Raw genomic sequence first — 72,089 nt, 5'->3', positions numbered from 1 at the left:
TATTGCAGGCAGCAGAACGTTCTCCACGGCGTCTCAAGACTCTGTCACGTCTGTCACATGTGCTCAGTGTGAACCTGCTTTCATCTGTGAAGAGCACAGGGCGCCAGTGGCAAATTTGCCAATCTTGGTGTTTTCTGGCAAATGCCAAACGTCCTGCACGGTGTTGGGCTGTAAGCACAACCCCCACCTGTGGACGTCGGGCCCTCATATCACCCTCATGGAGTCTGATTCTGACCGTTTGAGCAGACACATGCACAATTGTGGCCTGCTGGAGGTCATTTTGCAGGGCTCTGGCAGTGCTCCTCCTGTTCCTCCTTGCACAAAGGCGGAGCTAGCAGTCCTGCTGCTGGGTTGTTGCCCTCCTACGGCCTCCTCCACGTCTCCTGATGTACTGGCCTGTCTCCTGGTAGCGCCTCCATGCTCTGGACACTACGCTGACAGACACAGCAAACCTTCTTGCCACAGCTCGCATTGATGTGCCATCCTGGATAAGCTGCACTACCTGAGCCACTTGTGTGGGTTGTAGACTCCGTCTCATGCTACCACTAGAGTGAAAGCACCGCCAGCATTCAAAAGTGACCAAAACATCAGCCAGGAAGCATAGTAACTGAGAAGTGGTCTGTGGTCACCACCTGCAGAACCACTCCTTTATTGGGGATGTCTTGCTAATTGCCTATAACTTCCACCTGTTGTCTATCCCATTTGCACAACAGCATGTGAAATTGATTGTCACTCAGTGTTGCTTCCTAAGTGGACAGTTTGATTTCACAGAAGTGTGATTGACTTGGAGTTACATTGTGTTGTTTAAGTGTTCCCTTTATTTTTTTGAGTAGTGTATATTAAATCATAGAATGAGTTTTATGATTAAAGCAGCTACAGTATGCCTAAATTAGGGATTCGCTTCTTGCAAGTTAAAGGCTGTACACGGTAAGAAAAACATAGCTGCTTTTGTCCACCACTTCTCTGTGACATTTCAGGTCAGCCTCAATCACTTTACTGGAGCTGAGCTGCAATTTGTGTCCTAATCCATGGACATGTGTGGCACTGGAAGCAGAATGGCACATTCAGGTTATTACTGTACATGCCTTGTTTAAAATGAATCAAAATTTGGAGGTGTGTAGCTTGGTGCAAAATATGGGTCTTCAGACTAAAAAATAAAGTGCAGAGCTCTTTTTTGCATAAGTTGGTTAAAATGAAGGTGCTAATACCATGTGTCTTATTGACAGCCTACAACACTGCAAGCAACTTATGTTCAACCAACCTGAACCCACAAAACTCGTGCTTTCAAGCCAACTGTAGCTCCCCTGTTAGATCTGATGGATGACTTTCAGCACCTACTGGCATAGATGTACTGAGGTTCAGGTGGGGTAGGTGCCACATTGCAGTGCTGTCTCTATTATAAGGCATAATCAGTATATATATTGCAATAATTTTATTTAAAAAGCAAAACAAAATAAATACTTGAAGAAGTAAAATGCCTTAATATTCCAGTAATGTGGGCGCAAGAAGGGCAAACTGTAGAAAATTAAATAGAAGTGTAGACAAATTAACAGTACAGCCAAAGTGTCTGCTGTAGTCAATTAAACAGACCATACATTTAGGCCTGACCCTTTATCCAGGTATAATGAGTACAACAGCACACAAAGGTTGCTTAATTACTCCATAGTTACAACTGATAAACATTGAAAAGTAACTGATCTCTGCCATATTTCATCATGAAATACAGAGCTTTCAAACAGAAATAAAAATGTGCTTGTGTGCTATTAAATCTAATTAAATAATGTGTATCATCAATGGCTTTACAGTAGCCCTTCATTCAGATAATTGGTATCTCAATAAATTAGGCGGCATGTTATACATAGGCATAGTTAAGAACATAATTATGACAATATGGTGAGCAAGCACGTTTAAACCATTGTAAATATTGTCATTAACTCATTTTCCAATTAAATTAATTTGGTTAGTGTGAATATGGAGTATGCGCTACCATATTTGGTTCTAATTGAAGCACATTTTACATTTGTTGCTGAAAGACGTTTAATGGATTAAATTGACGTTGCAGTCTAGGTCTGCATTTACTCTGAGGTTCTATCTGTAACAATACTTAGCTCTTTGTGATACAGCATTGCCTGAACTGTGAGTACAGGCAAAGGCTCATCAGAAGTCACTGAAGACACTAGCCATGACCTTTTGTAAAAATACATAGTGAACAGGATAAGAGTACTTTCACACTTGCGTTAAACTTTTTCCGGTATTGAGTTCCGTCCTAGGGGCTCAATACTGGAAAAAAACTGATCAGTTTTATCCTAATGCACTCTGAATGTAGAGCAGTCCGTTCAGTATGCATCAGGATGTCTTCAGTTCAGTCACTGTACGGTTTTTGGACTGAGAAAATATCACAGCATGCTGCAGTATTTTCTCCGTACAAAATTCCGGAACACTTGCCGGAATGCCAGATTTGGCAGTATTTTCCATTGAAGTGCTTTAGTGTTCCGGAAAAACTGATACGGTTTTGCAGTCTGCGCATGCACAGACCTTTAAAAATGTAAAAAAGCTAAATACCAGATCCGTTTTTCCAGATGACAACCGGAGAGACGGATCCGGTATTGCAATGAATTTCTGAGACGGATCCACATCCAGATCCGTCTACAAATGGTGTCCGTTTGCATACAGATTGACGGAAACTGCCTGCCGGAATCCAACAACGCATGTGTGAAAGTACCCTAAGTATCTTGACAAGCCACTATTTAACTATACCAAATAATTTCATATCTCTTCTTTATTGTATATCCATCCTGTGATGTTATTATTGCACACAGAAGCTGACAGACAAATGTATTTATGTTCTTTTTCGAAAAAAAGTAAAAAAAAAAATGTGGGTAGTTCAAATCTCAGGAGTAGTCATGCCATACTAGCTTGCAAGCCAGCTCCAGCAACCTCTGGTGCATGCGCAGTGCAGCGTGGTGTACTGGTCCCTGCTACATCTGCATCTGTCAAATATTGCTGGAGCTGTTTTCAAGCTTCCACTTTAAATAATATGAAAGCCCTGTGTGTCCAGCCATAAAAAAACACCTGTTGGGTAGACTTAAAAAGAAATGAATAAAAAATACTTAAATTTAAAGAAGCACTCCCACAAAAAAATGTATTCTCTGACCTGTTAGAATGGTACATGACATAAGCTGTAGCGAAGGTGATCTTTATACCAGTGACTGTATTTGTGAGTTATAACCTCCCTTCTGATACTCAGCTGTGTCATGTGACCAACAATCTGATCTCTAAATAACACATCATCTTATGTGTGGACAGAAAGCCAGTTTCTCTGTATATTCCTATGGCAGCCTCAATGTCAGTGTAGTCTGTAAGTCGGTCGGTTTGGGGTACTTTGTTCCTTCAATGTACAGATGGGGGGTGTAGCACCAGACGTGTTTCGGGGTCCAAGTTATTGCCCCTTCCTCAGTGGTATACTGAGGAAGGGGCAATAACTTGGACCCCGAAACGCGTCTGGTGCTACACCCCCCATCTGTACATTGAAGGAACAAAGTACCCCAAACCGACCGACTTACAGACTACACTTGGAAGCCTCCTTTGACGTAATATCTCTGCTACAAACATCACTGCAGTTTTTCCACCAACAGATTGAGATCTGGTGGACTTGGCAGTTATATTCAACAGAAACACAGAGTCGTCTAGGTAAACCTCTTGATACATTGTGTCACAGACACTTCTGGGGAGAGGAGAAGACCCAAAGTTTAAAGTCTGGAGAACCTTCGGTTGATATAAGGTAAATCTTATTACTTGCAAGTAATTTTATAGCGGGACGCCGCTATCTACTTCATGTTCAGCGGGACGCTGCTGTAATGAGAAGTGGGACATAATAATATTTGATTGGACTGCACCAATACCCAGATGTTTATACCAAATTTGGACTGAACAATTGAATTTGAGATTTTATTTTATGATTGTTGATATTTGCACTATATTGTTCTGAGCCCTTGTGTAAATCGATTATTTTATTCAATATTATCAAATATTTTATTCAATGATATCAAATATTTTATTGATTCATCCATTGATTATTACAATTGACTGGTTTGAGCAACATTATTCACAATAGTAATAAAGATATTAAATTGTACCACATGGTCAGGATTTCTTGAGTGCCCTGTTACACTGTTTAATATTTACCTATTGCATTGAGTGAGTGGTCTCAATACACAGGTGCACTGATTTGGGGTCCATTTATTCGAGTGCGACATCTTATTTAATTTTTAATATTGTTATTGTTCCTGTGATATTTCACGATGAAGGAGCTGAGCAATACTTGCATGGGGGAAATTTACTATCTCCCTATTCCATTTTTTTGGTGAAAAAAAATTACAAACCCTGTGTTTGCAACTTTGGAAATACCACTGCGAGAAAATTTGTCTCAAGTGTTGTTTCTACACTGTCCTCGCCACTTTCCAAGAACAGGGCATGGTGAGAGCGTGAAGGGGATGGGGACGGTGGGCTCAGTACATTTATCTTATTTTACTTCAGTTTCTTGGTGCAAATGGGGACTGAAATCTGATTCCAGTTTAGGTGCAAAGACTGCTAGAGAATGAGTGGCAGGGGCAATATTCGAATTTGTGATATTTTGCAAATATTTGGGTGACTATTCGCCATATATTCGCGAATTTGTTATCTCCAGTCATTATTTTCTTGATTGCGGAAATCGGCAATTGAAAAATTTGCGATAAAAATTTGCATTACGAAAATTCGCAATCAACACTACTCCTAAAGTCAAAGATATTGCAGCCTTCTCATTGGCCCACAAGCTAGAAGCAGGGAGGGAACATGTGTACTGATTTTAAAAAAAAATATCACTATATTCTTAATATTGGCGAATTCTCGAAGTGCCGATATTCGCAATAAAAATTCACAATTCAAATATTCGTGATCAACACTATTCATCCTAAATTAAATGTATTCTCTAGTAGCACAGGGGATATAAAGACTAGAGTACCAGACGCCTGTCTTGCTAAATCTTCCCCCATGTGTCTGTTATGAGTACTATTGAAGTCTGATACCTAAGAGTAACGTAAAATGTAGAGTATTCTAGCAGCAATAGCTCACAGTACTGAACATAAAAATCACACTGTACGTGAAGTGGACAGTTGTACATTTCCGAAATTAATACCTCTTCTCATAGGTATTGTTTGTTCTTTAAACAGCTAGCTATAATTCTTTAGTACCACAGTTTAGTCATTATTGCAGCCAAATATTGTACTTGTATAAGATGAGAAAATGGCCATGTTTTAGATGTCATATTGTTTTTTACTGTAGTCATAATACATATGGAAAAACAGTACATAAATTGAAGATAGAATAGTCATATCCAGCTTATCCATCAATATTTTCTGCACTGGGAGAGACCTTCACAGCTCAGTAATGCCTGCTAAGTTATTGCTTACGAGTCTTTTATGCTCATGAAAAAAACATAACACTCATCCTTCATGGGTGAAATATTCTGTATGTATTCTTCTAATGCAAAAATAATTTGGATATATTCATCTGCTCCGTTTTTTTATACTCCTAACACTGCAACTGGCTTTAAGATGTGCTCAGGGGATTACATTTTTCCGTACAAAAAGAGAGGACCATTAATCTCTGAACATGGAATTAGATTCCTCTTCTGGTTGTAATTCTCAACACTAAACTACTCTGCAAAAACGGATTGTTAAAAGTCAATGAATGTGTTTGGGTAAAGCCAATTGAAAAAAAAAAATTGTACTCCACTAAAATCCATTTTTATGTTCTAATTTTGAAATATGATGCAAATGCAAGACATAAGCTTGAAGACTTTTCTTGTGGGATGTTTTATCAACTGCTTAGCCCTTCTGCCCCCAGCAACAATTTAATGTAATAAAAAAAGAGAAAAGTGATACAGTACCTGCATTAAAACAGAGTATGGTCAAGAGCAAGCAGCATCAAAATCAAACTACTGGGCAATTTTACACACTAAAGAAAATAAAACAAATGGGAATATACAAATCCACCTTGACATAAGCAGAGTTTTATTTTACTGCTATACCATGTACACTGCTTATGTCATTCTTTGCAATTTTTGCAGCAGTGTATGTTGTAGTTTTTTGAGAAGTCGATCCAACCAAAAAGCAAATGTATAATACTTTCTTTAGTTTCCCCTTTATTTTACATCCACTTCTGCCTTGGCTCACAAAAGTGCATCAGAAATGTGTAATTCCAGCATTAGGCTACTATTGAATCTGCATTTTTAAATCTGGAAGGCTGTTCCAGCAATGGGATCTGGCCACTTTCTAGTATAAATACTGGCTTTGAGCTGGACAAAAAGTCATGCATTGATGACTTTTTGTCTGGCCAAAAGCTGGTATTTATGGTAGTAGTCAAAAGGGATCCAGCGATGCATGGCCCCATCCAGATGTGCCAGACACGGTGAACTCTGGCAGGCTAATCCAATGCCGAAACAGTCTGCCACAGTCTGCCTAGAAACAGAGGTGTGAAAATAGCCTTAGGTTTATTGCACAATGGGGGTCATTTATCAAACTGGTGTAAAGTAGAACTGGCTTAGCTGCTCATAGCAAACAATTAGATTTCTCCTTTCATTCTGAACAGCTCCTTTGGAAAATGAAAGGTGGAATCAGATTTGTTTCAAAAACCCTACAAAAAAATACTGCAGGCATATGTTACATGTTGGTCAAATGAAAATTACAAATCACCCTACAAACACTGTGGTTTCTGTAATAGTGTTTTGGGGCTTTTATGTCCATTCATATCTCAGTATGCTCTGGGTGTGGCAGCTTTTTAAATGTTTTCCCATAGAAATCTCTACAGAAAAAAAAGTCTTTGAAAATCACAAGTGAAAAATTGTGTGACTAAAAAAAGCCTCCCCAAAAAACATCTGTAAAAAACCCATGAATTTTATATCTTTTAAATGCAGAAAAAAAGTGTGGAAGCACCCTAATAGGAAGATGCTTTATTGGGGCGGTTTCACACACACATTTTTGTTTTAAACGTCACTGCAGTTTTTCATGCAGTTTTTTTTAGGTAAAGCCAGAAGTGCATCTGGTAAATGCTCTCTATTTATTTTTTTATTTTTCATTTGAATCGGCGTCTGGATTTGCCTAAGAAAAAAATTGCCTCCAACAAAAACTGTCATTTTTCCAAAAAAATCCAGTGTGCAATGTAAACACAAGGGTGGTCTCACGGTGTTTTGGGCAGTTTTTGAGTTTTTTGAGCCAAAGCCAGAAGTGGATCCAGCAGGAGGAAGTATACGTCCTTTTTTTAGATTTCTCATTCCCTTCCAACTCACTTTTGGCTTTGGCAAAAAAAAACATGCCACAAAAATCTATGTGTGACATCACTTTTAGGCCAGTAGAAAGATCCACAGCACTCGACAGTTTAAATAATCCCTTGAGGGGGGGCGTGACTTGGCTGTTGAGAGTGATGGCTGTGTGAGTGCACTACTCCTGCACCTTAGCGATTGTTTACAGCATTCCCTCCATCCCCACCATCCATTCTGGACCAGAAACAACCCGAATGGGTCACCATTACCATGTGTAAATACAAGAGGTAACTGCCAAGACTCACCAGCGAAAAAGTGGAGAAATACTTTGAGAAAGGAAAGATCCAAGATGGCGCCGCCAGCCCTGACTCTGCCGCTTCCACCTCTCCAGTCTGGGCGCTAACCCCTGCACAAGTCCTCAGTGCCGATCCTCCCTCACCTCCTCAGGATTCCTCAAACACCTCCCGCCCAGAATCTTCATCCCTACCTTCGACCCTAGAAGATATCAGAGCTGCAGAATCGGATCACAGGCCTTTTCAAGATGGCGCTGGTGATGTGCGCGCCTCTCCCTCCGACAATGCCTGGAAACCTCTTCTGACATTCAGGTTGGCAACTCTCTCTTGTCTTCTAACAGTGTGTCCCCTGGTGAGGACTCTCTTACCATATTCCCCACCTCTGGAAAACCAGTGTCCGAGGACACTTTGAAGCTGATGCTCCAAGCCCTGAAAGCTTCCATACACAAGGCCACTTTACTGGCTCCCATATCCACTAAAATACAGGAGATAGAGGACCATATGACCCATGTAGAATCCAAAATGTCTGACTTTGCGTCATCCCAAAATGCAGTCATAGATGCCCATAACGACATGGCAGATGAGGTGGAAGCTCTAAAATTGAAAATGGCGGACCTCGAAGAACGCTCACGTAGAAATAATATTAAATTCTGAGGCATGCCATAGGAAATCTCAGGCTCTGAGCTAACCCCATTTATAGAAAAACTTGTCCTATCTCTGCTCCCTCACTTGTCTTCTCAAGATCTAACAATAGACAGGGCACATATGGCCCGAAACCGAAACACATGGATCCTGAAATCCCAAGGGTCACCCTGGCCCGCATTCATTTCTTTACCACAAAAGAAGTGGTGATGTCCGCAGCCAGCAAATTGGGCACGCTGCCTGCTACTTTCCATTCAATATGTCTTTATACATAACTCTCGGTGGCAACATTGCGGCAACGCCGCTCCTTACTGTCCATCACAACATCTCTATGTAACTGCAATTTTACCTAAAAATGGGCATACCTGCTCAAACTAATCATCTCTAAAGATGGACATACCCACGTAGTTCACACTCTGAAAGGCAAGCATTTGCTGAAGACTTGGCAAATCCCTATTGCGGTGCTCGAACCGGGAAAACTGCCATTCACCAGCAAACCACAGACAGACCAGTGAAGAAGTCCTTCCTATAATCAACTGGAAAACTTTCTTGGGATCAGTCCAGACTAGTGTTGGTCGAGCACCAAAGCGCTCGTGTGCTTGAGCAGAACAGTTCCCGATGCTCGGCTGCTCTACAGAACACCCGAGCACAATGGAAGTCAAAGGGAGAACCCGAGCATTAAACCAGGCACCCCCTGCTCTGAATTGGGGAGGGTGTAGGCACTCTAGTTCAGCTTAGAAATCCATGCTCTGACTTTATATATAGCTATGTCCATATATGGAGTCAGTGCTTGGGGACACCCTAAATCTAATTTAGCCTCTATTTCTGAAAAGTTTATGGCGGGATACAAACTTACAACCTTCTACATTACAGCCAATAATCTTAACCACTACACTATAGAGCGGCATGGACAGTTACTTAAAAAAAAAAGAGACTTCTGCTGTATAGGAATACGTATTAGTAATAAGTATTCCTATACAGCAGAAGTCTCATTTAATTTATTTTTTTTCTTTGTGACTGGCCATGCTGCTCTATAGTGTAGTGGTTAACATTCTGGGCTGTAATGTAGAAGATTGTGAGTTTGAATCCTGTCAGAAATAGAGGCTAAACATATATAAAGGAATAAGTATTTACATATATTATTATATATTTTGAATATATAATATATTATAATATATTCTAAATATATAATTGTTAAAATATCAGTAGTAGTCCCACATATTATGCATTCTTACACATCTTTTTACAATTACTAAAAAAAAAATATAAAATATATAACTTTAATTTAGCCTCTATTTCTGAAAAATTTCTGACTGGATTCAAACTCACAGCCTTTTACATTAAAGTCCAGAACTACACTATAGAGTTGCAAGGCCAGTTACTAAAAGAAAAAATATGAGACTTCTGCTGTATAGGAATACTTACTACTAGTAAGTATTATACTACTACTAGTAAGTATTCCTATACAGCAGAAGTCTCTTTTTTTTTTTTTTAAAGCAACTGGCCATGCAGCTCTATAGTGTAGTCGTTAATATTATTGTCTGTAATGTAGAAGGTTGTGAGTTTGAATCCCGCCATTTTCAGAAATAGCGGCTAAATTAATCGAGCACACGCGATATTCGGCCAAACACTGTGATGTGCCGAGCATAGCGATGCTCGAGCCGAATTGATGTTCGGCCGAGCATGCTCGCGCAACACTAGTCCAGATCTTTCGAAGCCCTTTCATAGACTGACCCGCAGGTCCAGTAACACACGACCACCTTATGGCATCCTTTGACAATCTTCTTTACCCTGAGGATAATCAGCCTTTCTCTCCTACCGCCTTTAGGTTTTACTTCTATTTCTGATAAGGTGGCAGAGATCTCCCATATTACCTTCCTTCCATTTGGGTGGCAGGGGAGGAGGATGTTAATGGCTGCTTGTTGCAGTTTTCTTTCTCCTTTTTCTCCTTTACTTTAGGTGCTACTTCGTGCTTCAGTTTTTCCAATTTTTATCCGTTGCAACTGGAGCTTCAGGCTTCTAAATGGAACTGTCGCCCCTGTCCGCCAACAATGGCTCTTTTTAGTTGTGGACTTTAAGTTGTGGACTTTTTGATTTTTTTGTTGTTCTTTATTATGTGCTTTCTTCTTTCTTCTAGATACCCAGGTCATCTCAGGAATGGCAACAATCATACCCAGCACTTCCACCCCAAGCTATGGGACTGAAATGTATATCCCTCAAGACCTAGGGGCTAAACTGTCCACAGAAAAGGTCTTACTTATGGAGGGAGATGCTGTCCAGTAGCACAGATATATTTTGTGTGCAGGAATCTCACTTCTTGCAGACAGACACCTACCGTATTAGCCACCGTCTCTTCCCTGTTATTATCCACTCGCATAATGTGAAGAATCTAAAGGGGTTTTCATAGCTTTTAAAAACTCTGTCTCCTTTTCTCCAATTTCTGACCAAAGAGGCAGGTTCATGATTCTGGTATGCACAGTGAACAATGTTGTCTACACGCTTGTGAATATATATTCACCCAATGAACGTCAAATATCCTTCTTGCACAAGGTAATGTGATAAGTCCACAAGGTGAAACAGGGCAAGCTAATCCTATGTGGAGATTTTAACTCCATCTCAGATCCCTTTCTCGACTCTACCAACTCCTCCAGATGCCCTCTCACAGGCTTAGCATCCTTTATCTTATCCGAAGGTCTGACGTCTGGCGGGCACAGCACAGCCAAGAGAGGGACTACACCTTTTTCTCCCCCATACACTTCCTACTCTCGAATAGACATATTCCTTGTAGACCACACAACCCTCTTCCACACCACAGAATCAGCCATTGGCCTAATCCAATGATCTAATCACGCCCCCATTACACTGTCATTTGCAGAAAAATATCAGGCCCACCCTGCCCCGATTTGGCAAAACAACTTGTACCTGTTTACCCATTCTCAATACAAACTCGAGAATTTACATGCCATCCAGGAATTTTTCCAATTTAATGTGGGCTCCGTAGATAACCCACTAACAGTCTGGCAAGTCCATAAGGCCTTAAAGGGGTTGTCCAAGTTATGAAAGAAAAATATATAGCACTGAAAATCTGATGGGCAGCAATATATAACTAAGCTAAGCAAGTTTTATGCAAAACAAATATATATATTTCCTCATTTCCCTGGTTCTTTTCTGGCCCTTTGTTTACATGCAATAAAAACAACCTATGCCCCTCCCCCTGCTCTGCTAAGGGAGTGGATACAAGTGCTGCCCTGAGTGACATGTCTGCCTGCTGGGAGACTCAGCAGCAGGGGCGTACATAGAAATCATTGAGCCCCATAGCAAGAATCTGAATTGGGCCCCCTAACTCCGCCCACTAGCCAACCCTTGGCCCATCCCTGTGCCCCACGTTCAGCACGCAGGCCACAGGGAGTACAAGCTTACACACAGCCCCAGAGAATAAAGAGTTAAAGCAGTGACGTCACCTCTTTCTGCAAAACAAGAACGTTTCTGAAAACTGGAATCACAGGAAGGGGGAAGACGACAACATCGCCCCCCTGACGGCCACAAGCAGAACAGCATTTTCCCGGATGATAAGTCAGCAGTCAGACGCCCCTGTGAAAAATAGAGGTTGAGGAGACACAGGGTGAAGAACTGCAGGCAGATGGGGGCGCAATAGAGCAGCCAGTGCGGGAAAGGCTACAGTGCATTGGCCTGGGCAATACTTATACCAGCTGTCCATATATAATTATATACAGGAGGAGATACCCAGGTTATACCAGCATGCTCCATATCACTATATACAAGAAGATGTATACCGTATTGCATCTTCTTGTATACCTGGGCATCTCCTATATATAATTATATATGTACAGCTGGTATAAGTTATATATCTTCTGGAATATAATATACCAGAAGATGTGTAACTTATACCATATACGTTACAATATGTACATATATAATTATATACAGCAGATCCCCATGTTATACCACCATGCTCCATATCACTATATACAAGAAGATGTTATACCGTATACATATTATTGTATATAGTGATATGGGCCATGCTTGTGTAACCTGGGCATCTCCTGTATATAATTATATATTTACAGCTATTACCATCTGTACATATATATGACCCCCCCCCCCCCCCCTGAGTCCTCTATGAGCCCCCCTAATGCCCGCAAAATGCCCAGGGGATGGGAAGTAGGAGGAAAGCACACTGTCCTTATGAGAACCCCCCTCCACCTCCTTGCTCCCTCCTCCCTATGAGTCCTTGATGCATACTACACGATGAACCAACCATATAGACTGCCCCAGGTCCGGTCAGGAGCGGTCCTTCAGACCAGGAAGGGAGGGGGGTGTCTGCCACTGCACTGACAGTGGCTGATAACTTCAGGCGGGCAGCACATGTGAGCGGCGCGCAGGGATCCAGAGGATCATACGCCGCAATCGCCTCACTGAACTCTGTGTATGGCTGCCTGTGCCAGCAATACATTGGTCAATCAGCAGCAGCCTCTTTGCGCTGATTGGCCAGTGTGAAATGCAGCCCGGAGTCTCGCTCCTTCAGGTCAGTGATTGGCCAGTGGCTCAGACAGGGGGGGGTGTGGTTCGGAAGAACATACAAGTGCCGCTGCGCCGCATATTAACTAATTAACTAAGTGTTCAGACTGCAGAGCAAACAGAGGGGGCGGGGCCTTCGTGCACTCCGGGCCCCCTGTGCCACGGGCCCCATAGCAACGGCGTGGTCTGCCTATATTGGCGGTACGCCACTGCTCAGCAGCATGTTGTATGTGTAGAACTACAAGTCCCAGCTGTATAATGACACTGCTAAGGGAGTAAATACAAGTGCTGCCCTGAGTGACATGTCTGCTGCTGGGAGAAGCAGCAGAATGTTGTAAGTGTAGAACTACAAGTCCCAGCTGTATAATGACACTGCTAATACACACAGGATCTTCCCCCTACCTTCTTGTGCAATGCTTTCTCTAGTCTGTGCAGCTGAAGTGGTTAAGAATCCTAGGACAAAGCAGATGGCAGTGAAGGGGGGCGTGGCCAGCACAGTGGCATCTCGTTTACAGGCTTGTAAACAAACTTTATCAGAGCAGGGAGAGAAGCTGACATCACAGGTCATGTGACCCTCAGTAAAATCTGAGAAACCAGCCACTGGAGATAAAGTGAGTTAATTGGAAATCTGTTACATTTGCTAAGTTAGGAACATAGAAAGAACAAAAAAATTACTCGGACAACCCCTTTAATCAGAGGTTTCCTTATCAAATTAAGCCATACGGAAATATTAAGACAAGAAAAATAAAGGACATTGACCCTAGGTATAATCTCACAATTGGAAAAAAGTAACAAACAGCGGCCCTCAGCAGAGACCTCAGGTATACTTCAGTCTGAAAGGGACAAATTGTGGAATATCCTCAACAGAGATTTCAACAAATCACTCTTCAAACTTAAAGTTAAGTATTATGCTCAAGGAAACAAAGCGGGCAAATTGTTAGCTTGTAAACTCAAACAACAACAGTCCAAAGCAAAAATCCCTTTCTTACTGCACCCACTGTCCGAAGCGTCTGGACCCTAGAGACATTGCAGACCAATTCCGCCTGTACTTCAAAGAACTGTACAATCTCAGAGATAGCACTGATCTTCCAGAAAATTACGAGGCCTTACAAGACTTTCTAGCCAAACCCCAGTTGTCGAAACTGACCCATCCCACTAGATTCCCTGAACACTCCCATTTCGGAGCTAAAACTCAAAAGACTGCTAACCTCCCTCCCATTGGGCAAGTCCCCAGGCCCTGATGGATTATCAAATGAATACTACAAACACTTTCCAACCTCTCTTACTCTATTATCCATGTTTCAACACATCATGTCAGGCGTCGCACTCCCTTTGGACATGTTGATTGCCCTGATAATCACTCTTCCTAAACCGAGTAAACCCGCGGACTCCCCACAAAACTTCAGACCCATTTCCCTCCTTAATTAGGACATTAAAATATTTGCTAAAGTAATCGCCAACAGATTAGCCCCTATCCTCCCCCACTTAGTGAAAGAGGACCAAACTGGATTTGTCAAGGGCAAACAGGCATCAGATAACACGAGGAGGCTGTTTAACCTTTTTAATTTAGCAGAGATTAAAAACATCCCCTGGTAGCAATCCCACTGGACGCGGAAAAGGCATTTGACCGCCTCCACTGGTCATTTGAGTTTTCTGTACTTAGAACAATGGGTTTTACCAGCCCCATTGTTAATGCATTGCAAAGGTTTTACTCTGACCATACAGATAAAGTTTTTGTCAGTGGGGTCCTTTCAAATGCCTTCCACATCACCAATGGGTCCTGTCAAGGCTACCCACTATGCCCTCTCATATTTATAATGGCTCTTGAACCCTTAGCTCAGCATATCCGACTCTCCACAGAAATATATGGCTTGAAGATAAGAACCTCGTCACACATCATCTCTTTGTATGCAGACGACATTATTCTCACAGTCACAAACCACAGGTCCACTCATTTGAAGCACGCATTTTTACTAATTTCTTTTTTTTGGCTCTCTCTCCTACTACAAGATTAACAGCTCCAAAATCACAAGCCCTCCCCATTAACATCCCGTAACCTGAACTTAGATACCTGAAGGGCACATTACCTCTGGATTGGCAGACATCGACTCTTCCGTACCTCAGAATTAAACTTACCTATACTTGTTCGCTTGCATACCAGAACAACTATGAGCCCCTTATCTCAACTATGTCAAAAGACTTCTCAAGTTTCAGCATGAAAGACATATCTTGGATTGGCAGAGTAGCGGCTTTTCAAATAATTACTCTTCCCAAGTTGATATATGTTTACCTGACTCATTTTTTAAAACAACCTAGAAACTCCTTAATTCCTACATATGAAGCACAGGTCATCCTAGAATAGCCCTACCTCTAATGTTCAGGAAGAAAAGGGTAGGCGGTATTGGCCTCCCATCAGGGACTACTTTTGCTCCATAGGTCTTTCTTAGAGAGTGGTGGAATCCCATTTCAGATAAATCCTGGGTACAGATCGAAGCTCACTCCCTAACGGGAGGCACTTTGAAAGACTTCCTTTGTTTAGAAATATGGAAATATGTTCCACGTCACCCACTCTCTTAACAATAGCCCATGCTGGATCTTTTTGGTCACAGTTTCATCGTCTGCAGGGTACCTTGAATATTATATCACTCTCTCATGTATCCATTTATGCCTTAGAGAAGCGTATAGGTAACATTGACCTTTCTGCATGGCACACTGCAGGAATATCCTCGGCTGCTCAGTTAATTGAAAACGCAAAAATGGTTCCCTTCGAATTTCTCCAAAGGACTAGAAACCTGCCTCAATCGGAATTAAGTTCATACCTAAGGGTTCGCCATTGCCTAGGCTCCCTTCTCCAATCTACTCCCAGGACTCAGTCTGAACATCATCAGATTGTTCCAAGCTCCTTCTCTGGTTTTAAAAACCACACCACTCGTTACATATATGACTTAATAGGTGACAAATCTAAGTTCATTAAATCATCTCTAATGTATAATTGGGAAAAAGAACTGAACACTGGGTTCACGGGGGAGGAGTGGGCCAGGGCGGCGAGCTTTATAGCATTCACTTTTAAGTGCATCACCCTATATGAAGCTGGGAAAAAGTCCTTCCTCAGGTGGTACTTTACCCCTCTCAGATTGAGTACCATATTTCCAGGTACACCTGCATGTTGTTGGAGGCACTGTGGGAAAACCGGTTCATTATACCATATCTTATGGTCGTGTCCCAAAGCTAGCCAATTTCTGGCAGCAACATTCTCATTAATTACACAAGTTACTGGTGTACAAATTAACCCCTTATCCTGCATTGGCCATCTTATTCATTGGGATGGATCGCATCCCCCATTAATAAGACGTATTACTGGCCATATCATGTTAAGTGCCAAACTAATAATTACTAGACACTGGAAATCAGTGAGCCTCCAGTTTTAGCATAGGTCATTCAAGCCTTAAATACTTCCTGCAGATATGAGAAAATTCTACCGGAAACTATGAGGAACCCTGCAATTAGAGTTAGCACATAGGCCCCATGGTTGCTAAACACACATTTCACCCCCATGATGCATACGACCTGCATCCTTCTAGCCGCTGCCCTTCCTGAGTGTCCTCTTGTTACTTTAGTAGTGTAAAATTGTGTGACTTCAGCAGTTGATGACCTCCTCTGTGAATCTCAACAGTTAGCGCCGGACTCCTGCAACCCTTTCAGTCCAAGAATAACCGATTGTACTACTTGATTCATTATGTTATTGTCTTTATGCTTATACATCATATTGCTGAATTCACTGCTTTCCATGTTCGTAATTGAAAAACCAATAAAAAAGATTATTTCTAAATAATCCCTTGAGTTTATTCAGAAGACAGCAAAAATTGCGACGTTTCGACGTTAAGTCTTTATCAAGCTATATCGATTGGCTTGATAAAGACTTAACGTTGAAACGTCTCAATGTTTGCTGTCTTCTGAATTGACCCAAGTTATTATTTAAAGCACAGATTTAGTCACAAAAGTGTTTTGCTGCAAAATCTGCAACTTTTTCACCGTCTACGCCACTTACACCACTTTTCTCTAGCTCCAAGTAAAGGGAGCATGGCCTGTGCAGGTGGTCAGGGTGGACTGGCGGGCCTGTCTCATTCATTATTTTCTACACCTGTTTTTGGCATAGAAAATGACTTAAAGGGGTTATCCCATGAATAATGTAAAAAATGAAAATCATACATCATATAGTCCACGACAATACATTTCTAACAGAGCTAGAACCAGCCCCGAACCCCACATGGATCCAGAGATCTCCCATTCATTGCTCTGTTAGATTTATATCAGCTGACCGCTCAAGGGGAGTGTATTTCTGCTGCAGCTCAGGAGGTGTGTCCATGTTCTCCCTATCACAGCTCGCAGGGGTGTCCATGCTCTCCCTATTACAACTCAGGAGACTTAATGAGCCGGTCAAAGAAATTAGAAATTAAATGGCACTATGCAAATAGATTTTATTGAATAACTCAGTGTCTATACAAAATTTTTAATTACACGCAATTACAAAAGTATTCATATCCAGGTGCTGGTCTGAAAACTGTAGAATATTTTTTCGTGGGACAACACCTTTAACTCTAAACCAGCAAGGGAGCTGGTTTAGATTAATCTTGTTGAACAGTCGCTAGATCATGTGCTGGCGCCTCTACATAACTATCAAGCTATATAACTATAACTATCAAGATTATGTGCCGGCGTATCAAGCTGCAGCGGACAGGGACTAAGACCAGCGTCTAAATCGTGGTCTTAGTAAATGTTTCCCTTTATTCTTAAACTGACTCTTGTTTTAGTTGGTTTTTAAATAGATCATTACTGTAACATTAATATACCAGCTGCTGGGCCTGCTGCTGGTTTGCATGTCTGGACTAGAGATTTTTATTTTATTTTTATATATTTAATGTATTGTTTAGCTTTTGATGTATGAATTGCTTTTATTATTTAGATTTATTGATATATATAACATTATAGCCAATTTATGAGGACCTCACCATTATCCCTTAAATTTGGGATTGGAGTTTGAGTTAAAATAATGTTGTAAAGTCCAAGATCTGACTTTGAGGTTCTCAGTTAACAAAATCATAAGGTAAAAAAGGTTTATAAAAACTGTATACAATCTATAAAGAATTTTTCTATATTCATCACAGGATATCAGTCATTTCCTATGTGTCCCAGGAAAATATTTTTCCTTCTTACAAATCTTCTGTAAGATCTGTCTCTGTCTATAAGTCAGCTGGCTGCAGCAGAAGTCTCCCTGTCGTACTGTTGATCTGCAAAAAACTCAATTGAAATAAATATAGTACAAATCTATTCTTGCTGACAGCAAGTATAGATTTAAGTTTCTGGTATATGGACAGGCACAGATGCACCAAGTATATGAAGAGGCATGCACCTCATAATAACGCTAATAAATTTTACTTCTATGTACTGTACATGAAAATGCCAATACTACCAAATGCCCTCAGAGTGTTCATGGACCATCTTAATATGACTTCTTGCTTTGTGGCCATGGTTAGTAATCCTGCTGGCAAGACTGTAGTTATACAAATGATGCATAATAATACTCAGTAAGCCTGTATCATTTAAACATTGATCAACATATTATTAATAGATAAATTCCCCACACCACTATATCACCCACAGTCACATGAACCATCTAGTCAAGACCCAATGCATTCAAAAGTACCATATACTTGGTGCATGAAATAAAAATATAAACTATATGGAGTTGTAAATATGGTCCAGGACAATATATGTCGTTCACAGCCCACTGGTTAAATGTGGCTAGGCATACCAGCAACTTGGCCAGGTGATGGCAATTCCACCTCCTCATGGTAATGTTTGGATATCTGCATCAATGTTCTCCTCTGCCTCCGTATCCCCCACCTTGTCCTTACCCACCCCTCTAGGCACAGATCACAGTGATCCTCCAGCATATCACCTATGCAAAGCTAGGCGTTGTTACGCGGTTCTGCACCTGGTCAGACTTGGTGAACGGAGCCACACCAGAGAGGAACTGCTCAGGGTCATCAATAAAGAAATCGAACACTGACTTTCTCCTCACCAACTGGAGATAGAAACCATGGTAACTAATAACGGGAAGAACATTTTGTCAGGGCTGCATCAGGAAGGGCTGACCCATGCACCATGCTTGATGCACTTTTTCACTCTCATTGTCACTCAGTTCCTCAAGTCTTCCACTGAACTGTAGGAAACTGTGCATACTGTTCAGCCACTCTTACCATGCAAAACACACTCTCCTTGAGCTGTAAAGGCAAAATGCTCTTCCCCAACATCACCTGATATGTGACGTTTCCACCCGTTGGAACTCCTCACTCTATATCTTAGACCGCCCTATGAGCATAGGAAGGAGGTCAACAATTTCTTAATGCAGCAGAAAGATAAGTCTACTCCTAGGTGTAACTTCCATGTTAGCCAGTGGCAACTCATGCGTGACACATGCCGTTTGCTCAGGCCCTTTAAGGATGCCACTTTATTTGTCAGTTGGCAGAGCTACGGGATGAATTATGTCATTCCAATCCTTCATGTCCTGGAGGGGTTGCTTGACAAATCTGCCCAAGTGACAGGAGAGGAGCAGGAGGAGCATGAGGAGCTGGAGGGTGAAGATGAAGATGACACTTATGACCCCAAAAGACTGTGACAGTATGCAGTGGAGATGAAGGGAGAGAGGCCCTCTGAGGCACTTGCACAAATGGCCAGATGCATGCTGTCATGATTGTGTAGTGACAGCTGCATTGCCAGGATTCGGCAGAGGTATGTCCACTGGCTATCCACATTGTTAGACCCTCGCTACCGGTCAAAAATGGGGGTATTTTTAGACCTTCTGAGAGTAGTGCAAAAATGGACTACTATAGAGACATGCTGTGTAGTCAGTTGGTCACTGCCTACGAGCACCCTTGCCATCCTCAGGATGGTCTGACCAGGGGGACACTCTGTACTCATGCTCTACCTGCAATGACTGGTGGGGGGGGGCAGGAGCAGCACCAGCTCCATAAGCAGTCCGTTAAGTCTGGAGTCTTTGATGAGCAGTTTTTATTCAGCTGCTTTCTGAAAAAACAAAACAAACACAGCAGCAGCAATTGGGACATGCAGCAAAACCTTAACCAGCAGGTGGTGGCATACTTGGACTGCATCCTGTCACCCATGATCCAAGATTCGCTGGGACCACTTGCACTTGCATGCAATATTAAAGTGTGTCTGCAACTGGCCAAGTTTGCCATGGGAATGCTTTCATGCCCAGCCAGTAGTGTGGCACTCAGAGTGTGGCCCGGGGACATAGCTACCCCTAAGAGAACTAACCTTTCCTCCCAATAATAATAATAATAATAATAATAATAATTTTATGAGACTAACCTCCATAAAGGTGACTCAATCATGGATCAACCAGGATTTCCAGACACCAGTGCCTGATGCAACAGAGTAGATCATTCTGCCACTAATAATCATAATCATACTGTTATGTGCTGCCACACTGGAATATTCTGCAAAATGGGCTGTTGCTTCTGGCCACGTCCTGATGCCACCATTCGGATGCTTCCACCCGCCTGATGCGCTCTGCCTACTGCCATTACTACAATGGGGCTTTTTGGCCTGCTAATACAGATATAGCAGGGGTAACACACACACTCTTAACTCAAATTTCTTAACTCATTGCGTTATCTTGAAACAAAACCCATTGAAACGAAATTGCTTAACGCATTTAGTTGCATTTAGTTTAGATAACATGTCTCATAAAGCATGTGTGTTAACCCTGCTACATCCGTATGTACATGGTACATTTTTAAAAGGATATGCATGCCACTGGGCCTTGCTATTACTACTATACTTTTGCTGGGTTTTGCCACTAATGTGATCTGTCATTGCTGCTGCCCCCCATCCCCACTCTGTCATGGGGCTATTATTTTCCCTGTTACTGCCACAGCTGTTGGTCCCCTTCCCCTCTCTGTTATAGGGGCCACTATTTTTTTCTTTTTGTCCATCATCCATAAGGCCTCTTTCACATGGTTCGGTATTTGGTCAGTATTTGATCAGTATTAGTAAGCAAAAAGCATGGAATTGGGTCCAAAACCACAGAATAGATGCAAATATGTCTATTACATTTTAATCTCTGTTTGGACCCACTCCATGTGGCAGTTGCAGCACATGAAGTGCCTTTTTTTGCGCTGTGGCATTAGAAGAATTTTGATATCTCTGACTTTTAGTCTAATCAGACTGTCTATAATCCTTATGAGCCGTTCTATGGAAACAGTAGGTTGAAAGAGCACACCAAATGCTTCGATTACTTCTTTATTAACTTCAACTTTTCTTCATATATAACACTGCCACCTCCGTAGCAGGATAGTCCATGTACAAAACACGTGTTGAAAAAATATCACAAAATGGCTGTATGCATAAGATGGTGGTTCAACTTGTTCAATCTTGTCATTCAACATAAAATGGTGGATATATTTCTCTCTTGAGTATCTGTACTCTCGCTTTGTTATTTAAGCACTTTATGATCTCTCTGAGAGGTATATCTGAGGTCTAACTAATAGTTCACTTTCAGTATGCAGGTTAGCAGTGACTATTTGCAGATTGTGTTGAGTATGATCTGGTATGGTTGTATGCAATTTGGATTGCAATTGGAATATGAATGCTGTGCAATTGTATGCTTGCAATTGTAGCTTGCAATTGTTAGCTTGCATATTTGAAACTTGCATTGAATTTGTATGGTTGCAATTGGTGGAACTGTAAGTAAACACATTATATTTAGTTCAGTATACAGTTCAACAACACAATACTAACAATATGAACATTATATAACTTGTTTAAATACCTCTTGTTCCCATAAAACTCAGCTCTCAGTGGAGTGAATGTCTCTTTCAGCTCCTGTCTCTGGTGAATAATGATTCTAGCCAGCAGAAGCTGGGGGAATTCCGAGACAGGCTGTGTGTGAGGCTGGCTGTGATTGGTGAAAACTCTTGCTGTATGAGAAGCTGGCTGTGATTGGTCTAGACTTCTGCCCAATAACAACAGATTAACACTATGCTTTCTGTTGTTTCTGCTGTGTCATTGACTTTGCCTTACATTAGAAAATGAATCTTAAAGGCATATTATCTTTTTCTGCTTCTGTAAACACAAAATAGACCAGTTATATGACATCCAAAACATTATGTCACAGTAAATAACTCTGCTTTTGTTTTTAACACATAAACATAGGAATTGTATTTAGGTTATTGGCAGGTCTGGCTATGTACACATATAAGCTATATTAGCAACCTAGGACAGGTCTTAGCTGGCCAGCTACACTCCTGTTTTTGGCTTACAAATACTGATGTAAAATTCCCACCTAATACTGACTGCGTAAAAGAGGCCATTAAAGTCCTGCATTCAGGACTTTTTTTTCTTGTTAAAAAAAACTGATTTCAGACGTAAATGGCCAAAATGGATTCAAATTGAGCGTAAGGCCACTTTCACATGGTCATTGTTTGATCAGTATTTTGTATCAGTATTTGATCAGAATGTGTAAGCCAGAGCAGGAGAGGGCTCATAACACAGATGAGATGCAAATATTTACATTACATTTTATCTCTGTTTTGGACCCGCTCCTGTTTGTGGCTTGCAAATACTGATGAAATACTGATGCAAAATACAGACCAAATACTGACCATTTGAAAGAGTCAATTAAAGTCCTGCATGCAGGACTTTTTTCCTTGTTAAAATAAATGATTTGAGACATAAATGACCAAAACAGATGTAAATTGGCATAAGGCATCTTTCACACGGTCAATATTTTGCTTCAGTATTTGATCAGTATTTGTAATCCAAAAGCGGGAGTGGGTTCAAAACACAGAAGAGATACACATATTTCTACAGTATTACATTTTATCTCTGTTTTGGACTCACTCCTGGTTTGGCTTACAACTACTGACCAAATACTGATTATCTGAAAGAGGCTTTATGGATGCTGAAAATACTGGATTTGTGTGTTTTTTTGTTTGTTTTCTGTTCTTCTGATGGACTAGAACAGGCATGCTCAACCTGCGGCCCTCCAGCTGTTGTAAAACTACAACTCCCACAATGCCCTGCTGTAGGCTGATATCTGTAGGCTGTTCAGGCATGCAGGGAGTTGTAGTTTTGCAACAGCTGGAGGGCCGCAGGTTGAGCATGCCTGGACTAGAAGAACAGAAAAATAAACAGTGATATGAGCTTAGCCTTACTGCCACTGCCGCTGCCCCCCCTTCCCACTCTGTCATGGGGCCACTACTGTCACTGGTACTGCCACTGCTGCCACCCTCCCCACTCTGTCATGGGACCACTACTTGAATCTAGGGGCACTGCTTGGTTAAGCCCACGGCGATAAATTAGACCTGACGCTAACAATGACCTGTAATACTGACGCACAGTAAATCTACAGCTAGCAGAAGGGTTTTAAAAGCATGTGTTTGGACTGCCACAACATGCATTAAATGAACATTTTTTTTCTCCACTACTCTTTTGTTCCACTAAGGAGCCATTTGGACACAGCTCCTGCAGGGGCGCACATGTTTTTTCTTTTGCTTTACTGAAGTCTGCTGTATGCTTTTTGTTTAACAGAAGGGATTAGCTATGAATCTTGAATATATACAGTGATAAATTTACACCTGTAATACTGACGGCACAGTACCTACAGAATGGATTAACTATGAATGTGGGTACACTAAAACGTAATGCACATGGTGATACGCTCCCCCTGCACTCTCCCTGCAGTTTAACTTCCAAGCCTTCACACTTTGATTGGGCCACCAAGTGGGATGAATATGATTAGGCAGAGTGGCCTGGGTATACCTGATTTATCGTGATTCGTGACAAATTAATTCGGAACAAATCAAATTTCTCATCAAAGTTCGGCACATTGGCCAAATCAAATTTTTCAAAACTTCACTCATCTCTGGTGGTAACATAAGAAGGTTAACAGAAAAAAAGAAAGGAGGTTAGAAAGACCTTGATACAAGGAAAATCCCACTTGTAAGGCGCCAACGGTGATGGGACTAGGAATTACTGGAATATTAATTCTTAAAAAAATAAAAATAAAAAAAAATAAAAATGTGTTTAAATGTTAAGGACAGCAGTGATAGGGGAGGCTGCACGAAAAAATATAGTGTTAACACTAGAGATGGCCCGAACTATCCGACGGCGAACAGTTCCCGGCGAACATAGCTTGTTCGCGTTCGCCTCTGCCGGGCGAACACATGCGATGTTCGGTCCGCCCCCTATACATCATCATTGAGCAAACTTTGACCCTGTACCTCACAGTCAGCAGACACATTCCAGCCAATCAGCAGCATACCCTCCCTCCCAGACCCTCCCACCTCCTGCACAGCATCCATTTTAGATTCATTCTGAAGCTGCAGTCTTAGTGAGAGGAGGGAGACTGTAACTGCTGCTGATTTAATTGGGAAATCGATAGCTAGGCTAGTGAATTCAGTGTCCACTCCAGTCCTGAAAGACTCATCTGATCTCTGCTGTAAGGACAGCGTCCTGACAGCACCCCAAAAAGCCCTTTTTAGGGCTGCAACATTAGTCTGCTTTTTTTTTTTCCTTTATATACATATTGCAGTTGCCTGGCCTGCCTGTGTGTGAGGAGCTGCAGGCCCACAGACTGTAGTGTGCCCACTGCCAGTGCTCACCCCTGTCATTCCGTGTGGCACAGGACTTTGCTTAAAAAAAGGCACTTAATTTTTACACTTTAATCTAAGGTTAGTTGCCTGCCAGTGTGTGTCAGGCTGACTTCCACTGACTGTAGTGTGCCCACTGCCAGTGCCCACCACTCATACCGGCTGGCACAGGACTTTGCATAAAAAAGGCATTTAATTTTTACACTTTAGTGTAATTTCAGCTGCTTGCCTGCTGCTAGTGTGTGTCAGGCCGACTTCAACTGACTGTAGTGTGCCCACTGCCAGTGCCAACCACTGATACCGGGTGGCACAGTAGCTTGCCGATAAATAAGGCATTTAATTTTTACACTTTAGTGTAATTTCAGCTGCTTGCCTGCTGCTAGTGTGTGTCAGGCCGACTTCAACTGACTGTAGTGTGCTCACTGCCAGTGCCAACCACTGATACCGGGTGGCACAGTAGCTTGCCGATAAATAAGGCATTTAATTTTTAGACAGTAGTCTAAATTCAGTTGCTTGCCTGCTGCCAGTGTGTGTCAGGCCCGCTTCCACTGACTGTAGTGTGCCCACTGCCAGTGCCAACCACTGATACCGGGTGGCACAGTAGCTTGCCGATAAATAAGGCATTTAATTTTTAGACAGTAGTCTAAATTCAGTTGCTTGCCTGCTGCCAGTGTGTGTCAGGCCCGCTTCCACTGACTGTAGTGTGCCCACTGCCAGTGCCAACCACTGATACCGGGTGGCACAGTAGCTTGCCGATAAATAAGGCATTTAATTTTTAGACAGTAGTCTAAATTCAGTTGCTTGCCTGCTGCCAGTGTGTGTCAGGCCCTCTTCCACTGACTGTAGTGTGCCCACTGCCAGTGCCAACCACTCATACCGGGTGGCACAGTAGCTTGCCGATAAATAAGGCATTTAATTTTTACACTTTAGTGTAATTTCAGTTGCTTGCCTGCTGCCAGTGTGTGTCAGGCCCGCTTCTACTGACTGTAGTGTGCCCACTGCCAGTGCCAATCGTATACACACACTGGATGTTTTAAAGCACGTTATTCCAAACAATTTAGGAATGTTAGTTGATTTATGCCCTTTATGGATTAAAACCCGACTCTGCGTCCACTACGTAATTTTCCATGGGAGTTTTGCCATAGATCCCCCTCCGGCATGCCACAGTCCAGGTGTTAGACCCCTTGAAACAACTTTCTCATCACTATTGTGGCCAGAAAGAGTCCCTGTGGGTTTTAAAATTCGCCTGTCTATTGAAGTCTATGGCGGTTCGCCCGGTTCGCCAGTTCGCGAACATTTGCGGAAGTTCGCGTTCGCTGTTCGCGAACTGAAAATTTTATGTTCGCGACATCACTAGTTAACACAAGGTTAAACATTAAGGTAGCGGAAGATATAATTATGTGTAAGATTTGGTCTATAGTGTTGATGACCTTCAGAACTTCTAGATACACATAAACAGCGCCAAATCCCCACAAACATAAAATTACGTACAGAAGCGCAATGAGATATAACGATATCCCTAAAGGGCAAGTAAATAGCCGTAAATGATGACTTACTTTGGTGGGGGGCTGTCAAACAGGTATAAATGCACCTGCGACAGTGACCCCCCAAGCAAGTTCAACAGAAGAAAAGCACAAATAAGTAAAGATCAGTGTTTACAGCTAGAAGTGAACTGGACTACTCACTTCACTGGGGGGGCTGTCACATAGGTCAGTGGTCGCAAGTACCTAGGACAGTGAACCCCCCTGGCCAAGGTAGCTGGAATTCACTTGGACAAACAAGTACTTTTATAAAGGCAGTTATTACTCACTTCACTGGGGGGCTGCCAAACAGGTATAATGTAAGGTACCTGAGACAGTACCCCCCTGGCCGAGTCAGCTTATCCAGGTCTCCAAATTGGAAATCAGTGTCTCCAGTCTTTAAAATAGGTATCTTCAAATATTTTAATAAACAAACCTCTACGCGTTTCGGGGTTATGCAAAACCCCTTCCTCAGGAGCAAGGTATTCACTAATACATAAAATCAAAGAAACTCACATATTAAATAGATTCCTCTCACCAATGCATCTTGTTCCCGCGCTCGAGAATCGAAAAAAAGGCGGGAAATTGCGTTCAAACATAGCCTCCGGTCAAGTGGAACGCATCCAGGGACCGGAAATCGTGCATCTAGCGCGACTTCCGGTTCTGTGAAACGCACGCCGGCTGTGTGTGGAACGCACGCCGGCTGTGTGTGGAGCGCACGCCGGCTGCGTGTGGAACGCACGTCGGCTCAGGGGAGCGTCACTTCCTGGCTGTGTGTGGAACGCATGCCGGCTGCGTGTGGAACGCACGCCGGCTCAGGGGAACGTCACTTCCTGTCTCGATGCGCTCCAACTAATGGAACGCATCGGCAGGGGGGATGAAGAAAGGGGAGGGAAACCTGCTAGTAGCGATGTCCCTCCCTTGCTACCAGCCGTCTGCTAATGCGATCTGGGAGGAGGAAAAAGTTGGTAGATAATGACCTCCTATCGAATTCTCTCTACATTCATATAGAAATATATATATGTAGGGCCCCTGATATGGGTTATTTCATGATTTTGGAAGAGGGATATGATATAAAATATAATAATAATAGAAAGATAAATAATTTCATAAATTTGCAAAGAAAAATTATAATAACAGGATGTAAAAAATAAATATTTGTGGATCATAAGAAATTAATAATAAAAAATTAAAGGACACGTAAAGCACGGGTGGTCAGCGCATGGGTGTAGAGGAATAAAGGAATAGATATTAAGGATATAAGATTTAAAAATTACAAATAATACATAAAAAATCCAATGAAGATATATAAATATAAATAATTAATAATAATAACAATGTAGTCAGATATAAAATCTTTTCCGAATGATAAATAAAATGATATATAAAATATAAAATATGAAATAGGGAAAGCACCTATATTAAAAATTATATATCGATTTTCTCATCAAAAAATGTATAAAATGCTGGTAGTGTATAGATAACTCCTAAAGTCATGGGATCTTTTTTCAGGTGAATGTTTGTTTTCTCAGTTTGGAAATTAGTAGTTAGTGTATTCCAAGGCCTCATTGAGACCAAACGGTGCAAGTGTATTTAATTTATATATCCAAAACATCTCCTTTCTTGATAGTGTCTGATAAGATTGCGGAACCTATTCTAACGGAGTGACTTTCAGGCCCTTGGAGTCACCCTCGTGATATAATGAGAAGTGTTTAGACACACTATGTGTAGTCACTTTCCGTTTTATATTAGAGCGATGTTCATTCATACGCTGTCACGGCCATGCCCATGACCGTGACTCCTCTTACCGCATGCGGTTGTCTGCGGTTTTGTATGGGCGTTCAACCACGGGTGAGGGCCGCTTGTCTGTGGTCTCACTTGTGGTTGCCGCGGACAACCAGTGTTGCATTTTGCAGCAGAGCAGCCTGAACGTTCTTAGGCAGCTGCTGCCCTGGCGTGCGGTCACACCTAGCAACCCTTTTGTTAGGTGTGTGTGTTGTGTGCACTGTGTATTATGTTTTGAGTGCACTTCCCCTTTAAGTTGTGTTTTTCCCTTCTGTGTTACTGGAAGGGTTAACTTCCTTCCCAGTGTGTGTGTGATGTCACTGGGTGTGTCCAATCCTTGGGTGTGGCCACTTGGGCCTATAAAGACCCTCTCTCTTGCAGAGCTCAGTTGGTTGCTTCAGCATGCTTGCTGATAGCAGCCTCCTGTGTTTTACATCCGCCAGTGAGAGCCACCACTGTGGTCATAGTTAAAGTTTGAGTTTAAGTAGTCTATAGTTTAAGTTTATGCTTATGTCTCTTGTATGTCATGTTGTATGTGATGTTTCTGTTGGGACCTTCCTTGTCACTTTGTGCAGTTTACGGTTCTGGATTCCTGTTGTTCAGGGATCCAGTCAGCAAGGCTGTGGCAGGTTGGTGGAACTTCTAGTTCGCCTGCCATACCCGTAAAACTGTTTGTGTTCCCCTTTTTCCCAACAGCTTGGCCAGTGAGACTCCTGCTCCTCCGCGTCTAGGAGGAGTAGGTCGTCTTACCCTGACTCCTAGCGCAGGGACCGGACGGAGGGTGAGTTAGGGATCCGAGGTTCCTGCGCATGGGTCCTCCTACCTTTAAGGTCGGCCCATGCAGTTAGGAGTTAGGGTCAGGGTAGGGATGCTGTTAGGAGGTGACCAGCTCCCTATCCTGTTCTCCTGGCCGAGTAGGCCTACAGCATCTGGCCTCGCACGGCTGAGGATTTCCCCCATCCTCAGCCGTGACAGTATGACCACAGAGGCTTCCCGCGTGGCGTTCCCTCGAAAGAGGGTAAAGCATGCACCGCTATCTGCGGATGGGGTGTATGCGCGTTCTCCGGAGGGAGAGCGTTATGGGGCTCACCATTTACGGCGCGGTGAGTGGCATTCCCCGCCATTCCTCGCTCACCGTTGTCCGTGTTGGTGTCCCCTTTTGTTTGTCTTTCCCCTCCCCCCCTCCCACAGTTTTTTATGCCTCACCAACTTTCCCCTTTTGTTGTTGGGAGGGGCTTTGAGGGGTGGGAGTAGCTTCCCTCGAAAGAGGGTGTAGCATGTACCGCCGTCTGCGGAAGGGGTGCATGCGCGCTCTTCGGAGGGAGAGCGTTCTGGGGGTCTCGCCGCTGACGGCACGGTGAGTGGCTTTTCCCAGCCACTTCCTCACCGTGTTCGCTTGGCGTCCTCTGATATTTTAGCACACGTGGTGTTTGTTTGGTGTGCGGTCTGCACGCCTTCGGAAGAGGGTGCAGCATGCAGTGCCATACCCTTGTGGCCTGCATGCGCGTTCTCCGGAGGGAGAGCGTCCCTGGGGGTTTTCCGTTTACGGCACGGATGGTGGCTTATTCCCCGCCACCTTACCTTCCGTGTCCGTGTTGGGGATCCCTCATCCCTCTCCATATTCCCATCTCTGGTCGTTTGCTGGCAGCACTCCGTAAGTGGTCCGGCTGCGTGCTGGTTAGGAGTGTCTGCTGGCAGCGACTGGAGTGGGGACGTGAGTGGAGAGTCCCCTCGTCCACTCTCTGTGGTTTCATTCCTTGTCGCTGGTGCGGGCTGCAGGCCTCGTCGGACTGGCTAGTGTGAGCTGGGAGAGGATGCAGCTGACAGTGACCTTCTGGAACCATGTCATTGAGAGTGGACGTCTCCTTCTCCCATCCCCTTGTGTGAGTTCCTCACCAGTTTCCTTTTTTTTTGGTGGGGGGGCTTTGAGGGGTGGGAGTGTCACGGCCATGCCCATTACCGTGACTCCTCTTACCGCATGCGGTTGTCTGCGGTTTTGTATGGGCGTTCAACCACGGGTGAGGGCCGCTTGTCTGTGGTCTCACTTGTGGTTGCCGCGGACAACCAGTGTTGCATTTTGCAGCAGAGCAGCCTGAACGTTCTTAGGCAGCTGCTGCCCTGGCGTGCGGTCACACCTAGCAACCCTTTTGTTAGGTGTGTGTGTTGTGTGCACTGTGTATTATGTTTTGAGTGCACTTCCCCTTTAAGTTGTGTTTTTCCCTTCTGTGTTACTGGAAGGGTTAACTTCCTTCCCAGTGTGTGTGTGATGTCACTGGGTGTGTCCAATCCTTGGGTGTGGCCACTTGGGCCTATAAAGACCCTCTCTCTTGCAGAGCTCAGTTGGTTGCTTCAGCATGCTTGCTGATAGCAGCCTCCTGTGTTTTACATCCGCCAGTGAGAGCCACCACTGTGGTCATAGTTAAAGTTTGAGTTTAAGTAGTCTATAGTTTAAGTTTATGCTTATGTCTCTTGTATGTCATGTTGTATGTGATGTTTCTGTTGGGACCTTCCTTGTCACTTTGTGCAGTTTACGGTTCTGGATTCCTGTTGTTCAGGGATCCAGTCAGCAAGGCTGTGGCAGGTTGGTGGAACTTCTAGTTCGCCTGCCATACCCGTAAAACTGTTTGTGTTCCCCTTTTTCCCAACAGCTTGGCCAGTGAGACTCCTGCTCCTCCGCGTCTAGGAGGAGTAGGTCGTCTTACCCTGACTCCTAGCGCAGGGACCGGACGGAGGGTGAGTTAGGGATCCGAGGTTCCTGCGCATGGGTCCTCCTACCTTTAAGGTCGGCCCATGCAGTTAGGAGTTAGGGTCAGGGTAGGGATGCTGTTAGGAGGTGACCTGCTCCCTATCCTGTTCTCCTGGCCGAGTAGGCCTACAGCATCTGGCCTCGCACGGCTGAGGATTTCCCCCATCCTCAGCCGTGACATACGCTCTCTCAGAGCTTGTATTGTACGACCCACATATAAGAGCTTGCAGGGACACTCTAATAGATAGATGACATAGGAAGTGTTACAATTCATTGTTTGTTTTAGGGAAATCGGTTCTTTTGGTGGCGAGAGGATCAGTGTTTTTCCGCAATATATCATTGGACAACACTTGCACTTTCTTGAGCCGCATTTAGATGATCCTACCTCACTTATCAGACCTTTGTAGTCTGTTTGTATAGTTTTCTGAGGTAGTTTGGGACATGAAGGTGCTAATATATTTTTTAGGGTTTTTGCTCTGCGGAACGTTAGGGTAGGGGCTGATGGGATTGTTTTCTCCATAATTGGATCTTTCAAAAGAATTTTCCAGTGCTTATTAATTATTTTCCTAATCTCTGCATGGCGATTGTTAAAACTAGTGGTTAGACCTACATTCATATATTTCTGTTGGGCTTCTTTCTTTGTGACTTTCGTAAGACTTTCTTTTTGGCTTTCCTTCAGGATTCTGGCTTCGGATTCCGATATTAATTTATTGGGATAGCCTTTCTCCTTAAATCTTTCTTTCAGAATATCTAGCTGTTTTTTCATAGTAGCATCGTCACTACAGTTTCTGCAGATCCTTTTCATTTGGCCGTAGGGAATGTTAGTTTTCCATCTCTGGTGGTGGCAACTTTTAAAATTGAGATAGCTGTTCGTGTCAACTTTTTTGAAATGTGTTTTTGTGGTTATGGTCTTATTAATGATTTCTATATGCAAATCCAAAAATATGGCCTCCGTATTATGATGGTCTATAGTAAACTTTAGATTCCAGTCGTTGGTATTTATTGTATCCACATACGAAACCAATTTATTTTCTCCCCCATCCCAAATTATAATGATGTCGTCGATATAACGCTTATAAAACCGAATGTTTGGATGGGCCAAAAGTCCAATTTCCCTCTCGAATCCCCCCATGAATAAATTTGCATAGGCTGGCGCGAATTTTGTCCCCATTGCCGTGCCTTTCTTCTGTTGATATATTGTATTTTGAAAAGAAAAATAATTATGTTTAAGGATAAAGTCTATGGATTTTAGTATAAATGATCTTTGTGTAATTGGCATCAGGGGATCTGAGTTGAGAACTTTTTCTATTTCTCTAAGCCCTAAATTGTGTGGAATGTTGCTGTAAAGTGAGCATACATCCAGTGTGGCCCACAAGAAATGATTCTCCCATTTTAGTGTTTCCAAGAATGCGAGAAGGTGTGAGGTGTCTCGTAAATAGGACGGTAGATTTAGAACATATTTTTGTAGGATTCCATCTACATATTCTGAGAGGTTGGCGGTTAAAGACCCTATGCCCGAAATAATGGGCCTCCCTGGGGGTTCTATGAGGGATTTGTGTATTTTTGGCAAAAAATAGAATTTTGCGGTGGAGGGATAGTTGATCTTTAAAAAATGTTTTTCTTTCTTGTTTAAAATACCTGTATGGAAACCCTCATCTATCAATAATCCCAGTATCTTTTTATATTCTGGAGTGGGATCATATACTAGGGTATCATAGTACTCTTTATCGGCAAGAATACGTAAAGCTTCTTTTTTGTAATAACTGGAATTCAAAATGACAATGCCCCCTCCTTTATCTGCATTTTTTATCACAATATCTCTATTGTTGGTGAGGGTTTTAAGTGCTCTAGTTTCCCTTTTATTTAGATTTCTACCACCTACATCTGGCGGGGCTTTGGAGAAGTTTTCTTTGAAATCGGACATTACTAGGTTATAAAAAGTTTCGATATGTGGACCTTTGCTGTCCAATGGATAAAAGTTTGATTTAATTCTAATATTAGGTATGATTGGGGCAATAGATAAACGAAAATCCATATGTACGAATTTAGTTAAAATACTTAAAAAGCACCCTTCTTACAAACAATGTGAGCCACAATCAATCAAGAGTAGAAGAATCAACCTTAGGACTCTAGAATATAATGAGGTTCTCAAAAAATGTGAGAAATTGATGAGGGATATCACTGATTACCAAACTGGGAAAATAAGGGCGTGGGAACGCAAAAGATCTTACCACTCAAGTAGGGAAGGACCCACACATCCAACCAATAGAAAAGAATTTCTGTTGGAAGCACATAAAACACAGAGTAAGAACCAAGTACAGAAAAATACTACTAGAACCATATATAATAGTAATAATCTCGCTAGGCAAAATATTAACCGTACGAACATCGAAATATTTACCAAAAATAGATGTCAGGAACATATAGGAAGAAAGATCAATAACGATATAGATAAAATCATAACGATTCAATGCGAACAAGAATTAAGAACTGAAATCAAGAGAGGGCTTCCCCCTGCAAACCCCCAGACTAATCCACTAATACCAATCACATTCTCATCATGTAACTTAACCTCCACTTCCTCTGATAAATTGGAGGTACTTCCAATCATCAGCACGACCAACCAAACTTCTGATTCTATTAATGTCAGTAACAATTTGAGAGCTTCTACGGGAGAAGATACAGAAACAATCCTAAAAAATCTTAACGTTTTGCCAAGCCCACTTGATATTATTAATTTATCCACCTACTCAACATCTCCCCCAAGCCCAGAAAATAAATTTCTTGCACTCCCAACAAATCTATCAGGGAATTCTTTTTTAGACCAGGTTTTGTCCACCCCCAACAAGGGTCCGCCTGTACCGCCGGCCAGACAGATACTTACAAGCTTTTTAGCCCTAAGCCCAGTTATTCATCCCAACGAGCCCCCCCAATTGAATACCCCATTAGCACCACGGTCTCTAAAGATAACCCATTTCTACACCCCTGTCTCCTCTATGAAAAAGAAAAGACCAAACGAAGACACAGAGGGTGCAGAGGTGGGAGAAGAAAGTGCGCCACTCACCAAAAAACCAAAACCAAAACACTAATTGATTCCAAGGACCAGGAGAAAGAAATTGGCATCTTTAATTTATCTGATTATATCCTAAAAGAGAACAAAATAGAACTTCTAGCAAAAGGATTATCATTTTGCCCAACTAATCAACCAGACTTATTCGAACTTTTTGTTGATTTGAATCAGTTTATTCGCAAATTAACCCTACATAGACATTTTACTATAAAAAACTTTCTAAAGATAGATACACAACCTAAAGATCCTATCTCAAGATCCCAAGAACCAAACTTGGACCAAACATCTATTGCCCCAATCATACCTAATATTAGAATTAAATCAAACTTTTATCCATTGGACAGCAAAGGTCCACATATCGAAACTTTTTATAACCTAGTAATGTCCGATTTCAAAGAAAACTTCTCCAAAGCCCCGCCAGATGTAGGTGGTAGAAATCTAAGTAAAAGGGAAACTAGAGCACTTAAAACCCTCACCAACAATAGAGATATTGTGATAAAAAATGCAGATAAAGGAGGGGGCATTGTCATTTTGAATTCCAGTTATTACAAAAAAAAGCTTTACGTATTCTTGCCGATAAAGAGTACTATGATACCCTAGTATATGATCCCACTCCAGAATATAAAAAGATACTGGGATTATTGATAGATGAGGGTTTCCATACAGTTATTTTAAACAAGAAAGAAAAACATTTTTTAAAGATCAACTATCCCTCCACCGCAAAATTCTATTTTTTGCCAAAAATACACAAATCCCTCATAGAACCCCCAGGGAGGCCCATTATTTCGGGCATAGGGTCTTTAACCGCCAACCTCTCAGAATATGTAGATGGAATCCTACAAAAATATGTTCTAAATCTACCGTCCTATTTACGAGACACCTCACACCTTCTCGCATTCTTGGAAACACTAAAATGGGAGAATCATTTCTTGTGGGCCACACTGGATGTATGCTCACTTTACAGCAACATTCCACACAATTTAGGGCTTAGAGAAATAGAAAAAGTTCTCAACTCAGATCCCCTGATGCCAATTACACAAAGATCATTTATACTAAAATCCATAGACTTTATCCTTAAATATAATTATTTTTCTTTTCAAAATACAATATATCAACAGAAGAAAGGCACGGCAATGGGGACAAAATTCGCGCCAGCCTATGCAAATTTATTCATGGGGGGATTCGAGAGGGAAATTGGACTTTTGGCCCATCCAAACATTCGGTTTTATAAGCGTTATATCGACGACATCATTATAATTTGGGATGGGGGAGAAAATAAATTGGTTTCGTATGTGGATACAATAAATACCAACGACTGGAATCTAAAGTTTACTATAGACCATCATAATACGGAGGCCATATTTTTGGATTTGCATATAGAAATCATTAATAAGACCATAACCACAAAAACACATTTCAAAAAAGTTGACACGAACAGCTATCTCAATTTTAAAAGCTGCCACAACCAGAGATGGAAAACTAACATTCCCTACGGCCAAATGAAAAGGATCCGCAGAAACTATAGTGACGATGCTACTATGAAAAAACAGCTAGATATTCTGAAAGAAAGATTTAAGGAGAAAGGCTATCCCAATAAATTAATATCGGAATCCGAAGCCAGAATCCTGAAGGAAAGCCAAAAAGAAAGTCTTACGAAAGTCACAAAGAAAGAAGCCCAACAGAAATATATGAATGTAGGTCTAACCACTAGTTTTAACAATCGCCATGCAGAGATTAGGAAAATAATTAATAAGCACTGGAAAATTCTTTTGAAAGATCCAATTATGGAGAAAACAATCCCATCAGCCCCTACCCTAACGTTCCGCAGAGCAAAAACCCTAAAAAATATATTAGCACCTTCATGTCCCAAACTACCTCAGAAAACTATACAAACAGACTACAAAGGTCTGATAAGTGAGGTAGGATCATCTAAATGCGGCTCAAGAAAGTGCAAGTGTTGTCCAATGATATATTGCGGAAAAACACTGATCCTCTCGCCACCAAAAGAACCGATTTCCCTAAAACAAACAATGAATTGTAACACTTCCTATGTCATCTATTAGAGTGTCCCTGCAAGCTCTTATATGTGGGTCGTACAATACAAGCTCTGAGAGAGCGTATGAATGAACATCGCTCTAATATAAAACGGAAAGTGACTACACATAGTGTGTCTAAACACTTCTCATTATATCACGAGGGTGACTCCAAGGGCCTGAAAGTCACTCTGTTAGAATGGGTTCCGCAATCTTATCAGACACTTTCAAGAAAGGAGATGTTTTGGATATATAAATTAAATACACTTGCACCGTTTGGTCTCAATGAGGCCTTGGAATACACTAACTACTAATTTCCAAACTGAGAAAACAAACATTCACCTGAAAAAAGATCCCATGACTTTAGGAGTTATCTATACACTACTAGCATTTTATACATTTTTTGATGAGAAAATCGATATATAATTTTTAATATAGGTGCTTTCCCTATTTCATATTTTATATTTTATATATTATTTTATTTATCATTCGGAAAAGATTTTATATCTGACTACATTGTTATTATTATTGATTATTTATATTTATATATCTTCATTGGATTTTTTATGTATTATTTGTGATTTTTAAATCTTATATCCTTAATATCTATTCCTTTATTCCTCTACACCCATGCGCTGACCACCCGTGCTTTACGTGTCCTTTAATTTTTTATTATTAATTTTTTATTATTAATTTCTTATGATCCACAAATATTTATTTTTTACATCCTGTTATTATAATTTTTCTTTGCAAATTTATGAAATTATTTATCTTTCTATTATTATTATATTTTATATCATATCCCTCTTCCAAAATCATGAAATAACCCATATCAGGGGGCCCTACATATATATATTTCTATATGAATGTAGAGAGAATTCGATAGGAGGTCATTATCTACCAACTTTTTCCTCCTCCCAGATCGCATTAGCAGGCGGCTGGTAGCAAGGGAGGGACATCGCTACTAGCAGGTTTCCCTCCCCTTTCTTCATCCCCCCTGCCGATGCGTTCCATTAGTTGGAGCGCATCGAGACAGGAAGTGACGTTCCCCTGAGCCGGCGTGCGTTCCACACGCAGCCGGCATGCGTTCCACACACAGCCAGGAAGTGACGCTCCCCTGAGCCGACGTGCGTTCCACACGCAGCCGGCGTGCGCTCCACACACAGCCGGCGTGCGTTTCACAGAACCGGAAGTCGCGCTAGATGCACGATTTCCGGTCCCTGGATGCGTTCCACTTGACCGGAGGCTATATTTGAACGCAATTTCCCGCCTTTTTTTCGATTCTCGAGCGCGGGAACAAGATGCATTGGTGAGAGGAATCTATTTAATATGTGAGTTTCTTTGATTTTATGTATTAGTGAATACCTTGCTCCTGAGGAAGGGGTTTTGCATAACCCCGAAACGCGTAGAGGTTTGTTTATTAAAATATTTGAAGATACCTATTTTAAAGACTGGAGACACTGATTTCCAATTTGGAGACCTGGATAAGCTGACTCGGCCAGGGGGGTACTGTCTCAGGTACCTTACATTATACCTGTTTGGCAGCCCCCCAGTGAAGTGAGTAATAACTGCCTTTATAAAAGTACTTGTTTGTCCAAGTAAATTCCAGCGACCTTGGCCAGGGGGGTTCACTGTCCTAGGTACTTGCGACCACTGACCTATGTGACAGCCCCCCCAGTGAAGTGAGTAGTCCAGTTCACTTCTAGCTGTAAACACTGATCTTTACTTATTTGTGCTTTTCTTCTGGTGAACTTGCTTGGGGGGTCACTGTCGCAGGTGCATTTATACCTGTTTGACAGCCCCCCACCAAAGTAAGTCATCATTTACGGCTATTTACTTGCCCTTTAGGGATATCGTTATATCTCATTGCGCTTCTGTACGTAATTTTATGTTTGTGGGGATTTGGCGCTGTTTATGTGTATCTAGAAGTTCTGAAGGTCATCAACACTATAGACCAAATCTTACACATAATTATATCTTCCGGTAACATAAGAAGCAATGGCTTGTTCTGACTAAAGCCTCATGCACACGGACGTTTTTTTTTGCGGTCCGCAAAAACGGTTTCCGTTGTTCTGTGATCTGTGTCCGTTTTTTCATCCGTGGGTCTTCCTTGATTTTTGGAGGATCCACGGACATGAAAAGTGAAAAAAAAAAAAAAGTCAAGTTTGCATTGAAAATTATAGGAAAAAACGGACACGGATCACGGACACAGATCACGGACGCGGATGACTATCTTGTGTGCATCCGTGATTTTTCACGGACCCATTGACTTGAATGGGTCCGTGAACCGTTGTCCGTGAAAAAAATAGGACAGGTCGTATTTTTTTCACGGACTGGAAAAACGGATCACGGACGCGGAAGCCAAACGGTGCATTTTCCGATTTTTCCACGAACCCATTGAAAGTCAATGGGTCCGCGAAAAAAAAAACGGAAAACGGAACAACGGCCGCGGATGCACACAACGGTCTTGTGCATGAGGCCTAAGTGGTCCAAAAATTATCCCTTATTGGGGGCAGATTCCTGCACATGTTTGTACACTATTGAAAAAAGTCTGTACTAAATAGAATATCTGTAATAAAATTTGCAAGTTATTTGTAATGTGCAACTGTAGCCAAAATATACGCTGCTGGTGACGCTGTAAAATACATATCAAAGTAATTTTTCAGGTTTTCAGTTCAGTTTGGGTACTTAAAAATTATGGAAGTATATTTTTAATTCTTCTTCTGCTAAAAGGAGTGAAGGCAGCATGGGAGGTTAGAATTGCTAAAGCCTTTTGTAATATATGAATATGTAATGTATGTAATAGAGATTAAAGCAAATAAAACATATAAATAGTAGAACATTTAAAAAAGAATGTCCATTTGCTCTTTATGTAGATGTTTGCAACATACCATAAGTCACAATGGAAAAAATATATAGTTCTTTAATAAAATTAATTGCTCTGCACTTGCTTAATGAGAATAGTTCTTCATTGAAATTAAGTGTGAAAATATATTGCATGCGTCAGAATATTTTTACACTCATTTGTTTAACTGGTGAACTGGCAAAAAACTCTTTGATATATTGATTATCTTCTCCAATAATTTTATTTTGTGCTATGTGACTGTCTCGAACTTTGTTTTGTAGACTTCTATGAACATAACATGTCTCTACTTGCAAGTAGAACTCCTGGCAAGCATAATTACTTTTAAATTAAATATTAACATATGAGCTCAGCTGCATGACCTTGTGAAAATTAATGTTCTGTATCATAATGCAGAAGGAACAGAGAAGATAATAAAATTATACTAGCCAGAAAATTTTAAATTGACACATTTAAAAATATATCCATATTGCCTCTACACAATATTATTAATCAAGTTCTACACGTTATAAGCAAACATATGCTGTCTCTTGGCAAGCTTAATGTGGCAGCATGCACAAGTGAGGATTAGCAGGAAAGTACAATCAAGGTTTTTTACCATCTTTGGCCTAGTTTACATCTACATGCAGATCAGGCAGATACAGGAGTGGGAAACAAGTTGTCCTTGACTGCTTGAGAAGGCAGAGGTATTTTTTTTACTGTCTCTGCCTTCACCACCAAAGGTAGTTTACCTCAGCGTGACGATGAGTCTTTCCTCAGGACAAATGCAGTGCCTCATATTGGTGTCCTGGAAGGTGAGGCCAGGATGTAGAGACAACAGCAGGAGATCAAAGCTAGCACTGACATGCGACAGAAACCAAGGAACTTGTCTTGGTGCTGCCGCAGGTCAGTGTACAGGTGTGGAAGTGGCCCTTCCTGTACTATTGGGAAACAATAGGGTGAATGTGAGTGTTAGGATCCGAGCTACTTAAGAAACCTTGGTGCGGTGGTCGGGTTCAGACATGTCCTCCATAGTAGGACATGTTGGCTAATCTCTAAATTTTAACATCAGTTTGAGGGTTTAGTAAGACCGCAGAGTACACCTGTCTTTGCAAATATTATTATATTGTTATATTGGTTATCACATCCACATAATTGCTATCTTGTGTAGGATGTTTTTTGTGGTACTTGTGGTCCGCTGCGGGCATCCTCCACTGTATGCATTTTTGCTGGGGATCGCCATTAGCAACGGGCCACAAGTGCAGGATTTACTCCCCTGTATATACATGCACAACTGCATATGGCTTTGAGCACTTCCTGCCTGTTTAACACCACGCCATTTTTTCAGTTTGTTTGCATATAGCGATGCCTTGAGGTGTATGAACTTCAATTTAAATGTCCCTGTTTTCCATCCACAGGCTACATTTAGGTGCACCTGCAAGGCCTGGGCCATATCAGCCAGTCTTCAGTGGGACTCGCAGACGCCTCCCTCCTCCCATTGCTAGCATGGTTACATGCTGGAGGTAACTGGTGAGTTGTCTGTGAGTCGGACCTCACGCTCCTGTAATTGCCCATACAGCACAAGTAAGTGAGTGTTAGGACCCAAGCTACTTGAGAAACCTTGGCGCGTTGCTCAGGCTCAGACATGTCCTCCATAGTAGGACATGTTGGCTAATCTCTCAATTTTAACATCAGTTTGAGGGTTTAGTAAGACCGCAGAGTACACTTGTCTTTGCAAATATTATTATATAAACTGTAACAGACCGTTCAGCACACAACTCCGTTCAGACGATATTCCCCTTTCCAATGCACAGGCAACTGCAAGCACCAGTCTGCCGAACTGCAAACTACACGAACACTGGAAACCGCGGAACAGGAAAAGCATACAATCGGCTTACACTCCTGGCAATCAGCACACAATCCAATTCCCCCAATAACGAGACGGCACTTCGTTTTGAGGTCAAGCAGAACTGACTGTACTGGCACGTACAGCCTCTTTTATTCACAATCCACAAACATAGTACTGCCCACAGGGTTTTGAAATACAACCAATCAATATATTACAACACATACAATGTAAGTACAGCAGCCAATCGAACACAATGGGATAATGGCAAAATGGGACAATAGAAACACACCCAGCATATTCCTCCCCACTGTCTAGGAGATAATTGAGTCAATTTCTGTATCTACTCAACTATCTCCTAATCTGAAAAGTTACACTTCTTATAAATTGTTACAACTTTGTGAGTTTACATTGTACATACATATAACTTATATCAATTTAACAAGTATAGCTTGGGGACAAACCTATCCAAAATTCACTTGAATAGGTTCAGGGGTTTAAAAGTTAGTAAAAGTATCTTAAAGGGCCGTAATCCAGGGGCAGGAGGCTGCAAACAGCCCCCTCCAAAACACTGTGGCGAAGTGGCTTTCGCCACATAAACAATAGGGTGAACCCAAGGTCTCCTCATTCTCCTCGGTTTATCATCCAGCAAAGGTGACTTCTGTCCATGTCGCTGAAAAAGAAGCAAGAGTAGTACGACCTCACGCTCAGAGTCATCCTCTATACACAAACTAAGACAGAAAATGCAAGAATCCGATGCTGTAAAAGCAGTAGAAAATGGCCACCAGTCATGTGACCTGCATATATACTTGTATCCTGGGTATAGAAGATTAAATTCTGACAATTTCCTCCTTTGTTTTTTTTTTTTTTTCTGACATGGGAGCCATACGGAAACATGATGGACATGTTTTGCAGACAAATGGAATGTATGTGGAAGCACAACAGATCCAGATATGGAAAAACTGATCCACATTTTGCGTAAATTACACAGTCGTGTGCATGAGGCCTTACCAGCATGAAAAGATAAAAACAAAATAAAAATAAATAAAATTAGCATAAATATAAAGCCGCATGTATTAGTTACAGCTTTTAAAACTGAATGTACTGGTCAAGAAGGGGGGTAAATGACATAGACAGGACTGTTTTTGTACTTGTAATCCTCATACAATTGCATTGTTTGAATATTCTTAGAGTTTTGCGCTGTGTCATTATTTGATTAATATTGTTTGAACATTCTTTCTTAGAGTTTTGCACTGTGTCATTCCTTAGTCAATTCTTCTCTAATTTTTTCATAAATTGACAGCATGTCAGGAATGTTGACAGGTCCTTTTTCAGTAAGTAATTTTAATAATTATTAGTCAGAGTCAGAAAAATCCTTTACATTAAAATTGAAACATTAAAAAAAGAAGTGAGCAGATCAAAATAAAAAATTCAAAAAATAAAATACCTATACTGAATTATACACTATATGGCCAAAATATATGGACACCCCTACTAAATACAGAGTTCAAGTTTTCAGCCATACCAATTGCAAATAGGGGCATAAAATCATGCACAGGGGATCAACATGCTATTTCCTTAGATAAATAATAAAACTACCATTGTTATAATACTTGTGACCTTTTTTTAATACAAAAGTATTTTAAAGAGGAGCTACGATGACTCTTTGAGATTATGACACTTGTGCGAGCGCAGCTTCCTCTTCAAAATTACTTGCACATCTTCTCTTTCGTAGAGGCAAGGCACTGTAACTACAGCTGCTCATCCTGTTCACTTGAATGGGACGAGCAATTGTAATTACACTTCAGCTCTACTATGATCTAGATGGTGTGCAGTTAATATTGAAGAGGAAGCAGCGCTTGCATGATCACCACGACACCTTCAAACAGCCGACTGGCAGGGGTGCCAGGTGTCAGACCCCCAGTAATCGGACATTGATGACCTATGATGAGAATAGGCCATCAATATCATAGCGATATTCAACTGCCTTTTAAAATAAATGTTATTAATTTTAAAGAAATGCTTCACAAATCTCTAAAGTCTTAGTCACATCAAGACATATTATAACAAAATAAAAATATAAAAAATATACAAAAGAAACCTCCCCTCCTATTTTCAGGAGCAGTTAGTTGAGCTGCAATTGCTATGAGCAGGACCGTGATACGGTGGTCAATTATGCAGTGGGTCAGGATATGTGTATAAAAGTCTATGATTTGTTCGTGATGCCAATTGCAGTTTGCGCAGGGTACTGTTGCAGGGCCCTTCAAGATGTTATAACTCACGTACCAGGTGAGAAAATCCAGAGTGGGGATAGTGTCTCTGTGTAATGTCAACGGTGTCTCCTACCGTGGTACGGCTGGACTCCTGGACCCTGGCTCACTTGCAATAAAATGAGTGTTGTTAGTAGGAGTAATTGAGGAATTTGGTGGTAATGACTGAGATCCAGACTTGTAATAAAGTTCCACTTGTCTTTACTGGTTGCAGCATAAATCCATACGAGATACAGCAATAGCCTTGGGTCCCAGCAGGTATTGGCAATATGTGGCAGGGATCAATATCTCTTCTGCTTATCATATGCCTGGAGAATCTGGCAGGTATCTATCTTCTGCTCTATCTTCTGCTTGATATGGGCTTGACTAGCTGAGGAGGAATTTGGCTTCTCCTGGTCTCTGGATCTGTACTCACAGCTATGCTCACAGGGAATGCTCTTCCTGGAGGACTGGAGGTGCTGCTTGCTTTCTACCAGCACTGAGGCTGAAGGCTCAGTCTGGGAATGGAGATCTTTGGCCTCAGCCGAGACAGATCCTGGTCTGGGATTGCTATTTCTGGGAGCTCCTACCAGCACAGCCTTCCCCTAGCTGGGGTGGCTGGCACACTAACTAGAACTTCCTTTCCTCCCCATGAGACAGGACATGGAACATTCCACACCTCCTCAAAGAGGGGGAAGCTAGACTGGAATGTACTATTCCAGTCTAGATATACTGAACTGAACTAAGACCTGCTGAATACATTGCTGCCACCTGCTGGTGTACATGAAAATTACAGCAAACATATACACTGCTCAAAAAAATAAAGGGAACACAAAAATAACACATCCTAGATCTGAATTCATTAAATATTCTTCTGAAATACTTTGTTCTTTACATAGTTGAATGTGCTGACAACAAAATCACACACAAAAAAAACATGCAAATCAAATTTTTTAACCCATGGAGGTCTGGATTTGGAGTCACCCTCAAAATTAAAGTGGAAAAACACACTACAGGCTGATCCAATTTTGATGTAATGTCCTTAAAACAAGTCAAAATGAGGCTCAGTAGTGTGTGTGTCCTCCACGTGCCTGTATGACCTCCCTACAATGCCTGTGCATGCTCCTGATGAGGTGGCGGACGGTCTCCTGAGGGATCTCCTCCCAGACCTGGACTAAAGCATCTGCCAACTCCTGGACAGTCTGTGGTGCAACGTGACGTTGGTGGATAGAGCGAGACGTGATGTCCCAGATGTGCTCAATTGGATTCAGGTCTGGGGAACGGGCTGACCAGTCCATAGCATCAATGCCTTCGTCTTGCAGGAACTGCTGACACACTCCAGCCACATGAGGTCTAGCATTGTCTTGCATTAGGAGGAACCCAGGGCCAACCGCACCAGCATATGGTCTCACAAGGGGTCTGAGGATCTCATCTCGGTACCTAATGGCAATAAGGCTACCTCTGGCGAGCACATGGAGGGCTGTGCGGCCCTCCAAAGAAATGCCACCCCACACCATTACTGACCTAATGCCAAACCGGTCATGCTGGAGGATGTTGCAGGCAGCAGAACGTTCTCCACGGCGTCTCCAGACTCTGTCACGTCTGTCACATGTGCTCAGTGTGAACCTGCTTTCATCTGTGAAGAGCACAGGGCGCCAGTGGGGAATTTGCCAATCTTGGTGTTTTCTGGCAAATGCCAAACGTCCTGCACGGTATTGGGCTGTAAGCTCAACCCCCACCTGTGGACGTCGGGCCCTCATATCACCCTCATGGAGTCTGTTTCTGACCGTTTGAGCAGACACATGCACATTTGTGGCCTGCTGGAGGTCATTTTGCAGGGCTCTGGCAGTGCTCCTCCTGTTCCTCCTTGCACAAAGGCGGAGGGAGCGCTCCTGCTGCTGGGTTGTTGCCCTCCTACGGCCTCCTCCACGTCTCCTGATGTACTGGCCTGTCTCCTGGTAGCGCCTCCATGCTCTGGACACTACGCTGACAGACACAGCAAACCTTCTTACCACAGCTCGCATTGATGTGCCATCCTGGATAAGCTGCACTACCTGAGCCACTTGTGTGGGTTGTAGACTCCGTCTCATGCTACCACTAGAGTGAAAGCACCAGCATCATTCAAAAGTGACCAAAACATCAGCCAGGAAGCATAGGAACTGAGAAGTGGTCAGGTCACCACCTGCAGAACCACTCCTTTAATGGGGTTGTCTTGCTAATTGCCTATAATTTCCACCTGTTGTCTATCCCATTTGCACAACAGCATGTGAAATTGATTGTCACTCAGTGTTGCTTCCTAAGTGGACAGTTTGATTTCACAGAAGTGTGATTGACTTGGAGTTACATTGTGTTGTTTAAGTGTTCCCTTTATTTTTTTGAGCAGTGTATATATCAGGCTTAGAATAATGCATATAATGAAGAATGCAATGTTAGATTACACCAGATGACAATATACATACACCTAACATGTTGTTGCGGGGAGAAAGAGTTTAGTGACATACTCCGGGATGTTACACAATCTGCGACTTTTCCCTGTGCACGCCGGGTCTAAAAAAGCCTGTTTCAGGCATAGATAGAGGTCTGAATGTAAGACAGCCCAGAAGCTGTCCTACATTTAGATGCGGCACGAGCATTGGGGCTTTATAAAGACCGGCATCCAAAACACCAGTCTTAATAAATGTGCCCCATAATTTCTGTATTCTATAAAGTAACTGTTGGAGGGCACGCAAAGCATCTGGTTCTGCATAGACTCAAAAGGATAAAAATAAATTTATTGAGCATACAATTATTAAAAAAATATATAAAACCACAGATATATAAAAAAAATGTAACACTCGTATATCGTGACGATGCACACAGCACACTAATGCACGCACATAACTCGTATGCATTACTGGTAAAATTGTATAAATATCACGTATGCGTAAAAAATTATATATGTTAATAAATCGTATATATTCACGCCACAATTGTAACACACAAGTTCATGTGTTATTTGAATGATATTGCATCACTAGTTGCGTGCCACTGGGACGTACAGTACAGACCAAAAGTTTGGACACACCTCATTCAAAGAGTTTTCTTTATTTTCATGACTATGAAGGCATCAAAACTATGAATTAACACATGTGGAATTATATACATAACAAACAAGTGTGAAACAACAGAAAATATGTCATATTCTAGGTTCTTCAAAGTAGCCACCTTTTGCTTTGATTACTGCTTTGCACACTCTTGGCATTCTCTTGATGAGCTTCAAGAGGTAGTCCCCTGAAATGGTCTTCCAACAGTCTTGAAGGAGTTCCCAGAGATGCTTAGCACTTGTTGGCCTTTTTGCCTTCACTCTGCGGTCCAGCTCACCCCAAACCATCTCGATTGGGTTCAGGTCCGGTGACTGTGGAGGCCAGGTCATCTGGCGCAGCACCCCATCACTCTCCTTCATGGTCAAATAGCCCATACTTTCAAAGTTTTCCCAATTTTTCGGCTGACTGACTGACCTTCATTTCTTAAAGTAATGATGGCCACTCGTTTTTCTTTACTTAGCTGCTTTTTTCTTGCCATAATACAAATTCTAACAGTCTATTCAGTAGGACTATCAGCTGTGTATCCACCTGACTTCTCCTCAACGCAACTGATGGTCCCAACCCCATTTATAAGGCAAGAAATCCCACTTATTAAACCTGAGAGGGCACACCTGTGAAGTGAAAACCATTTCAGGGGACTACCTCTTGAAGCTCATCAAGAGAATGCCAAGAGTGTGCAAAGCAGTAATCAAAGCAAAAGGTGGCTACTTTGAAGAACCTAGAATATGACATATTTTCAGTTGTTTCACACTTGTTTGTTATGTATATAATTCCACATGTGTTAATTCATAGTTTTGATGCCTTCAGTGTGAATCTACAATTTTCATAGTCATGAAAATAAAGAAAACTCTTTGAATGAGAAGGTGTGTCCAAACCTTTGGTCTGTACTGTATATCCACCTATATCACATATGGTTGCGTATTATGAAGTGATTGCACAATTTTTCTTTAAAGTAACATCGCTTTGTAATTAGGCTGAATCACTGTAAAACATACACTCACCTAAAGAATTATTAGGAACACCTATTCTATTTCTCATTAATGCAATTATCTAGACAACCAATCACATGGCAGTTGCTTCAATGCATTTAGGGGTGTAGTCCTGGTCAAGACAATCTCCTGAACTCCAAACTGAATGTCAGAATGGGAAAGAAAGGTGATTTAAGCAATTTTGAGCGTGGCATGGTTGTTGGTGCCAGACGGGCCGGTCTGAGTATTTCAAAATCTGCTCAGTTACTGGGATTTTCACGCACAACCATTTCTAGGGTTTACAAAGAATGGTGTGAAAAGGGAAAAACATCCAGTATGCGGCAGTCCTGTGGGCAAGAAATGCCTTGTGGATGCTAGAGGTCAGAGGAGAATGGGCCGACTGATTCAAGCTGATAGAAGAGCAACGTTGACTGAAATAACCACTCGTTACAACCGAGGTATGCAGCAAAGCATTTGTTAAGCCACAACACGCACAACCTTGAGGTGGATGGGCTACAACAGCAGAAGACCCGCCCGGGTTCCACTCATCTCCACTACAAATAGGAAAAAGAGGCTACAATTTGCACGATCTCACCAAAATTGGACTGTTGAAGACTGGAAAAATGTTGCCTGGTCTGATGAGTCTCGATTTCTGTTGAGACATTCAAATGGTAGAGTCCTAATTTGGCGTAAACAGATTGAGAACATGTATCCATCCTCTGATGGCTACTTCCAGCAGGATAATGCACCATGTCACAAAGCTCGAATCATTTCAAATAGGTTTCTTGAACATGACAATGAGTTCACTGTACTAAAATGGCCCCCACAGTCACCAGATCTCAACCCAATAGAGCATCTTTGGGATGTGGTGGAACGGGAGCTTCGTGCCCTGGATGTGCATCCCTCAAATCTCCATCAACTGCAAGATGCTATCCTATCAATATGGGCCAACATTTCTAAAGAATGCTATCAGCACCTTGTTGAATCAATGCCATGTAAATTAAGGCAGTTCTGAAGGCAAAAGGGGGTCCAACACGGTATTAGTATGGTGTTCCTAATAATTCTTTAGGTGAGTGTATCTCCATGTCCATGACACCTATAACATCTGCAGAAAAATAGAGGAACATGTGCCCCTGCGATTCCTGTTGTTCAAATAGCAGCAGCCATACATATAAGATCGGATCGGATCTAATTCGTTTCCTCCTGTATATTGTTTATGGCTTCCCACCGCATGCGATAGATGACAAACCACATTTAATCTCCTCTATGTACAAACAGCACTCCGTGATCCACTTGTTGCACCCAAGTTAACATAGATACGAACACATACACACAATGAACATAGTGTATGTTACCAGTCCGATGGGTGTTGCAGCTACACGGTCTGAGTCTCGCTGTAGAGATGAGGAGTCGGCGTGGAGTCATTCGGCGTAGAGTTGTTCGGTGTTCGCACTACGTGGCGTCCCACGTGTGCTAGGATTTATCACGTGACGACTTGTTCGGCCGGCAAATGTGCCTTTGTGTGTCCTATTACCAGCCTCCAAAAGCTGGATACAGGAGGAAAAGATAGCCAGGGATATTGATTATTAGTTTTAGATCTTGGCTGTAATAATTTCTTTTTTCTCTTGCTGTATACCAAACGCGTTTTGGAACTCAAATGTTCCTTCTTCAGTGGTTAACCATGATTTGCGGCATGATGTCTTTTCATCACCACATTTTGGACATTTTGCCTCATAACCCAAAATATAACTTTGTAGTGGTTTATCAAAAATGGTGAATTACCCAAACATTTCTCCAGTTGTCCGTAGACACAAATATTAATATTTTTGTAATGCATTTGCAATCCTCGCATATATTATCTCCACCTCATCATCTATATGTAAAAAAAAAATCCAAATTGATCCAAACTGTTTCTGTATATCAACCTTATTTTTGTCTTGGGCCAAGACTTTATCAATATATGAGATTTAAGTTTTATGTATCTAGCTATACCGATAAGATCTGACCTCTTTAATATCACAGACTGGGAAGTAGTATAGACTGGGAAGTAGTATGGGCTGGGAAGATGGGAAAATGGACAATGATCCATGGACATTGATCCAGGGATTTGTTCCGTCGATCAATATAGCAGGATTACAGGTTGGACTTGATGGACTTTTTCCAACCTTAACAACTATGTAACTATGGGTTGCACTGAAGAGCCCAGTGACTTTAAACATGGCAATGTAATGAGATGCAACCTTTGCCACAAATCAGTTTGTGAAATGTCTAATTTGACCACCTTTGGTATGAATTGGAACTCCAATTGCAGTCTTCTCATCTAACATCAGTGCCTGACCTCATAATTGCTCTTTTGGTTTAACGGGCACAAATTCCCACATTTGACCCTAAAATATCAAAAGAGTATAGGCTGTTATATCAGCAAAACAGGGCCCAACTCACCCAAATCCTCTTGAGGTTTCAATAATTTGCACGTATAGTGTAACAATATTGTAGTCTATTGGTAAATACAATAGATTATAATTTTTTTTATAAGAAAGGAAACATACGGAATCAATATGACAACACAAAACCATTAGTGAAAATAACAGTAGATGCACAGCAAAGCCAAATAAAGTAGTTTCATGATCTATGTAAATGTTTATAAGGAACATTAACCTTTAGAAGACTTGGCTATTTTCCATTTTTGCATTTTCGTTTTTCACTCCTCGCCTTGGCAGAGTCATAACATTTTTATTTTTCCATTCACATCCTTTGAGGGCTTTTTTTGTGGAACTAGTTGTACTTTATAATAGCACCATTTACAGTGGCATACAATGTAGTGGAAGAAAATTCCAAATGGGGTGGAATTGGGAAAAAAAAAAATGCAATTCTGCCACAGTTTTTTTTTTTATGCCATTTACTTTACAGTAAAATTGACCTATTATCTTCAGTTTCCGTGTCAGTTTGACACTTACAGTATATAGTTTTCATGCATTAATACTGAAAAAAAATTAAAAACCTTGGAAAAAAGATTTTTTTTTACCATATTCTGACCCCTATAACTTTTTTGTAGTTATTCAGTAGTTAAGCTGTGTAAGGGTTCATTTTTTGTGGGGCTATCTGTACTTGAAGTGTGACTTTTTGCTCCCTTTTTATAATTTTTTTTGGGGGGAGTTGAAGTTACACCATTCGTTGTATGGGATTAATATTGTTATATTTTAATACTACAGGCATTTTCACACATGGCGTTGCCCATTATATGTATTTTTTTATTTGTTAAGTATTTTTATTTTGGGGAAAGTAGGGTAATTTGAACTTTTTATATTTTTTAAATTCAAACTTTTTTTAAGTCACCCTGGGTGTCACGGCCTATGGTCGTGACTCTTTGTGTCGCAGGCAGTTGTCAGCGGTCTGCTTGTTGTCTACCGCAGGTGAGGACAGTTTGTATGTTTGTCTCACGTGTGGTTGCCGCTGCAACATATTTATGTTTGGCAGTGTAGCAGTCTGAGCTGATTGCTAGGCGGCTCGCTGTCAAGGCATGCGGTTGCTTCGGGCAACATGTGTATGTATGTGTCCACTTTCTATGTTTGGTGTGCACGGGATTTATGTTATGTGTATATTTCCCCTTTAAGTGACACTTACCTTGTCTGGTGTTGGAAGGGTTAACTCCTTTTCTAGTTTGTGTGTGTGGGTGTGGCTACTTGGGCTATTTAGCCTCTGCTGGATCCCTGTAGCTGAGGGGTACTCCAGCCATGCCTTATGCTGGAGTCATCCTCCTAGTCTTATACCATCTGTCCAGTGAGGGCCACCCTTGTGGTCATAAAAACATGTATTGATGTTAAGATTATGTTTGTGTGGTGTCTTACCTTATTGCAGCTATGGATCTGGTTTCCTGTGTGTTTAATGTGTGTGCGCTGTCTTCCTCTATGTTTGGTGTGGGCATCAGCGTTTGAGCACGGGTTCCAGTCACTGTGTCTGTGGCAGGTAGGTGTGGAAGTGGTTTCACTCGCCTGCCATATCCATATGTTGTATATGTTTCCCTTTCCTTGCAGCTTGGTCAGTTTAGACTCTTGTTCGTCCGTGTCTAGGAGGAACAGGTCGTCTTACCCTGCTCCTAGTCCAGGGATATCCTGAGGGCTAGTAGGGACCCGAGGTTCCTGAGTATGAGGCCTCCTACCATCTGGGTTGGCTCATACGGTTAGGAGTCAGGGTCAGAGTTAGGGACGCTTTAGGAGGTGACCAGCTCCCTGATTCTGTTGTCCTGGCCTAGCGTCTTCCCTTTTCCCTTTAACATCGCACGGCGGGGGGGTTTCCCCCACTCTCCGTCGTGACACTGGGTGACTATAAATGGTGATCATTATATTGCCCTTTGTGTTCATTTTCAGTATAACAATACAGAGCTGCCAAAGCCTGCTTAAAGGGGTTCTGCACTTTCATTTAACTGATGATCTATCCTCTGGATAGATCATCAGCTTCTGATTGGCGGGGGTCCGACACCCGGCGATCAGCTGTTTGAGATGGCAGCGGCGCTCCAGCAGCGCCGCGGCCTTCTCACTGTTTACCGCCGGCCCACTGACGTCACAACTAGTATCAACTAGCGTGGGCGGGGCTAAGCTCCATTCAAGTGAACAGAGCTTAGCCCCGCCCACGCTAGTTGATACTAGTCGTGACATCACTGAGCCGGCGGTAAACAGTGAGAAGGCCGCGGCGCTGCTGGAGCGCCGCTGCCTTCTCAAACAACTGATCGCCGGGGGTCCCGGGTGTCGGACCCCCGCCAATCAGAACCTGATGATCTATCCAGAGGATAGATCATCAGTTAAATGAAAGTGCAGAACCCTTTAAAGCTTTGGTCTATTAGTACAGTGTAACAGGATTGCCGATCTATAGTTGTTGATTTTTTAAGCAAGAATTACTACCACAGTGCTTTTCCTCCTTTACTCTCAATGGCTTCTATTATTTTTTGCTCTATAGTTTAGGGTCATACTGAGAGTATTATCAAGTGATACAGCATCGAGCTCCTGAGGAGCCGGAGTGAAGAATGGGAGTGGTAGTTGCTCTGGCTGTGATAATCAATCATGGTGCTTTCCTTACACCATTGCTTCCTAGGGCTGTGCAGTGAAAGATGGCCACACCATTTCATCCCCCAGGCACATCATGGTTCTGGGGCTCCTGTCTGAAGTTAGTTGGGGTGCCCATGATGTTAAGTGTCTGTATGGGTGCATGGCAGGGTGTGTAGAGTGCATTGGCCAGCTTATAATATAGGAGTCAGAAAACCAGGCCAAAGGTAGGAGAATAAACATCTCTCTTTACTGTAGTGCAAAATGGGAGTTGTAGTGCATCAAACTACAGCAGTGACAGTTACAACTGTACACAGTGCAATTCTCTCCCAGACAGTGATGTATGGATTTAGGCAAAGATGGGAGTTATGGTTCTCTTTGTACACTACCTTGCTAAAGTCTCTCTAAGTAGAATCTATGGCTGGCAACAGCATCTTGGCAATTATGGCTGTAGTGTCTACTATGGGATACAGTGTCTCGAAGACACGTCTGGCCAGGACGTATCCAAATGTGAAGGGTATGTTAATGGTGACCCTTCGAGCAACAAAGTCAGAATGGCTGTAGTAGAAGATTAACTTGCTGATTCCTGTGCTCGGCCATGCAGATTTCTAATGGCACAGTTGCAGTTTTCCTTTATCTTTCTCTTCTCCACTTTCTGTGGATCTTGCAGAAATCATGATGCAGCAGCTTCCTCTCTCTCTCTGTTCTCTCGCCTAAGATTGATTGACTGAGCTGAGGGCAGATCTTGGATCCTCACCCAATTTCCTACAAAGGGCTGAACCGGGAGTATTAACCTGGTTGTGCCATCCAGACACAGCTATGCTGCGTATAATACATAACAACATATGACATCACATTACATTACATAACATTAAACAACAAACCATTTGCTGATGACCCCTGCTCTGGGGTACTGCTATACTTTACTGATTCTTTTACAAAGTAGCATAAGAACTAAAAGATTGCAATTTCCAATCAATAAAACATACATTGACATACAGCCCTAACTAAAGCATGATATCTTCTTTATTAAATTAGAGATGAGATTCCAAATCAATTCTAGACAAATCAAAAGTGCTCTTATTGCCCTGAAAATTGGTATATAACACTCTGAAGTCTTCTTAGAACTCATTTTTTTTTCTATTTAGTCTTTCTCTCATTTTCTTAAAAGTTTTGATCTTTCCCCCTTCCCACCCTCCCCTTTTAAGCTCTTTAACATAATAACACCAATAACAATTAATACCAGAGTGACACTGACATATATATCTATGAGTTAACAAACAGCCTGCCTAAAAACATACTGCACATTAGTTATGCTTTTTAAAATGAAAAAAAAATGTTCCACATATTGTCCCTTATTGGGTGCAGATGGTGTTTAAAGGGCATCTGTCAGCAGGTTTGTACTTATGAAACTGGCTGACCTGTTACATGTGCACTTGGCAGCTGAAGACATCTGTGTTGGTCTCATGTTAATATGTGCCGCATTGCTGAGAAAAATAAAGTTTTAATATATGCAAATGAGCCTCTAGGATCAACGGGGGCATTGACTTTATTCCTAGAGGCTCTGCTTTCTCTGCAACTGCCACGTTCTCTGCACTTTGATTGACAAGGCCAGACTGTGTATAAGTGATCACGCTAACATGGCCCTGTCAATCAAAGTGCAGAGGGAGCGGCAGTTGCAGAGGGAGCTGAGCATCAAGCAGTTACTGAGCATCTTCTGAGCAGAAGCAGTACAGTGTGGATGTGGAAAAAGTAGGGTAATAGTGTCATGTAGCTGAAATAATAGTGGCAGCAGAAACAGCACAGCATGGACAGACAAAGCAGTAAAATAGATGTGTGGGCGGCTGTCTAGGGGTAATAATAGTAGTAGTAATGGCAGCTGGGTAGAGCTAATGGTAGTAGCGGTAAAGGGAGTAACAGCTATGGTGTTGGTGGCAGCAGCCATACAATACAGAACATGATGGTAGGCAGGCAGACAGTGGCATGATGGGGCTGATGATCAATAGCCACCATTAGCAATGGCAGATCAATTCAACAGCCACAGCTGGAAATGCTTGAAAGTCCTCATGGATCTATGATTATTGTTCATTTTGACAATTGTGATGTTTCATACACTGGCAGAGGACAAGTTTGTCCATATAAGTGTGATGATGCCACCTGCCATGCTGTAAACCCCCCACTGGAGGCTGCACTAGACAGTACAGCGAGAGCAAACTGGGACAGTTCCAGCCACTGTTCCAATCTAACTGCCCAGAAGTCCATGGCGTCAGGTAACATGGTATGTGCCACAGAAAGGCTACAATCCAGGTATGACTGAACCTGATTGTTCAGGTAGAACACCTCTGTTTGCTGATTTGCGTGACTTTGACTGGCATGTCATCGGAAAAAATTCTTCCATTATGTTCTTGAAACTAAACTGTCTGCTGCGGCTTCTGCTACTTGTGGTAGAAGAGATGAAGGTGGTTGACTCAGACACACGGGCTGCAGGCATCTGCTTGCTGAAAGCTGGCAAGCAGTGTAAACAGTGTATCCTGGTAATATAGCAATTTGCCCTCCCTTTCAGCAACAGGAAAACATTCCTCAAATATTCATCAGATTGCTTGATGCTAATGATATGCTTGTCAGTACATAAGCAAGCAAGCATACAGCTTGCCATGCTCACCAGTGTGCCCAAGGACCCAGTTATTTTCTGGCTCGGGCCCCAACAACAATGACTGGTCACTAGAATTGAGTGAACACCTGGATGTTCGGGTTCGAGAAGTTAGGCCGAACTTCCCGGAAATGTTCGGGCCCGACCCGAACTTCGTCCCGAACCCGAACCCCAGTGAAGTCAATGGGGACCCGAACTTTTCGGCACTAAAAAGTCTGTAAAACAGCCCAGGAAAGGGCTAGAGGGCTGCAAAAGGCAGCAAAATGTAGTTAAATCCCCTGCAAACAAATGTGGATAGGGAAATGAATAAAAATAAAAATAAAATAAATTAAAATTAACCAATATCAATTGGAGAGAGGTCTCATGGCAGAGAATCAGTCTTCATGTCATAGCAGAGAATCAGGCTTCACGTCACCCACCACTGGAACAGGCCATTGTCAGATATTTAGGCCCCAGGACCCAGACAGAGGAGAGAGGTCCCATAACAGAGATTCAGGCTTCATGTCAGCAGAAAATCAGTCTTCATGTCATAGCAGAGAATAAGGCTTCACGTCACCCACCACTGGAACAGTCCATTGTCACATATTTAGGCCCAGGCACCCAGGCAGAGGAGAGAGGTCCCATAGCAGAGAATCTGGCTTCATGTCAGCAGAGAATCGGTCTTCATGTCATAGCAGAGAATCAAGCTTCATGTCACCCACCACTGGAACAGGCCACTGTCAGATATTTTTAGGCCCCGGCACCAAGACAGAGGAGAGAGGTCCCATAACAGAGATTCAGGCTTCATGTCAGCAGAGAATCAGTCTTCATGTCATAGCAGAGAATCAGGCTTCACGTCACCCACCACTGGAACAGTCCATTGTCACATATTTAGGCCCAGGCACCCAGGCAGAGGAGAGAGGTCCCATAGCAGAGAATCTGGCTTCATGTCAGCACAGAATCAGTCTTCATGTCATAGCAGAGAATCAGGCTTCACGTCACCCACCACTGGAACAGTCCATTGTCACATATTTAGGCCCAGGCACCCAGACAGAGGAGAGAGGTCCCATAACAGAGATTCAGGCTTCATGTCAGCAGAGAATCAGTCTTCATGTCATAGCAGAGAATCAGGCTTCACGTCACCCACCACTGGAACAGTCCATTGTCACATATTTAGGCCCAGGCACCCAGGCAGAGGAGTGAGGTCCCATAGCAGAGAATCTGGCTTCATGTCAGCAGAGAATCAGTCTTTATGTCATAGCAGAGAATCAGGCTTCATGTCACCCACCACTGGAACAGGCCACTGTCAGATATTTTTAGGCCCCAGCACCCAGACAGAGGAGAGGTTCATTCAACTTTGGGTTGAATATAATGGTAAAATGAAAATAAAAATAGGATTGAATGAGGAAGTGCCCTGGAGTACAATAATATATTGTTAAGGGGAGGTAGTTAATGTCTAATCTGCACAAGGGATGGATAGGTCCTGTGGGATCCATGCCTGGTTCATTTTTATGAACGTCTGCTTGTCCACATTGGCTGTAGACAGGCGGCTGCGTTTGTCTGTAATGACGCCCCCTGCCGTGCTGAATACACGTTCAGACAAAACGCTGGCCACCGGGCAGGCCAGCACCTCCAAGGCATAAAAGGCTAGCTCTGGCCACGTGGACAATTTGGAGACCCAGAAGTTGAATGGGGCCGAACCATCAGTCAGTACGTGGAGGGGTGTGCACAGGTACTGTTCCACCATCTTATTGAAATGTTGCCTCCTGCTAACACGTTCCGTATCAGGTGGTGGTGCAGTTAGCTGTGGCGTGGTGACAAAACTTTTCCACATCTCTGCCATGCTAACCCTGCCCTCAGAGGAGCTGGCCGTGACACAGCTGCGTTGGCGACCTCTTGCTCCTCCTCTGCCTTCGCCTTGGGCTTCCACTTGTTCCCCTGTGACATTTGGGAATGCTCTCAGTAGCGCATCTACCAACGTGCGCTTTTACTCGCGCATCTTACTATCACGCTCCAGTGCATGAAGTAAGGTGGGCACATTGTCTTTGTACCGTGGATCCAGCAGGGTGGCAACCCAGTAGTCCGCACACGTTAAAATGTGGGCAACTCTGCTGTCGTTGCGCAGGCACTGCAGCATGTAGTCGCTCATGTGTGCCAGGCTGCCCAGAGGTAAGGACAAGCTGTCCTCTGTGGGACATGAACTTCTGCACCACCAAATTCAGCACATGTGCCAGGCAAGGGAAGTGCGTCAAACCGGCTAGTCCCAGAGCTGCAACGATATTTCGCCTATTATCGCACACCACCAGACCGGGCTTGAGGCTCACTGGCAGCAACCACTCGTCGGTCTGTTGTTCTATACCCCCCCCACAACTCCTGTGCGGTATGGGGCCTGTCCCCCAAACATATGAGTTTCAGAACGGCCTGCTGACGTTTACCCCGGGCTGTGCTGAAGTTGGTGGTGAAGGTGTGTGGCTGACTGGATGAGCAGGTGGAAGAAGAGGAGGAGAAAGCTGAGTAGGAGGAGGAGGAGACAGGAGCCAAAGAATGTTGCCCTGCGATCCTTGGCGGCGGAAGGACGTGTGCCAAACAGCTCTCTGCCTGGGGCCCAGCCGCCACTACATTTACCCAGTGTGCAGTTAGGGAGATATAGCGTCCCTGGCCGTGCTTACTGGTCCACGTATCTGTGGTTAGGTGGACCTTGCCACAGATGGCGTTGCGCAGTGCACACTTGATTTTATCGGATACTTGGTTGTGCAGGGAAGGCACAGCTCTCTTGGAGAAGTAGTGGCGGCTGGGAACAACATACTGTGGGACAGCAAGCGACATGAGCTGTTTGAAGCTGTCTGTGTCCACCAGCCTAAATGACAGCATTTCATAGGCCAGTAGTTTAGAAATGCTGGCATTCAGGGCCAGGGATCGAGGGTGGCTAGATGGGAATTTACGCTTTCTCTCAAATGTTTGTGAGATGGAGAGCTGAACGCTGCCATGTGACATAGTTGAGATGCTTGGTGACGCAGGTGGTGGTGTTGGTGGTACATCCCATGTTTGCTGGGCGGCAGGTGCCAACGTTCCTCCAGAGGCGGAGGAAGATGCCAAGGCGGCGGCAGCAGCAGAAGAGGCCGAGGCGGCAGCAGCAGAAGAGGTAGCAGGGGGAGCCTGAGTGACTTCCTTGTTTTTAAGGTGTTTACTCCACTGCAGTTCATGCTTTGCATGCAGGTGCCTGGTCATGCAGGTTGTGCTAAGGTTCAGAACGTTAATGCCTCGCTTCAGGCTCTGATGGCACAGCGTGCAAACCACTCGGGTCTTGTCGTCAGCACATTGTTTGAAGAAGTGCCATGCCAGGGAACTCCCTGAAGCTGCCTTTGGGGTGCTCGGTCCCAGATGGCGGCGGTCTGTAGCAGGCGGAGTCTCTTGGCGGCGGGTGTTCTGCTTTTGCCCACTGCTCCCTCTTTTGCTACGCTGTTGGCTCGGTCTCACCACTGCCTCTTCCTCCGAACTGTGAAAGTCAGTGGCACGACCTTCATTCCATGTGGGGTCTAGGACCTCATCGTCCCCTGCATCGTCTTCTACCCAGTCTTGACCCCTGAGCTCCTGTTCAGTCTGCACACTGCAGAAAGACGCAGCAGTTGGCACCTGTGTTTCGTCATCATCAGAGACGTGCTGAGGTGGTATTCCCATGTCCTCATCATCAGGAAACATAAGTGGTTGTGCGTTAGTGCATTCTATCTCTTCCACCCCTGGGGAAGGGCTAGGTGGATGCCCTTGGGAAACCCTGCCAGCAGAGTCTTCAAACAGCATAAGAGACCGCTGCATAACTTGAGGCTCAGACAGTTTCCCTGATATGCATGGGGGTGATGTGACAGACTGATGGGCTTGGTTTTCATGCGCCATCTGTGCGCTTTCTGCAGAAGACTGGGTGGGAGATAATGTGAACGTGCTGGATCCACTGTCGGCCACCCAATTGACTAATGCCTGTACCTGCTCAGGCCTTACTATCCTTTGAACAGCATTGGGCCCCACAAAATATCGCTGTAAATTCTGCTGGCTACTGGGACCTGAGGTAGTTGGTTCACTAGGACGTGTGGCTGTGGCAGAACGGCCAAGTCTTCTCCCAGCACCAGAGGGTCCACTAACACCACCACGACCATGTCCGCGTCCGCGTCCCTTGCTAGATGTTTTCCTCATTGTTACCGTTCACCACAATAAGAAAAATATTATTCGGGCCAATGTATTGAATTCAAATTCAGGCCTTTTTTTTACAGACACCTAACACTATCTGGCTATCTATTTAGGTACCGTATTACACTAATACAGGCACACCAGTAATGACAGATTTAGCTGAATATAAATTTGAGGCCTATTATTTAGGCACTGGGTGACAGGTATACGTTTACGGACAGAATTAAACTTGGATCTGCACAGTAGCGTGTGTGTGAAGTTATTGAGAACTACCCTATCAGCACCTTGAATCTAATATACCCTTTTAGGGATAGATTTAAAGTAGGCCTGATACAGCAGAAACCACTAATTTAGAGAATTGCAAAATTGGGAATTGTATTTCAACCCAGAACAAAAACTGTGCTTTGACGGACACTAAATAACTTGACCAGCTAAAGCAGTAATGACAGATTTGGATGAATATAAATGTGAGGCCTATTTTTTAGGCGCTGGGTGACAGGTATACGTTTAATCACAGAATTAGACTTGGATCTGCACTGTAGCGTGTGTGTGAAGTTATTGAGAATTACCCTATCAGCACCTTGAATCTAAAATACCCTTTTAGGGATAGATTTAAAGTAGGCCTGATACAGCAGAAACCACTAATTTAGAGAATTGCAAAATTGGGAATTGTATTTCAACCCAGAACAAAAACTGTGCTTTGACGGACACTAAATAACTTGACCAGCTAAAGCAGTAATGACAGATTTGGATGAATATAAATGTGAGGCCTATTTTTTAGGCGCTGGGTGACAGGTATACGTTTAATCACAGAATTAGACTTGGATCTGCACTGTAGCGTGTGTGTGAAGTTATTGAGAATAACTTTGTGACAGGCTCAGCTTGACCCTGATGTAGGATACAGCCAAAAAATAACCACACTATTGATGGTTAAATGCACTTGGGTGACAGGCTCAGCTTGCCCCTGATGTAGTATATGGCCAAAAAATAACCACACTATTGATGGTTAAATGCACTTGATGACAGCTTGACCCTGATGTAGGATATAGCCAAAAAATAACCACACTATTGATGGTTAAATGCACTTGGGTGACAGGCTCAGCTTGCCCCTGATGTAGTATATGGCCAAAAAATAACCACACTATTGATGGTTAAATGCACTTGATGACAGCTTGACCCTGATGTAGGATATAGCAAAAAATAACCACACTATTGATGGTTAAATGCACTTGGGTGACAGGCTCAGCTTGCCCCTGATGTAGTATATAGCCAAAAAATAACCACACTATTGATGGTTAAATGCACTTGATGACAGCTTGACCCTGATGTAGGATATAGCAAAAAATAACCACACTATTGATGGTTAAATGCACTTGGGTGACAGGCTCAGCTTGCCCCTGATGTAGTATATAGCCAAAAAATAACCACACTATTGATGGTTAAATGCACTTGATGACAGCTTGACCCTGATGTAGGATATAGAAAAAAATAACCACACTATTGATGGTTAAATGCACTTGGGTGACAGGCTCAGCTTGCCCCTGATGTAGTATATGGCCAAAAAATAACCACACTATTGATGGTTAAATGCACTTGATGACAGCTTGACCCTGATGTAGGATATAGCAAAAAATAACCACACTATTGATGGTTAAATGCACTTGATGACAGCTTGACCCTGATGTAGGATATAGCCAAAAAATAACCACACTATTGATGGTTAAATGCACTTGGGTGACAGGCTCAGCTTGCCCCTGATGTAGTATATGGCCAAAAAATAACCACACTATTGATGGTTAAATGCACTTGATGACAGCCGGACCCTGATGTAGGATATAGCAAAAAATAACCACACTATTGATGGTTAAATGCACTTGGGTGACAGGCTCAGCTTGCCCCTGATGTAGTATATGGCCAAAAAATAACCACACTATTGATGGTTAAATGCACTTGATGACAGCTTGACCCTGATGTAGGATATAGCAAAAAATAACCACACTATTGATGGTTAAATGTACTTGGTGGCAGCTTGTGCTGGCGCACCACAAGCCACAAAATGGCCGCCGATCACCCCAGAAAAAAGTGACTGAAAAACGCTCTGGGCAGCCTAAAAACAGTGAGCAATTGAATAGCAGCAGTTCAATGATCCACAGCTGTAGATTGATCACTGAATGAAGTCTTTTGGAGGAGTTAATCACTGCCTAATCTCGCCCTAACGTCGCAGCTGCAACCTCTCCCTACACTTGTATCAGCAGAGTGACGTGCAGCGCTACGTGACCCAAGCTTATATAGAGGCTGGGTCACATGCTGCACTGGCCAATCACAGCCATGCCAATAGTAGGCATGGCTGTGATGGCCTGTTGGGGCAAGTAGTATGATGCTTGTTGATTGGCTGCTTTGCAGCCTTTCAAAAAGCGCCAAGAAAGCGCCGAACACCGAACCCAGACTTTTACGAAAATGTTCGGGTCCGTGTCACGGACACCCCAAATTTCGGTACGAACCCGAACTATACAGTTCGGGTTCGCTCATCCCTACTGGTCACTAGTGTTGAGCGGGAGGTGCCATATTCGATTTCGCGATATTTCGCCAATATTCACTTGAATATTCGTCTTATATTCGTCAAAATCGAATATTCATCATTATTGTATTTATTGCGATTAATATGCGATTTAATCATTCGCATATTGCGATTTTTAAGCTTAGAATTAGAATTTATAAATTATAACTTCTAATTGCCTTATAACTTAATAATAAGGCAACTTTCCTGTTCTTTATTCTTGGAGATCTAGATTTAACACGAATATAGCGCTATATTCTATGTCTTTGTTAATAAAAGAATCAAGATAGTGAAGTATTCTTTATTCAACATCAACGAAGATAGCGAAGTATTCTACATCAACGAAGATAGCGAAGTATTCTACATCAACGAAGATAGCGAAGTATTCTACATCAACGAAGATAGCGAAGTATTCTACATCAACGAAGATAGCGAAGTATTCTACATCTTCCTCAATTTAACCACCTCAGCCCCCATAGCTTAAACACCCTTAATGACCAGGCCACTTTTTACACTTCTGACCTACCCTACTTTCACCGTTTATTGCTCGGTCATGCAACTTACCACCCAAATGAATTTTACCTCCTTTTCTTCTCACTAATAGAGCTTTCATTTGGTGGTATTTCATTGCTGCTGACATTTTAACTTTTTTTGTTATAAATCGAAATTTAACGATTTTTTTGCAAAAAAATGACATTTTTCACTTTCAGTTGTAAAATTTTGCAAAAAAAACGAGATCCATATATAAATTTTTCTCTAAATTTATTGTTCTACATGTCTTTGATAAAAAAAAATGTTTGGGTAAAAAAAAATAGTTTGGGTAAAAGTTATAGCGTTTACAAACTATGGTACAAAAATGTGAATTTCCGCTTTTTGAAGCAGCTCTGACTTTCTGAGCACCTGTCATGTTTCCTGAGGTTCTACAATGGCCAGACAGTACAAACACCCCACAAATGACCCCATTTCGGAAAGTAGACACCCTAAGGTAGTCGCTGATGGGCATAGTGAGTTCATAGAACCTTTTATTTTTTGTCACAAATTAGCGGAAAATGATGATTTATTTTTTTTTTCTTACAAAGTCTCATATTCCACTAACTTGTGACAAAAATAAAAACTTCTATGAACTCACTATGCCCATCAGCGAATACCTTGGGGTGTCTTCTTTCCAAAATGGGGTCACTTGTGGGGTAGTTATACTGCCCTGGCATTCTAGGGGCCCAAATGTGTGGTAAGTAGTTTGAAATCAAAATCTAAAAATGGCCGGTGAAATCCGAAAGTTGCTCTTTGGAATGTGGGCCCCTTTGCCCACCTAGGCTGCAAAAAAGTGTCACACATGTGGTATCTTCGTACTCAGGAGAAGTTGGGCAATGTGTTTTGGGGTGTCATTTTACATATACCCATGCTGGGTGAGATAAATATCTTGGTCAAATGCCAACTTTGTATAAAAAAATGGGAAAAGTTGTCTTTTGCCAAGATATTTCTCTCACCCAGCATGGGTATATGTAAAATGACACCCCAAAACACATTCCCCAACTTCTCCTGAGTACGGTGATACCACATGTGTGACACTTTTTTGCAGCCTAGGTGGGCAAAGGGGCCCACATTCCAAAGAGCACCTTTCGGATTTCACCGGCCATTTTTTGCAGATTTTGATTTCAAACTACTTACCACACATTTGGGCCCCTAGAATGCCAGGGCAGTATAACTACCCCACAAGTGACCCCATTTTGGAAAGAAGACACCCCAAGGTATTCCGTGAGGGGCATGGCAAGTTCCTAGAATTTTTTATTTTTGTCACAAGTTAGCGGAAAATGATGATTTTTTTTTATTTATTTTTTTCTTACAAAGTCTCATATTCCACTAACTTGTGACAAAAAATAAAAACTTCCATGAACTCACTATGCCCATCACGAAATACCTGGGGGTGTCTTCTTTCCAAAATGGGGTCACTTGTGGGGTAGTTATACTGCCCTGGCATTTTAGGGGCCCGAATGCGTGAGAAGTAGTTTGAAATCAAAATCTGTAAAAAATGGCCGGGGAAATCCGAAAGGTGCTCTTTGGAATGTGGGCCCCTTTGCCCACCTAGGCTGCAAAAAAGTGTCACACATCTGGTATCCCCGTACTCAGGAGAAGTTGGGCAATGTGTTTTGGGGTGTCATTTTACATATACCCATGCTGGGTGAGATAAATATCTCGGTCAAATGCCAACATATTTATCTCACCCAGCATGGGTATATGTAAAAAGACACCCCAAAACACATTGCCCAACTTCTCCTGAGTACGGGGATACCAGATGTGTGACACTTTTTTGCAGCCTAGGTGGGCAAAGGGGCCCACATTCCAAAGAGCACCTTTCGGATTTCACCGGCCATTTTTTACAGATTTTGATTTCAGACCACTTCTCACGCATTCGGCCCCTAAAATGCCAGGGCAGTATAACTACCCCACAAGTGACCCCATTTTGGAAAGAAGACACCCTAAGGTATTTCGTGATGGGCATAGTGAGTTCATGGAAGTTTTTATTTTTTGTCACAAGTTAGTGGAATATGAGACTTTGTAAGGAAAAAAAAATCATCATTTTCCGCTAACGTGTGACAAAAAATAAAAAATTCTAGGAACTCGCCATGCCCCTCACGGAATACCTTGGGGTGTCTTCTTTCCAAAATGGGGTCACTTGTGGGGTAGTTATACTGCCCTGGCATTCTAGGGGCCCTAATGTGTGGTAAGTAGGTAAATGACCTGTGAAATCCGAAAGGTGCTCTTTGGAATGTGAGCCCCTTTGCCCACCTAGGCTGCAAAAAAGTGTCACACATGTGGTATCGCCGTATTCAGGAGAAGTTGGGCAATGTGTTTTGGGGTGTCTTTTTACATATAACCATGCTGGGTGAGATAAATATCTCGGCAAAAGATAACTTTTCCCATTTTTTATACAAAGTTGGCATTTGACCAAGATATTTATCTCACCCAGCATGGGTATATGTAAAATGACACCCCAAAACACATTGCCCAACTTCTCCTGAGTACGGCGATACCAGATGTGTGATACTTTTTTGCAGCCTAGGTGTGCAAAGGGGCCCACATTCCTTTTATGAGGGCATTATTAGACATTTGGATCCCAGACATGGCGAGTTCATAGAATTTTTTTTTTTTTGGCACAAGTTAGTGGAAATAGATTTTTATTTTTTTTTCTCACAAAGTCTCCCTTTCCGCTAACTTGGGACAAAAATTTCAATCTTTCATGGACTCAATATGCCCCTCAGCGAATACCTTGGGGTGTCTTCTTTCCGAAATGGGGTCACATGTGGGGTATTTATACTGCCCTGGCATTCTAGGGGCCCTAAAGCGTGAGAAGAAGTCTGGAATATAAATGTCTAAAAATTTTTACGCATTTGGATTCCGTGAGGGGTATGGTGAGTTCATGTGAGATTTAATTTTTTGACACAAGTTAGTGGAATATGAGACTTTGTAAGAAAAATAAATAAAATTTCCGCTAACTTGGGCCAAAAGAATGGAGCCTTACAGGGGGGTGATGAATGACAGGGGGGTGATGAATGACAGGGGGGTGATCAGGGAGTCTATATGGGGTGATCACCCCCCTGTAAGGCTCCATTCAGACGCCTGTATGTGTTTTGCGGATCCGATCCATGTATCCGTGGATCCGTAAAAAACATCGGACATCTGAATGCAAAGCTTTACAGGGGGGGATCAATGACAGGGGGGGTGATCAATGACAGGGGGTGATCAGGGAGTCATATATGGGTGTGATCACCTCCCGTCATTGATCTCCCCCCTGTAAGACTCCATTCAGACCGTCCGTATGCGTTTTGTGGATCCGATCCATGTATCAGTGGATCCGTAAAAATCATACGGACATCTGAATGGAGCCTTACAGGGGGGTGAACAATGACAGGGGGGGGTAATCATATGACAGGGGGGTGATCAGGGAGTCTATATGGGGTGATCAGGGGTGATCATGGGGTTCATAAGGGGTTAATAAGTGACAGGGAGGGTGTAGTTGTAGTGTAGTGGTGTTTGTGCTACTTTACTGAGGCTACCTGTGTCCTCTGGTGGTCGATCCAAACAAAAGGGACCACCAGAGGACCAGGTAGCAGGTATATTAGACGCTGTTATCAAAACAGCGTCTAATATGCCTGTTAGGGGTTGAAAAAATCGCATCTCCAGCCTGCCAGTGAACGATCTCCGCTGGCAGACTGGAGATCCACCTTGCTTACCTTCCGATCCTGTGAACGCTCGCGCCTGTGTGCGCGCGTTCACAGGAATCTCGCGTCTCGCGAGATGACGCATATATGCGTGACTCTTGCGCAGGGGCTGCCGCCTCCGGAATGCGATCCTGCGTTAGGCGGTCCGGAGGCGGTTAAGTTATTATCGCATTATGCGATAATGACAACTACGTAATTATCGAGTAAAGCAATATATCTTCCTATGTTGTCCCAATACAGCATTGAAATCCTCCACAAAAGTTAGCATAACACCGTATTAAAGTTACTATCGCATTACGCGATAATGACAACTATGTCATTATCGAGTAAGGAGATTTATCTCCCTATGTTTAATGCTCCACAAAAGTAACTTAGCATAACACCGTATTAAAGTTATTATAGCATTACACGATAATGACAACTTGCGATTACAACTTAGGCGATTTTGATAATGGTGATATTGGGAGAATTAACAGTCAGATATAACGAATATAGTACTATATCTAAGAATAGTGGATTATAAAAGTTGGATTCGCAATGCGGTTAATAATAATAGCAAATATTATTGCATTGCGATTACAAATTAGCACTGCTAGATTCCATATTCGTTAACTTTGTTAATTCTAGCAAGCTGACCCATTCCATTAGAGACCCAGCAGCAGCTACAAGTTAAAATCGCAATGTGATTAATATAACGTGAATTAATCGCATTGCGATTTCAACTTAGACCTGGTTTACTAAATTACTTTAAATTAGCGAGGATGACGAATATATTTATTAGTCAAAACGAAATATTATCCATCTTCGCTAATTCAAGAAAGCCAACCATTGTAACCAGGTACAAGTTAAAATTGTTATGCGATTTATTCTAGCATGGAGGCATTCCCATGGTGATGGTGACGCTCCGTGCGCACGGGAAGTAGATAGAGGCGGCAACGGGCACTGACTTGAGCGGGCAGGGAGCAAGGAATCCTCTCTTAAAAGTACTGCTTTTGGACAAAGAGCTAGTGTAACAATAAAAATAAAAGAGAATATCTCGAAATAACGAATATATAGCACTATATTTAAAAATATTCGCAAATTAGCGAATGGGCAGATATTTCGCTTAAAAACTTCTGATAGTCAAATATTCACGCTCAACACTACTGGTCACCAGGGCGGACTGGGAAAATAAAGTGGCCCTGTAAAAAATACTAAAAGTGGTCCCGTTTTGTAGTTTGCATCCAAATTGAGGAAGGCCTGGACCAGCAATACCATGTTGTGGCAAATTATATCACACCAACAGAGGCCAAATACCACAGTACATCACAAAATACTGTCAGGCAGTACAAAATACATCCCCGAAAATGGCACTGGCCGGCCATGAGGAGAGCCCAGGGAACCCCATGGGCATTGGCCCACAGGGAAATTCCCTGAAGGTCCTATGGCCAATCTGCCCCTGCTGGTCATCATGGCCATTGTAGTCGTTATCATCATCAGTCTTATGCACCTCCTACCACCAACTATTACTCCTCCCGTTGTAGCTCCTTCTCCTCTCCTTCATTCTTCATGGGACTTTGTCTTGTGTTGGTCCCCCAACAGCTACAGGGTGGCCAGCAAGATTGGAAACTGTTCTTCTTCCACCCTCTTTTTTTGCAACAGAGAAAGCCCCAGCAGGTGAGCCGGCCCCAGCAGGTGAGCCGGATGATGATGAATGAAGAAGACTAGAATAAAGCACATACTACTGATTAATGCAATCAATCAAACAGTATTATCAAGCTCCAAGTGTCGCTTGTTATACTTACGCGGCTGCCTTCTGGGTGGGCTTCTCTGCTCTGATTCAGATAGTGAAGACCATTGATGAGCGGCAGGGGGGCAATATTCGAACTCGCGATATTTGCGAATATATGGGCAAATATTCGTCATATATTCGCGAATCGAGGAATTCGTGATCTTCAGTCATTATTTGTTTGATTGCAAAAATCGGCAATCGGAAAAATTTGCGATAAAATTCACGATCAACACTACTTCAAAAGTCTAAGATATTGCAGCCTTCTCATTGGCCCACAAGCAAGAAGCAGTGAGGGATCATGGGTACTGATGAACAAAATCGAGTTGATAAGCTTGTGCTTGCCCACCACAGAAAATCCTTCCAATTTATTTTTTGGGTTTTTGAAGATGCTAAAAAAAACATTCGCAAGATCATATTTTCGAAGCTCCGCCCCCAGTGCGATCAGCCACCCCCAGTGCCATAATCTCCCCCGAGTGCCATCAGCCCCCCTCAGTGCCATCAGCCCCCATTTAGTGCCATCATCCCCCAGTGCCATCAGCCTCCCCCAGTGCCATCAGCCCCCATTCAATGCCATCAGCCTCCCCCAGTGCCATCAGCCTCCCCCAGTGCCATCAGCCCGCCTCAGTGCCATCAGCCCCCTCAGTGCCATAATTTCCCCCATGCCATCAGCCCGCCTCAACGCCATCAACCCCCCTCAGTGCTATCAGCACCCACTCAGTGCCATCATCCCCCCTCAATGCCATCACCCCCTCCCAGTGCCATAATCTCCCCCCTCAGTGCCATCAGCCTCCCCCAGTGCCATCAGCCCCCATTCAGTGCCATCAGCCCCCTCAATGCTATCAGCCCCCCTCAATGCCATCAGCCCCCCCAGTGCCATCAGCTACCCCAGTTCCATCAACCCCTCTCAGTGCCATCACTTCCCCCAGTGCCATATTCTGCCCTCATGTCATCAGCCCTCCATCCCCCAAGTGCCATTAGCCCCCCTCAGTGTCATCTGCTTCCCCCCAGTGATAGATAGATAGATGATAGATAGACAAAGAGATAAAGATATATAGATAGATAGATAGATAGATAGATAGATAGATAGATAGATAGATAGCGGAAGAAAACGCCACCGTCGCCAATGTAAAGACCAGGAGCAAAAGACCACCTGTAAAAAAACGGAACTGACAGAACCCAATATTGTGGTAAATATCTCTTCACATGTATTGTCAGATATGCAATTGAAGGGTTTAACCAAGGGATTGAGCTTTTGTCCCAAATAGCAACACTGATTGGTTGTAACTTGAAGCGGATTTATACCAATTTTTTCGCAGACTAAAGCTCAAAACCTGGTTCACTTCTCATCCGTCTATTAGCAATACATGTACTACCACCGAATTGAGATTGAGTGATTATGATCTATTTAACAAGAGTGAATTTATGCCACCTGTATCATCTCCTGCTATCGAATTGTTTATTGATGCAGTTATGAAAGATCTGACTGTTTTGAAATCTAATGACAAAAAAGGATTTACATATCCCAATATGACACAATTGGAATGGCGTGCTGTTGATGAGTTGGTCCATGACTGCAGTCTCACCATCAAACCTGCCGATAAGGGTGGTCCAATTGTGATCATGGACACTCATCAGTACATAGCTGAAGCACATAGGCAACTAGAAGATGAGGAAGTTTACCAGAGGTTACACACTGATCCCAGGTGGGATATAGAGAGAAAGATCCAAAGTTTGCTGCATGAGGCCACAATAGCTGGCTTCATTGATAGCAAGCTAAAGGATTTTCTTTCAGTTACACATCCTATGACACCTTTTCTTTACTTGTTGCCAAAGATTCACAAGAATCTGATACCCCCCAGGGAGACCGATTGTCTCGGGGAGGGGATCCTTACTGTGCAACATATCTATCTTTTTAGATAGGGTGTTGCGACAGTATGCAATATCTGCGCAATCCTATATTCAGGATACTTTGGATTTCCTTAACAAACCGACAGATACCATACTACCCTCTGATGTAATTCTAGCATCCCTTGATATAACTAGTCTGTATACCTCAATTAGACATAGTTTTGGTATAGAGGTGGTGACTGAGGCCCTAAAAAATTCCACTTTTTCGGCTGGATGTCAGGACTTTATTCTACAACTTCTACATACGGTTCTGACGTGCAATTACTTTCTTTTTGGGGATCACTTCTATCTCCAGAGGAAGGGGACCGCCATGGGGTCCAATGTGGCCCCCACCTATGCCAACATGGCGGTCTCCTCCTTCCTTGAGGAGACATACATCTATGTATCGCCCCACTTCCGCCATGTTCTGAAGTGGTGGCGATACATAGATGATATTTTCCTTATTTGGACTGGATCTGAGGATAAACTCCTTGACTTTTTTCATTTTTTAAATACCATCGACATGGATATCAAGTTTACTTTAGAACACTCTAGGGAACAGATACATTTTCTAGATACCCTTATCACAGTGACAGACCATTCACTTTCTACGAAACTTTACTGTAAACCAACAGATCGGAACACATTATTATGTTACAATAGTGCACATCCAAGAGCAATGATTAAATCATTGCCCTTAAGCCAATCTCTACAAGCAAAACGCATAGTGAGCAATGATGATGAGTTATCAGGTACATTGAATCACATGTCACAGTCCTTTAGGGACAGGGGTTTTCCTCCACTACTAGTAGATGAACATCTAAGTACTATACAGAGCAGACCACGTACTGAACTTCTCAAAAAGAGAAGTGGAACTAAGAAACATACAAATAGAATCCATAGTTACTGTCTACACGAAGATATTACATGCATCCGACAGATTATATCGCGACACTGGTCGATTTTGAGAAGGTGACATGGGGAGATTGAAGAGTTCCAACTTCCTCCCTCATGTCATACAAACGAGCAAAAAACCTAAAGGACAAACTGATACATACTGATTGGTCCACAAAAGGTATCTGGTGAGAGCTTTTTGCGCTGTCCTAAATTGGGAAGTTTTCCCTGTTTAAACTGCGTAAACTGTCGATACATGCAGAAAGGCAGTTTCTTCCTACATCCTGTGACACATAAAAAAATATCATATTAAACATTTTCTGACATGTAATCCACATTTGTTGTGTACATATATGGTGTCCATGCCAGTTGCTATATACATTGGTGAGACTTCTCTGGACTTTAAAACCAGAATAAACCACATAGATATACGATCAGAAAAAAAAACGCATGGATCTCCCAGTTCCCAAACATTTCACTGATGTGGGGCCATAAAGAAGGGATTTGAAGTGTATATTAATAGATCATATCTCCATTCCCAGGAGAGGTGGCAACAGACACACATTACTAAAAAAATGCGAGATTCGTTGGATCTCGAAAATAAATACATTGAGACCTCTGGGACATAATGTACAGGGTGGGCCATTTATATGGATACACCTTAATCAAATGGGAATGGTTTGGTGATATTAACTTCCTTTTGTGGCACATTAGTATATGTGAGGGGGGAAACTTTTCAAGATGGGTGGTGACCATGGTGGCCTTTTTGAAGTCGGCCATTTTGAATCCAACTTTTGTTTTTCAATAGGAAGAGGGTCATGTGACACATCAACTTATGGGAATTTCACAAGAAAAACGATGATGTGCTTGGTTTTAACGTAACTTTATTCTTTCATGAGTTATTTACAAGTTTCTCTTGTTTACAGGCCAGTTGACATGACGCCGAGGTTAACACGTGAGAGCGATAGAAATTGTGTTGATGTCTGGTGAACGCAGTAACCGTGGATCATTTCAGCAGATTTCAATGCAAGACACCCTACGAGACCACCCATCTCCCATGCTACAGTTAGCAAACTGCTTGCTAAGTTCGTGAAACTGGTTCAGTGTTGGATTTGCCAAAATGTGACGCATGAAATCTGTCTCTAATGAAGAAACATCAGTGGCTGTCCTAGCTTCATTCAGCAAGAGCCCACAGCGTAGCACTCGCCGCATGTCACTGGAGAGTGGCATTAGTCGAACATCCTTCGGCGGATATTAGCTACTCACAAATGGCACCCTTACAAACTCCAGCTACTGCAGCATCTCCAACGAGGATAACCCAGATCGGCGCACTGAATTTGCAGAATGGGCAAAACAAAAATGAACAGGACCCTCAGTTTACGCAGAAGATTTTGTTCAGTGATGAGGCAAACTTTTATGTGAATGGTGAAGTTAACAAACAAAACCACCGCTATTGGTCTGACACTAACCCACATTGGACAGATCCCTCCAAGACTGTTGGAACAAAAAAATTGATGGTATGGTGTGGTATTTGGGGTACAAAGATAGTGGGGCCATTCTTCATCAATGGAAACCTCAAGGCCACTGGATATGCGAAATTGCTACATGATGATGTGTTTCCCTCTTTATGCACTGAAGCTGGCACGTTCCCTGAGTTTTTCCAGCAAGATGGTGCACCACCAAATTATGGGTGTCAGGTCCGAGCATTCCTAGATGAACAGTTTGCTGGAAAGTGGATTGGTCGTCGTGGGCCAGTTGAATGGCCCCCAAGGTCTCCCGATCTGACCCCCTTAGACTTTTATCTTTGGGGTCATCTGAAGGCAATTGTCTATGCTGTGAAGATACGAGATGTGCAGCACCTGAAACTACGGATACTAGAAGCCTGTGCTAGCATTTCTCCTGCTGTGTTGCTATCAGTGTGTGAAGAGTGGGAGAAGAGGGTTGCATTGACAATCCAACACAATGGGCAGCACATTGAAAACCATTGTTTTTCTTGTGAACTTCCCAATAAGTTTGATGTGTCACATGACCCTCTTCCTATTGAAAAAACAAAAGTTGGATTCAAAATGTCCGACTTCAAAATGGCCGCCATGGTCACTACCCATCTTGAAAAAAGTTTCCCCCCTCACACATACTAATGTGCCACAAACAGGAAGTTAATATCACCAACCATTCCCATTTTATTAAGGTGTATCCATATAAATGGCGGACCCTATAGACTATAAGCCTTGGCTATTATCCTGAATAGGCATTGTTTTGATTTTGTTATGTTTATTGTTTTTGGGAGCTTTGGTTTGTGCCCCTTGTTGAACATTAGGGTGA

This window comes from Bufo bufo, chromosome 3 (genome assembly GCF_905171765.1).
Source record: "Bufo bufo chromosome 3, aBufBuf1.1, whole genome shotgun sequence".
Taxonomy (NCBI): domain Eukaryota; kingdom Metazoa; phylum Chordata; class Amphibia; order Anura; family Bufonidae; genus Bufo; species Bufo bufo.
Note: the sequence above shows the minus strand (reverse complement) of the source record.